We start from the raw sequence: 71,437 nt of genomic DNA, 5'->3' as shown, positions 1-71,437 counted from the left end.
CTACTCGAGGACGAGTATGAATTAAGCTTGGGGATGCTGATACGTCTCCAACATATCTATAATTTTTTTATTGTTCCATGCTGTTATATTATTATTCTTGGATGTTTTACAATCATTTTATAGCAACTTTATATCATTTTTGGGACTAAAATATTGACATAGTGCCCAGTGCTAGTTGCTGTTTTTGCTTGTTTTTTACTTCGCAGAATATCAGTACCAAACGGAGTCCAAACGCAGCAAAAAAATTGGAGAATTTTTCTGGACCAGAAGACACCTGTTGAGCCAAAGAAGTACCAGAGGCGGCTTCGACAGGAGCACAACCCACCAGGGCGCGCTTGGGGGCCCAGGCGCGCCCAGGTGAGTTCTGCCCACCTCGGCCGCCTCCCGCACCGCCTCTTTGCTCTATAAATACCCCGAAAATTCAAAAACCCTAGGGAAGTCGACGAAACACAATTCCAGCCGCCAAAAGTTCTAGAACCACCAGATCCAATCTAGGCACCATCACAGAGGGGTTCATCATCCTCATTGGTGCCTCTCCGATGATGCGTGAGTAGTTCATTGTAGACCTACGGGTCCGTAGTTAGTGGCTAGATGGCTTCCTCTCTCTCTTTTGATTCTCAGTACAATGGTCTCTTGAAGATCTATTTGATGTAACTCTTTTTGCGGTGTGTTTATTGGGATCCGATGTACTTTGTGTTTAGGATCAGATCTTTTTATCCATGAAAGTTATTTGAGTTTCTTGGATCGCTTATATGCATGATTACTTATATCCTCGTGTTTCTTCTTCGAATCTTTGGTTTAGTTAGGCCAACTAGATTGATTTTTCTTGCCATGGGAAGAGGTGCTTTGTGATGGGTTCGATCGTGCGGTGTTCTTTCCCCGTGACAGAAGGGGTAGCAAGACACCTATTGATCGTTGCTATTAAGGATAAGAAGATGGGGTCTATTCCTACATGAATAGATCTTGTCTACATCATGTCATCGTTCTTATTGCATTACCACGTTTCTCCATGAACTTAATACACTAGATGCAAGATGGATAGCGGTCGATGTGTGGAGTAATAGTAGTAGATGCAAGCAGGAGTCGGTCTACTAATCTTGGACGTGATGCCTATATAATGATCATTGCCTGGATATCGTCATAATTATTTGAAGTTCTATCAATTGCCTAACAGTAATTTTTTTACCCACCATATTCTATTTTCTCGAGAGAAGCCACTAGTGAAATCTACAGCCCCCGGGTCTATTTTCTCATCATCTATCTTCAGATCTATATTGCTATTTGCCTTTTTATTTATTTCCATCTTTTATTTTCAGATCTATATTATCAAAAACCCAAAAATATCTCGCTGAATTTTATTTGCCTTTATTCTATTTGCATTTACCAATCTATTACTTTGTCAATCTTTTACCCGAGAGGAGTTGACAACCCCTCTTTTGCGTTGGGTTGCAAGTATTTGTTCTTTGTGTGCAGGTACCGTTTACATAGTGTTGCTTGGTTCTCCTACTGGTTTGATAACCTTGGTTTCATAACTGAGGGAAATACCTACCTTCGTTGTACTGCATCATCCCTTACTCCTTGGGAAAATACTGACGCAGATACAATACATAAAGAAATGATCAATACATAGGGCGGATAACGAGATCAAACCCTTCGTTAATTAACCGATTTGTGTTTGTGACACAATGTGTGTGTGCGGAGTTGTTTGAAGTGCGGAAAAGAAAGAGAGGCGAGACGAACAAATGGCCGAATATCGTGAAAGGTGATTTTCATTTTCCAGAAGCTCAGGACGTCTATCCGTACAATTCGAACTGCCGAGGCATTTATTACAAGTATAAAAAATCTTGTACATAAGACAGATTTACACGGGGCCTTGATGCGTGGGTCGAAGCCTCAACTGTGCCCTGCTCCATGTCTGCGCCTTTACCTCTACTAGGTAGGGGAGCTTCCAGGTAGAGAAACCTATGCCCGCAGGCGGGTCCTTGAATAGGAATCCTGAGAAGTGGTCATGTTGTCATAGCTTGATGTTGGGCAGATCCGAAGTCATACCAGGGGTTGTCCGGAGATATGATGATCCATAGTTTGATTGAGCCGAACACCCGGTGTTGTGGCCTGATTTAGGCCCTACGACTGCCCATGGTATCTTGAGCGTGAATTGTGCTGACAAGGCACGTAGAGCACGACTTGGGTGGGCGTGCCTGGGGCGCGTGTCCCTATTTGCGGCGAACGCAGGCAGGTTCCCATGACGGGGACGGGGCTCGAGCCCGTTTGCTTGTATCTCTGGCCTTTACAGCGTGCTGATGCCTAGGCCCTGTGGCGCCAGCTTGGTCTTCGGCTGCCAAGGCAGCGGTATGTTCCTCGGTCCGGAGTGAATGCTCTGTGTTGCAGTTGATTGTTATAGCACCCGAGGGGCCGGGTATCTTTAGCTTGAGGTATGTGTAATGCGGAATGGCGTTGAATTTAGCAAACGCAGTCCGCCCGAGGAGAGCATGGTAGCCGCTGCGAAAAGGGGCAATATCGAAGATCAAATCTTCACTGCGGAAGTTGTCTGGTGAGCCGAATATGACTTCTAGAGTTACCGTGCCTGAGCAGCAGGCCTCTACACCCGAGATGATTCCCTTAAAGGTGGTATTACTGGGTTTGATCCTTGATGGATCGATCCCCATTTTCCTCGTTGTATCTGCATAGATCAGATTGAGGCTTCTGCGTCCATCCATAAGGACACTTGTGAGGTGGTACCCATCGACAATGGGGTCGAGTACCAGGGCCGCCGATCCTCCGTGAGAGATACTGGTTGGATGATCCCTGCGGTCGAAGGAGATCGGGCAAGCCGACCATGTGTTGAATTTTGGTGCCACTGGTTCGACGATGTATAAACGTCTCGTAGAGCACGTTTTCTCTCCTTTTTCGGTATATGAGTGGCATAGATCATATTCACCGTCTTGACTTCGGGAGGGAATGGTTATTAGCCTCCACTATTCGGCCTGCAAGGTTCGTCATCATCCTTGCTGCGTGGGCTCTTGCCGGAGTCTTCGGTTGTAAGCTTGCCGGCTTGTTTTATCACCCAACAGTTATAGTTGGTATGATTAGCGGGCTTATCCGAAGTGCCATGGATCTGGCAAGGCCTGTCCAAGATTGTATGCAACTTGGTTGGTCCATCCTGATTGCCTTTAGAAGGCTTTTTTCGTGGTCCGGACTTCGGTTACGGAATCCGGCATTTACTGTCGTCTCGTCAGCTTCGCCATCATTGCGGTGACGTTTGTTCTTGTTGCGATGTGGCTTCTCGTTCCCATCTCGGACTTCAGAGGTGCTGGGGGTTTCTTGGTTAGTGCTTCTACGAGCCAGCCAACTATCCTCTCCTGCGCAGAAGCAGGTCATTAGGGACGTAAGCGCTGCCATCATCCTCGGTTTATCCTGGCCGAGATGGAGTTTTAACCACTCGTCCCGGATACTATGCTTAAAGGCGGATATAGCCTCGGCATCCGGGCAATCGACGATCTGGTTTTTCTTGGTCAAAACAGATTCCAAAATTTCCGGGCTGACTCTCTGGGCTATTGGATCATGTGGCTTAGGTCATCGGCGTCCGGAGGCTGGACGTAGGTGCCCTGGAAGTTAGGTCGGAAAGCGTCCTCGAGCTCCTCCTAACATCCTATGGAGTCTTTGGGGAGGCTATTTAACCAGTGCTTGGCTAGACCCTTGAGCTTTAACGGTAGTTACTTGATGGCGTGGAGGTCATCTCCTCGTGCCATATGAATGTGAAGCAGAAAGTCTTCAATTCATACGGCCGGATCGTAGTCCCATCGTATGGCTCGATGTTTACTGGTTTGAATCCTTTCGGGAATTGATGCTACATCACCCTATCTGTGAAACATAGAGGGTGTTCAGCGCCCCTGACTTGGGCTACGTCGCACCGGAGATCGTCTGTCATGCTGGCTCGATACTGCTCCCGAGCGCTGTTATTTCGGTTTAGCCAAAATTGGTATCCGTCCCATCTAACGGGAAGATGCTCTGTGGGTCCGTAAATGGACCTCGTTTGACCTGCCCGAGCATCCAGGTCGCGTCGTAAATCATACTCATAAACTGGTTGTACTGGCTCCTTGCCTTGACGGCGAGGTGGAGCGGGAGGCAGTTCGGCTTTATCAGTTGTCTTGTCCCGTCCTCGAGGGGGGCGGTCTGGCTGGTCTGCCTGAGTGTGTCTTGAAGGTACTAGCGCTACAGCCTCATCGTCGAATTGCGGCAGTAATCTCCGCTTCGGGTAGCTTTTAGTTTGCCACTTGTGGCCGTACCCCTCTTCGGCAGCTAGGACTTTAGTCCATATGTCGGTGAGGGTATCTTGCTCAGCCTTTATTTTTTGCTTCTGTTTCTTCAGGCTACGCGCGGTGGCAATAAGCTGCCGTTTGAACCGCTCTTGATCCAGCGGATCTTCATGGATGATGAAATCTTTGTCACCTAAGCTGACCTCCTCTTCGGAAAGAGGAAGGTAATTGTTGTCTTCGGAGTCTTTGAGGTCTTCAAGATTAAGGGGATCCTCATACTCCTCGTGGTCGTTGGGTCGATGCTCATCGGCGTCTGGGTCGTCGAGGTTATTCGCGTTGTCTGGGACATCATTTTCTTCGGTTCCCATGTTGCTTTCTCTTCCTCATTTTCCCTTGCAGCGTCGGCGCTGTCTGTGATGTTTTGAGGGTTCATCCTTATGTCTGTCGTTATCCTTCTTGGGAGTGCCATCGGCTTTATCTATGCCGCCGTCATCGTCCTTGGGGGTAACCACTTGACAGTGTGTTAAGTCGACTAGAGGGGGGTGAATAGGCGATTTTTATGAATTCTTCAATGAGGAATTTCAGGGTGAGGAAATTCCTAAGTGAAGAACTACTTAGCAGCGGAATAAGTACTCAGATGCAAACATAATAGAGCATAAGCACAGTCATCATGATGAAATGAAAACAAGCACAGAGTAAAGAAAGCGTAAATACAGGATAAGCAGGCTGAGGACAAACTGACTGAAGAAATTGAACTGAGGAAATTGAGAAAGTCTTCAGTCAAAGTCTTCAAACAGTAACGATTAAGTACAACAGTGAGTAACAGAGGAAATGAAAGGGTTGAGGAAATAGAACCAGTAGCTCGGTGAAGACAATGATTTGGTAGACCAGTTCCAACTGCTGTGGCAGTTGTACGTCTGGTTGGAGCAGCTAGGTATTTAAATGAAGGAAATATGCCCTAGAGGCAATAATAATGTTATTATTTATTTCCTTAATTCATGATAAATGTTTATCATTCATGCTAGAATTGTATTAACCGGAAACATAATACATGTGTGAATACATAGACAAACAGAGTGTCCCTAGTATGCCTCTACTTGACTAGCTTGTTTGTCAAAGATGGTTATGTTTCCTAGCCATAGACATGTGTTGTCATTTGATAAATGGGATCACATCATTAGTAGAATGATGTGATGGACTAGACCCAATTGTTAGCTTAGCATTATGATCGTTGTTGTTTATTGCTACTGCTTTCTTCATGACTTATACATGTTCCTCAGACTATGAGATTATGCAACTCCCGGATATCCGGAGGAACACTTTGGGTGTAATCAAACGTCACAACGTAACTGGGTGATTATAAAGATGCACTACAAGTGTTTCCGAAGGTATTTGTTGGGTTGGCATTTATCGAGATTAGGATTTGTCACTCCGTGTTTCGGAGAGGTATCTCTGGGCCCTCTCGGTAATACTCATCACTCCAAGCCTTGCAAGCAATGTGACTAATGAGTTAGTTGCGGGATGAAGTATTACGGAACGAGTAAAGAGACTTGCCGGTAACAAGATTGAACTAGGTATAAGGATACCGACGATCGAATCTCGGGCAAGTAACATACCGATGACAAAGGGAACAACATATGTTGTTATGCGGTTTGACCGATAAAGATCTTCGTAGAATATGTGGGAGCCAATATGAGCATCCAGGTTCCGCTATTGGTTATTGACCGGAGATTGTCTCAAGTCATGTCTACATAGTTCTCGAACCCGTAGGGTCCGCACGCTTAACGTTTGGTGACGATCGGTATTATGAGTTTATGTGTTTTGATGTACCGAAGGTAGTTCGGAGTCCCGGATGAGATCGGGGACATGACGAGGTGTCTTGAAATGGCCGAGACGTAAAGATCGATATATTGGACGACTATATTTGGACATCAGAAAGGTTCCGAGTGATTCGGGTATTTTTCGGAGTACCGGGTAGTTACGGGGAAGCAATGGGCCTTGATGGGCTTTAGTGGGAAGAGAGGAAAAGGCCTCTAGGGCTGGCTGCGCCCCCTCCCCCTCTGGTCCGAATTGGACAAGGGAAAAGGGGCAGCCACCCCTTTCCTTTCCCTCTCCTTCCCCTTTCCTTCCTGCTTCCTTCCTCTCCTAGTCCATACTAAGGAAAGGGATGGAATCCTACTCCCGGTAGGAGTAGGACTCCCCTTGGTGCGCCTCCTCTCATCCTTTATATACTAGGGGAGGGGCACCCCATGGAACACACAAGTTGATCATTGATCTTTTAGCCATGTGCGGTGCCCCTCTCCATAGTTACACACCTCGGTCATATCTTCGTAGTGCTTAGGCGAAGCCCTGCGTCAGTAAATTCATCATCATCGTCATCACGCCGTCGTGCTGACAAAACTCTCCCTCGGCCTCAACTGGATCAAGAGTACGAGGGACGTCATCGAGCTGAACGTGTGCTGAACTCGGAGGTGCCGTAGTTTCGGTACTTGGATCGGTCGGATCGTGAAGACGTACGACTACATCAACCGCGTTGTCATAACGCTTCCGCTAACGGTCTACGAGGGTACGTGGACAACACTCTTCCCCGCTCGTTGCTATGCATCACCATGATAGATCTTGCATGTGCGTAGGAAATTTTTGAAATTACTGCGTTCACCAACATTAAACCTGAGGACACCTAGTCCCGGACACACAGTCCTCACCGTATTCTCCTTGAGCTAAGGTCACACAGACCTCTCCCAATCACTCGTGGTAAGTCTTCAGGTGACTTCCAAACCTTCACAGACTCGGTCACTCGGCGATCCACAATTTCCTCTTGGATGCTCTAGACCATGATGCCTAACCGTCTGAAGGATGCACAGTCCTCAAAGGTAACAAGCATCGGATCGACACATGATCAATCTCTTCAGTGATGCTCAATCACTTTGGGTTTCTAGGTGTTTGGGTTTGGGTTTTTCCTCACTTGATGATTTTCACTCAAAGTCCTCGGAGTAGGGGATGCTCTAAATGACAAGTGTCAGTTTCTCTCGGAGCAGACTCAACCAACTAGTGGTTGTAGGGGGCGGCTATTTATAGCCTAGGGAGCAACCCGACATGATAAGACATAAATGCCCTTCAATGATATGACTGTTAGGTGGGTAGATATTTTGGGACAGCTGGCGCATAGCACAGCAACGGTCGGAAATTTAACTATCAAATTCATCAGGGCTATCATGTTCCTCACTGGTAGGCAATCCGCACTGGCGAATTCCTAACTCCTCTGTCAGAACAAATTCCTCAGAGACCATAAGAACTTCGTCTCTGTCACTGAAGAAATTGACTGAACTGTATGAGATTTCCAATGGCTTCACTCGAAAGGATTGGTAGGTGTAGGATTTATGAGATGAGCATCACTTGGAAAATTTTTCTTAGTTTTTCCTCGACCCCCTTTAACAGTATGGTGTTTCCAATGACTCAAGAAAGAGAAAATGAAACTACGAAAACAAAAGTCTTCACGCTTCATGTTCCTCGAATGAATACCAAGTCTTCAGGATCACACCAATTTCTTCACTTTCAAAGTCTTCAGAAAGCCAAAATCTTCAGTCGAGGACATTCATTTTTAGGGGTCGACTTTCCCTGTAAATATCAAACTCCTCATAGACTTATAGATCTGTGTACACTCACAAACACATTAGTCCCTTAACCTATAAGTCTTCAATACACCAAAATCACTAAGGGGCACTAGATGCACTTACACCACCATATAGACGTCGTAGGTGGAAGTGGCCGTCCAGCGGCCAGTGACGGGTGGGGCGCCATCAGGATGGGCCACGACTCCGCCTTCTTCCATGTCTTAGGCATCTTCAGAGGTGTAGTCCAACAAGTCGGTTAAATCCTCGAAAGTGGCTACTAAGTGGGTGGCACGTGGGTCGTAAAATTCCATGTGATTCATCCCGAGACACTGCTGAACGCAGGTCGAGGGTGGATCATACCGGATAGCCATCGTATGGATTCGGTCAAGCGCTTCATTTAATAAGGTGAGGCTTGCTGGGCTGGTGGGCGGCGACTGCTCAGGACTGGCCTCCATTTTGGCGGAATGAGGGATGATCCCGGCCCAGATTGGATCTTGGTCTTTGAGGGCTGAGTTAACCTCAAGGCCCGGGGCCGGGTTCGTGGCTGGAGGGGTAGGAAAGACCGAGGATGACTCCTGGTCTTCGGGTGTTACCTCTGTATTGGGGCTCGACGCAAACCTGGTGAGGGGGAGTTCGGTCGGGGATGATTCCTGATTACCGAACATCGACCCGACACAGGGGTTTGAGGTCATGTCTGCAACAAGAGGCAAGAGTACGGCCGAGAGTGGCTCTTGGCCTCCGAACGCCGCTCCTGTGCTGAGGTCCGAAGCTGGGTCTTTGGCGAGTAGCATGAGGTCGGCTGAAGTGGATTCCTGGTCCCCGAACATGATGGATATGTCCGAGCTCGAGGCCGGCTGAGGGGTAAAGATCGATCCATAGATTGGATCGGGAGAGAGCTCCAAAGTAGGTGATTCAGAACCCGTGTGTGTACTAGGCGAGGTTGTGAATCAGGTAAAGATCAGATCGCCCCGAGTATCGGCGACGTATTCCAAACTACCGAATCCAATTCGGTGTTCAGGGGCGAAATTGTTGATTTGGTCTAGATGACCGGTTGGGTTGGTGTGCAGCACCATGCTGCCGAATGCGAAGAGCTGGCTGGGGATGAAGATGTCCCCGGTGTTGACACCATCTCCGATGATCAGGCGAGCCATTGATCCTTCGGCGATCCAACATCGGAACTCTCAATGAAAGCACCAATGTCGGTGTCAAAATCGGCGGATCTCGGGTAGGGGGTCCCGAACTATGGACCTTGGATTAATGGGGAACAGTGGACGTGGGACACGATGTTTACCCTGGTTTGGGCCCTCTCTAAGATGTAAAACCCTACGTCCTGCTTGATTATATTGCTTGTGTATAAGGGGGTTACAGAGTAGATCTAACGCGAGATTAGACAGACTAAACCCTAACTAATAGGATGGTGATTGTTCCTCTAGCCTCTACGGACTAAGCCCCTTGATTTATATAGACACCAGGGGTACTAGGATTTACAGATAGTCGGTTACATCAAGAAAACATCGGATCTTTTATCTTGACTTGACGTACATTCCAAGGCACACAAAAAATTCGGTCCGGATACGGTGCGGCCCACTAGTCCGGCCCACATGAGATGAGTCGGCACCCTGAGGACCCCCTAGTCCAAGACTCCCTCACCTCGCCCCGGCCCATCTTACCCAATACATTTGGGCCCCACCGCCGCCGTTGCGCGGGCGCGCGGCTAGTTTTCTTCTTTGTCCATCCGTGAGAAAGAAACATTTTTCTCGGGCTTGAGCTCATCCGAAGCTCCCACCTGGAGCGCCTTGAGCCCATGGCCGCCTACTTGGGTCATGTTCCTATCAGGAGCGTAGTGGTGGTGGTGTTGGCCACAGAGTTGATGCATGAAGGATACCTCAATGGAGCTTATGTACACGTTTTTCCATTCGGCTGACACCAGCTTGATCTCCCAGCTAAAGAAGATGGTGAAATCACTTTCTATTTGATTAACTTGCTCTACAGCTGTCCCACAGTAAAAAAAAAAAAGAGAAAAAAATGAACAAGTGTCAAAGTGTTGTAAAATACCGCAGTAGAGAAGAAGCCCTGAAGAAAATGTCCAAGAAGATTATCATATATAGACTTTGGTCATTTTGCTTGTCTTGTAATTTTCGAGTCAAATTAACTGTTGTATATGATGATTTGCAAGAGCTAATTACAAGACGATACAATCTACTCCCTCCGTTCAATAATATAAGAGCGTTTTTGAAACAGGTGTAGTGTAAAAAATGCTCTTATATTATGAGATGGAGGGAGTAAAAAAAAAGGAATACTGTAGTAAAGAGCATGCAAAATTATAGACACTCGCTAGCAATTTCATTTAAATTACCTTGGCGACAGTGCCGGGTGGCCTTTGAATCGTGGGCACGTCCCCCATCAGATCGAACAGATGGGCGAAATCCGAGCCATGTCCTCTGGAAGAAGTCTCGTCGGACAGCTCCGCAAATCAATGGATGGGTGTATAATGCGCAGGTCGATGGGGAAAATTTGGGGAAAAGATGTGTGGGATTTGGTCATCCATCGTTATATAGTTCCCCCGAAAACTAATTGCCAAAATCAGCGTCCAGGCCATCACTCTTTTTCTGTTTTGACAAGGGGCTATGTCTTTTTCTTTAATTTTTTAGTGGTATTTGTTTTTTTTTAACTTCAGCGGTATGTGTTTTTATTTAGTATAGATCTAAACACTCTTATATTTCTTTACGGGGAGAGTACAATATTTTTTTAGGGGAAATTTTCTTTAGTATAACTTTTTTAGGGGAATTTCTTTAGTACAACTATACATGCAGGTCGAGGGCACACATAATACCTTTTCTCAGTACAACTTTATTTTTTTAGGGGAACTTTTTTAGAGGGAGTACAACTTTGTTTAGGGGAATTTCTTTAGTAAAAGCCGCCGTTCAGTTTTTTTTTCCAATTGCTTGGCGGCCCAAGGTATTATGTCTGCATTTACGGTTCGGCTCTGGTTCGGGAGCTACTGGCCCGGCCCAGTACTGTAGTGGTGGACCTGTTTTATTTTGGCTGTGGTTTCTTTGCCGGTTTTCTTTCACTGTTTTGCATTCGTTTCTCTGGTATTTTATGTTTTTTATTTAACAATATACTTTTTGTTAGTTATTTTTCTGTTCTTCTTTTTTTTAACTGTGTTTCTTCAGTTATTTTATTATTTATTTGTCCTTCTTTGTTTAACACATGTATATACTTTTCTATCCACATTATACATTTTTCTTATATACCAGGAACATTTTAAATGCATGATTAATATTTTGTAATACATGTTTTGATGTCTACACTTTTTCATATACATTCTATACTTTTATACATTTAAACCACTTGTATACATGTTTAAATTTTTGCAAATAAATGACTAGATATTTTCAAATATATGTTAAAAATTAAATACATGATTAAACATTTTTTGAATGAGAAATAAACATTTTTGAAACTATGTGGACATTGTTTACATTTTATAAACATTTTTAAAATGTCACAAATATATTTTTGAAACCTGTGGACATTTGAAAACGTAATGTACATATTTATTAATTGTATGAAGCATTTTTTGAATTACACAAACATTTTTTTACAATTTATAACATTTTTCAAGCATGGCATGTACATTTTTTGAAATGCGTGAACATTCTAAAAATAACTATTTTTTGTGTTTAGTATTTTTCTAAATATGAACAAAAAAAAATTCAAGATGTCAACCTGACATATGGCTACTAGGCCAGCCCACTAACCGACTCCCTCTAAGCGAACCGAGCTACTTCCTCACACGAAGAGAGACATAGCCTGCCTACGTACCTCCTGGGAGGCCCCTGGATTTTGGGGGGGCGGACAGCCGCCTCCGTTTGCCCTCCCCAGGGCAAGACCGGCCGTGGAGGAAGATGACAAGAAGTCATCTCACTTGAAGGTCTAGATGGCCTAAATCATCACGTGTCAATTATGATTCAATGGAAAAATATATAATAATTTTGTTTTATTTTTCGTTTGGTATCCTATTGGGGTTTTGTGGCATGTTCATGTCTCCGATTATGATTATTGCAGAAAATAAGTTCTTAGGAGTCGCAGTGAATCATTCAAGTCATGCACTCCCAAACATTTACTTTTCCTAAAACCCCTGAGAAATCACAAGAAAGGTTTGGTAGAATTTAGCAACGCATATGTCTCTGTGTTGATCATCGGCTGACACTATACACTTTATCGCTTCGCTTTCCTTTCTTTTTTATGGCGAGCATCCCATGAGTAATATAGGAATAGCTTGTTTCGTCCAATGCGGTCGACAGACGTTGCTATAGCTCGGTGCAGCGAAGCATGCCGTATCATACACCGGACCGTCTAGTCTAGATTTATGAAGCAATCGATAATTCAGAAAAGACAACTAGTGAGCAGCTTACAGCATGGGCAGAAAACAGAGGGATCTATGCAGTAATCACAATTTCCATTGAAGGAAACAAAAAGGGTCGATTTTACGAGTTCATATACACCCACGCCTCTGTGTTACTCCCTCCGTTCCATATTAAATGTCATTGATTTAGTATAACTTTGTACTAAATATTATACTAAATCAGCTACACTTAATATGGAACGGAGGGAATATTTATTTTGACCCGACAGAAACAATACTAGAACCTGGCTATCTAAAACACCTCTAAATGTGATCTCCAGCCCCTACATCCAGAATCCAAAACATCACAACATGGCACCACTCGGTAGAAATGCTTCAGCTGGTCAACTATGGCTCATCGGTGATGAGGCCATTAAGAACCATGAAGCAAAAAAGTGGGTGCATTGAGCAATGAAGCAACCACAAATTGCTTCCTACCCTCTCTTTTTCTGTTCTCTGTACACGGCAGCCTTGGCACAGCAGGGTGCTGCAAGCATGCATGGTTCATGCCTGGAACGGATCGAGGCTTCAGGACGCGTTCATCTGATCGAGGAGTATGACCATGGCCATGGCCAGCGCCGGCTCGAAGTCGGGCTCCACTATCAGCCGGAACACGTCCAGGCCAACAGCGGCCTCCTTCCGACACACCGTGGCCACGCGCCGCCGCTGATTGCCGCCGGAGGCCCAGGAAGTGCAAGCGAACATGTCGAGGCTACGGCCAGCGTACGAGCCCTCCACATCGTACCGGCAGCCAGGCGCATCCCCAGTACCGTCCAATGATCGCGGCGGCGACAGGCGAGCGAGGGACTTGGTCCGGAGCAGGCTCCTGTTCCGCCGGGCCGTGAACCGCCTCGGCGCCGGCTCGTCGCCGTCGCCGTCGTAGACGAGCCACTCCTCCGCCAAACTCAGCTTCTGCACCACCATCACGATGAAACCAACATCAAATTTGAGATCCCAACAAATCAAATCAAGAAGGAACACCGGCCCGGATAACGTCAAACCAAGAACTCCTAGTCCTACCTACACCCGGCCGGGAAACAGAGCAAGCCAAGAACGATCGGTATATACCTTGCGGCGGACGGTGAGGAGGGCGAGGCCGTGGGCGTCCATGAGGACGACCTCGCGGGGCGAGCCGCGGGAGTAGGTCTCGACGCGGAAGACGAGGTTGCCGTTGGTGTCAAACACCGTGAACCCCTTGCCGTTGAACAGCAGCGACCGCCGCCACACGGTGAGCGACACCGCCTCTCCCTTCTCCTCCGCTGCGGATACCGCTAGAGAAGCAGCTGCGACGTTGGGGTGCACCTTGATCTTGTTCATCGATGCAAGGAAGCTCCGGCGATGGGAGTTTGTGGTGTTCTAAGCAGGAAGGGAAGCAGAGGAAGTCAAAGGGCCGGCCGGGGTAGGCGAGATTATGATAGGAGAGTAGTGGTGTTGGGTGAGGTGAAATTGAGACTACTGTGGCGCCGTGGATTTATAGCATAGTAATCGGAAACGCGTGGATGGGAATGCCCCTTGAGTTTCAGCTGCAAGAAGGTTTGTCAAAGTGGTATATGTGGGTCGGTAGCTCCGGAGCCAAAAAAAAAGTCGCTCGGTAGTAATGGAAGAAAATCATCGGAGAATGAATAGCCCTAGGTCGCTCGGTAAAACCGTCATATAGTTTGTAGTTTCTTTAATGTAAACCGAGAATGCTTTTACATTTGTTTTCCATTAATTTTAGTTCTTTGAAGCATTCATTTAGGTGTTCGTTTTAATACAATCCTCACAATAACACATACTGCACATCACATCATCTAGCTTTTAACAACGAATCATCCACAGCCATGCTGAAACAGAGAACGACAATATATAACAAACAACCACGATACAGTAAACTAAAATATCCTACACAAGCAAGGGAGCTAGCTGTTTAAGCACCTAGTCAAGCATGCTTGTCGTACATATCATGGAAGAGGTAAACCCATTTCGCGGACGAAAGCGCGCCACGTCAGACACACTAATCGGCGATTAGCAACGTAAACAAAGCATGGAGTCGCCCCAACGCAGGGCGCTGTTAGCTCGGGCGGCGCAGTGGGACCCACCTCCTCGTAGCTAGAGGCTCGCGAGCGCTCTCAACACGCTTGTGTATCATAACATAATATTGTTTAGTGTTTATTCTTTTTTTTTAAGAGGATCACTCTCGGCCTCTGCATCATTACAATGCAACATTAAGATTGTATCACATAGTTTAATGCAATACCGACTTGGTATATTGTATAATTAAATGAGGAATGAGTGTCGCGAATGAACTGTCAAGTGCACCAAGGCAAAAGACAATGCCCATGACAAGGGGGGCCAAGGAGGATAGTGATTATGGAATCGATGGCTGTGTCCAGCCGGAGAGAGGCTTTGCTTATGTAAAGTGAACGGTGAGTGGGAAATAAACTCACCTGCCCCTACTTTCCCCTTTCTTCGTTCCTCAAATTCTGAATCATGTACCAAACTGATATCTGAAGCTATTTGGTGTGTCACCATTAGTCTATGATCATTACAATGAGAAAAAAAGGAGGAGATGTTCATAGGGATAGGGTGTGTGTGTACGTTCATAGGGGTGAGTGTATGCGCGTGTATATGAGCGCTTGCGTCTGTACTGTGTTCAAAAAAAAGAACACTCATTTATCACCTTACATATTAAAATAAATAAGGTGTTATTTTCACAAACGTAAAAATATGTTATTTAAGAAGCTAGTACATTCTTCATGTTCCTTTACTTCCTCTTAATCACCATAATATCAGTTCACATACGATTATTTCAGTCTCCAAAGGTACCGTTCCTGACACAAAAAAAGTGGTGTGCCAAAGTCGAGCCTAAATGCAAGATCTTCATGCGGCTTCTCCTTCATCGGAAGGCACTCATGGCTGGCCGCTTAGCCATCCGCGGGTGGCAGCATGACGAAGTTTGCAAACTTTGTCTATCCGGACATGAAACTAATGAACACTTGGCGCGTGAATGCTTCTTCTCCTCGAGAGTATGGTGTTTCAAACTGGCTTTCTATTCCCAACGGAACGCCACACATTTTCTCCCCCCTCGAAGATTGGTGGAATGGTAATATCGTCGGTTGTGGCGCCCCTCGCGTATTCGCTTTGGGCAAGCTATCATCTATGTGTTATGGAATGTTTCGAGAGAGCGAAATAGGTGCACCTTTCAGTGTCACTTTTCTAACTGTGTTGGACATCGCTTACCTTGTCATGGAGGACATTAGACAAGTTCAGTTCGCCTTTGCTTGGGAGATGCAGTTGTCACCTTATTTTGTTTCTTTTCCATTTGGTCCCTATGTAAATAACTTTATCTCCTTTTCTCTACTTTAATGAAATCAGTAATGCTCCTGCCTTCTCATAAAAAAAAGTCAGTCTCAAACCACATGGCGGCCGCCGGCCGGCAACAAGTCTAGAGGACGGAGACGAAGCTGGGCCACCGGTTGAGGCTATAGAGCGCAAGAACATCAAGACAAGTTGATCCCCACCGCTACTACCAACAAGGTAATATAGTTGAGGCTATATGATGACCTCTTTTATTATATTGATCGGCGCTCAGTAGGGTCGCAGATATATAATAAAAGAGTTAATAAGACCTTAAATTATTGGCACTAAGTAGGGTCGCAGATATATATTAAAAGAGTTAATAACACCTTAAATGATCGCCGATCACATTCGTGTAGGGGTATGTGCTTTATTATGGACTATATGGAACTGCAGGAACGATTTGGTTTTTAACAGAACAACAAGTTGGAAATATGAGCAATTTACCAAATGATTTTATTAACAGAAAAACTAAATAAAGCATGACTAATATAGTAGAGATAAAATAAGTCATGCGATCTGACAGAGAGAAGGTAAATGGCATATGTAAATATGAACTATAGCCTAGCAAATCTAGAGCAGACAGTAGAGGTAGTTGCATATATAATGTAGAACCTAATATATGTAGGGCAAACACCAAAACAAGGTACTGTAGCAGAACCTCGAACAGGAAGGAGAAGATCACATACGGGACAGCAGCAGCAGTCCTGGACTTGGGGTCGACATCCTCGCCAGCCATATCGTCGAGAAGGTTGTCGACGTCGGGGAAGAAGTCGTCGTCGGGGAAGTAGTCGTCGGAGTCCGGAGCGTCCGTGACGAAGGAGTCAGTAGTCGCGCAGAGCGCTCCCCAAAAACCTTATCACCCTTCTCCCGTACAGGACTCAAAAGGTGCAGTTTCGGAGGCCTACTGTCCCGACCTGTGGTGCACGCCGCAAGCCGGGATGGGGAAGATCGTAGCAGCAGCACAGTGCTCAGGAACTTTATGGCGAGAGGAAGAGGATCTTCTGGTGTGTTTCTCTGGGGAGGAGCGACCTGGCGCGAACAGGCTGCGTCGGGAGGTGAAGCAACGAGGGAGACAAAGCGAACAGGCAGCGGCCGAAGAGGCGCGCCATTCGAAATCAGTGTCCACTACAGAAAACGTTTCAGCTCCCGCGTGACCTTTCGTATACCCGTCGTGCGTGGCAAGAATTTAGACATCGGCTCGGCTCATTCCCGCAACCCGTGGCGCGTCGTGACGAGGCGCGGCGAGGCAAGGCGGGCGGCGGAGGAGCGCGCATGGATGTCCCTCTTGTTCTCATCCTCATACATGTGGAGAAAGAGCTTCCCTTATAAAAAGGTCCAACTCCCTCTAAACTAGCAATGTGGGACTAAACTTTAGTTCCACCTCTTGCCTTGCACGAATGGGCTGCGTGGGCCTCTAGGATTTATTAGGAATTTCTGAAACTGCTATTGGGCTAGGCCCAAAATAGACAAAATTCCAGCAATCCCCCACCAGATCCCAGAGGCACACAAAATTTGCCTTTGGTTCCAAAACACTGTTTTATATACCGGTACTGCAGTGGAGACTGTTAAGTTGAACTTCCGCCTAGAACTCTATGCTACACTAGTAAGCAACTTGAACAGTGGACTGGGCCTTGAACTGCAAGTTTTCTACGAATCTAGCTTCATATAAAGCCTTGACCGATACATGGCTACCGTGGGTCTTCCCCGTGGGTGGAGCTTATGCGTCATACTCCGAGACCCTTCATGAGTTTACTAGAGAGAACCCTACTCTCGTAGATTGCGACGTTCAACAATCAGACTCATACAGGTGTGTTCTTCAAAAGATGTTCTGCAGGACAACATCTCTGCTTAAATGAGCTACTTAGAACACATTAAGATATACATCAACCTACCATGCAGTTTTAGGAGAGTATTGCATCTTCATGGAGTGGTATTGTTAATAGTAAGGATACTCTCCTCTCAGTTGATCAACAGCTTGTCTTCCACATCTAATTCACGGGATCTCCGATCACAAAGAATAGGTTACCACTGTGAACAACTCATATTGTGGGTCTCATACCCATCTCCCTCGATGCATTATCTATCACATTACGTGATAGACCCTTAGTAAAAGGATCTGCCAGATTTTTAGATGTTTGGATATAATCCAATGCAATAACTCTGGAGTTTCTCATTTTCCTGACAGACTTTAACCTTCTCTGAACGTGTCTTGATGACTTCATGTTATCCTTTGAGCTGCTCACTTTCGTGATCACAGTTTGATTTTCGCAGTTCATAAGGATACCCGGTACAGGTTTCTCAACAACCGGTAAGTCATTCAAGAGCCGGCGAAACCAATCTGCTTCGACCGTAGCTGTATCTAGTGCTGTGAGTTCTGCTTCCATTGTTGACCTCGTTAAGATGGTCTGCTTGCAAGACTTCCAAGAAACAGCGCCACCTCCATGAGTGAATACATACCGCTCGTGGCCTTTATCTCATCAGCATCTGAGATCCAGTTTGAGTCACTATACCCTTCAAGCACCTTTGGGTGCCCGGTGTAGTAAATTCCATAATTCGCAGTGCCTTTCAAATAACGCAAAACTCTCTCTAGAGCTTTACAATGCACATCTCCTGGTTTTGAGACAAACCGACTCAGTTTGCTAACAGCAAAAGAGATGTCAGGTCTTGTAGCACTGGCTAAGTACATAAGCGAGCCAATAATCTGAGAATACTTCAATTGATCTCTAGCAATTCTATGGTTCTTTCGAAGTAGCACGCTAGCATCATATGGTGTTGGAGAGGGCTTGCAGTCACTATAGCCAAAGCGACTCAAGATCTTTTCCACATAGTGAGATTGAAGCAATGTAATCCCACCATCATCGTTTCTCAACAACTTGATGTTCAGAATGACATCAGCCACTCCTAAATCCTTCATCTCAAAACAGCGAGATAGGAAATCCTTGACCTCCTTAATAACATTCAGATTTGTTCCGAAAATCAGTATGTCGTCAACATACAAGCAAAGGATAACTCCCTCGCCCCCACCATGGTGATAGTACACACATTTGTCAGCTTCGTTTACAACAAAGCCTGCAGCTGTTAAAGTTCTTTCAAACTTCTCATGCCACTGTTTGGGTGCTTGCTTGAGTCCATACAAAGACTTCAGCAACTTGCACACTTTTTCTTCCTGACCATCTAGTACAAACCCATCAGGTTGTTCCATATAAATTTCCTCGTCCAACTCTCCATTTAGGAAAGCAGTCTTAACATCCATTTGATGAACGAGAAGACCATGTGAGGCAGCTAGTGAAAGTAGAACTCGAATAGTGGTCAGTCGAGCCACAGGTGAGTAAGTATCAAAGAAGTCTTCACCTTCCTTTTGGGTGTAACCCTTAGCCATGAGCCGAGCCTTGTACTTTTCAATAGTACCATCAGGCCTAAGCTTCTTCTTGAATACCCATTTGCATCCTATAGGTTTGCACCGATAAGGACGATCACTTATCTCCCAAGTTTCATTTGCCAAGATGGAATCCATCTCGCTACGAACCGCTTCCTTCCAGTAGTCAGCACTTCAGATGCATAGGCCTCTGAAATAGAACTGGGAGTGTCATCTATGAGATACACAAGAAAATCATCACCAAAGGACTTTGCAGTCCTCTGTCTCTTGCTCCTAGTAGGAACTTCATTGTTCTCCTCCACAGAACTTTCAAAGTGTTCCATCGAAATGGCAGGTTCGGTAATTGTAACTGGTTCCTGATTCGATGAACTAGGCATCTCCTAATTAGATGAGGTAGCCATATCCTTCATGGGAAAGATATCTTCAAAGAAAGTCGCATCATTTGACTCCATGATCGTACCGACATGCATGTCAGGTACCTCAGATTTTACAACCAAGAATCTATAGCCAATGCTATGAAAAACATATCCCAGGAAAACACAGTCCACATTCTTTGGTCCAAGCTTCCGCTTCTTTGGAATTCGAACATTGACTTTCGCCAAACAACCCATGTTCGTAGATAAGAGAGTTTTAACCTTTTCTTGTCACATTCCTCGAATGGAGTTATTTTTTTGTTCTTTGTGGGAACTCGGTTTAGGACATGACATGTCGTCAATATCCCCTCCCCCCACCATGCCTTGGAGAGACCCGATGTGTCTAACATGGCGTTAACCAAATCAGTTAGAGTACGGTTCTTTCTTTCGGCCACCCCATTTGACTGAGGTGAATAGGGAGGCGTCCTCTCATGGATTATACCATGTTCCGCACAAAAAGTATCAAATTCATTGGAAAAACACTCTCCACCATGGTCGGACCTAAGCCTCTTGATTTTCCGATCAAGTTGGTTTTCCACTTCATCTTTATAGATCTTGAAAAAGTTCAAAGCCTCATCCTTAGATTTCAGAAGATACACACGACAGTATCTAGTGGAGTCGTCAATTAACGTCATGAAATATTTCTTTCCACCTTTTGTCAAAACACCATTCATTTCACATAGATCTGAATGTATGAGTTCTAGTGGTGCAAGATTTCTCGTTTCCGCAGTCGTGTGAGACTTACGAGGTTGCTTAGCTTGCACACAAACTTGACACTTAGATCCCTTGACAATGGTGAAACTAGGGATTAAGTTCAACTTCGCTAGTCGCGACATGCAACCAAAGTTAACATGACAAAGACGTGAATGCCACACATTTGATTCACTATTGTTGCAAACATGATAAACAACTTTATTGCAAATGTCTGACAAGGATAAACGAAACAGGCCTCCTGACTCATAGCCTTTACCAACAAAGGTTCCATACTTGGATATTACAAATTTATTCGACTCAAAGACAAGCTTGTAGCCATCTCTACACAGAAGAGATCCGCTAAAAAGATTTTTATTGACGGAGGGGACATAATGCACGTTCTTCAGCCGCACGATCTTCCCCGAAGTAAACTTCAGATCGACCGTGCCAACACCACGAACAGAAGCACTTGAACCGTTGCCCATCAGCACGGTTGAAGTCCCTACGGTCTGATAAGACGAAAACATGGAAATATCACCGCATACATGCACATTAGCACCCGTGTCAATCAACTAGTCAGGAGAATGACATACTGAAAGAATAGTGGGAAATATACCATACCCAGCATCCTTCATGTCAGTGTCTCCAATGACTACATTAGCGGTCTTGCCGCCTTTCCCAGGATGACGCTTGTCATAGCGATTAGGGCAACTAGGAGCCCAATGATCAGGATCCCCACACACATGACAAACACCTTTCTTCTTGTCATCTTCTTCTTGAAGTTCGTGTGTTGCACAGCCTTGTTCTTCCCATCAAACTTTGCTTTACCATCAAACTTGCCCTTGTTCTTGAACTTGTGGGGCTGGAAGTTCTTCTTCTGTACCAGATTTGCACTAGATCCTCCCTCAATCCCTCGAGCACGTGTGTCCTTTGCTCTCGCCTTTTCTTCCACATCAAGAGTACCAATGAGATCCGGAACGGAAAACTCCCGTCTCTTATGCTTCAGTAAGGTAGCAAAGTTCCTCCATGAAGGAGGAAGCTTAGTGATGATACCTCCGGCAACAAACTTGTCCGGTAGCATACAATTGAAGTGCTCAAGTTCTCTAGCAAATGACTGTATCTCATGAGCTTGCTCAACCACGGAGCGCTCTTCAGTCATCCTGTAATCATAGAATTGCTCCATGATGTACAGCTCAGTGTCAGCATCCGAGACCCCAAACTTGGCCTCAAGTTCATCCCACATATCTTTTCCATTATCAATTGACGCATAAGCATCAACTATGTTCTCACCAAGAACACTCAAGAGAGCAGCCTTAAACGGAGTATCCATTTTCTGAAAGGCTTGTGCCTGTTGAGCATCAAGCTCTCCTTCAAGTTTGCCAAGAGTGGCGTCATAGCAACTCATGGTTTGAAACCATAAGACTGCTCTCACGCGCCACCTCTTATAGTGGATACCCTCAAACATAGGATGTTTCATGGAAGCAGCAAAACCACTCGGGGTAAATTGCCTATAATAAGGTTTTTGGATTGTTGGAAATATGAGCAATTTACCAAATGATTTTATTAACAGAAAAACTAGATAAAGCATGACTAATATAGTAGAGATAAAATAAGTCATGCGATCTGACAGAGAGAAGGTAAATGGCATATGTAAATATGAACTATAGCCTAGCAAATCTAGAGCAGACAGTAGAGGTAGTTGCATATATGATGTAGAACCTAATATATCTAGGGCAAACACCAGAACAAGGTACTGTAGCAGAACCTCGAACAGGAAGGAGAAGATCACATATTGTCGAGAAGGTTGTCGATGTCGGGGAAGTAGTCGTCGGAGTCCGGAGCGTCCGTGACAAAGGAGTCAGTAGTCGCGCAGAGCGCTCCCCAAAAACCTTATCACCCTTCTCCCGTACAGGACTCAAAAGGTGCAGCAGCGCAGTGCTCAAGAACTTTGTGGCGAGAGGAAGAGGATCTTCTGGTGTGTTTCTCTGGAGAGGAGCGACCTCTCTTATATAGGCATATGAGAAGGACGCGAACAGGCTGTGGCGGGAGGTGAAGCAACGGAGGGAGACGAAGCGAACAGGCAGCGGCTCATTCCGCAGCCCGCGGCGGGCGGCGGAGGAGGAGCGCGCGTGGATGTCCCTCTTGTTCTCATCCTCATACATGTGGAGAAAGAGCCTCCCTTATAAAAAGGTCCAACTCCCTCTAAACTAGCAATGTGGGACTAAACTTTAGTTCCACCTCTTGCCTTGCACGAATGGGTTGCGTGGGCCTCTAGGATTTATTAGGAATTTCTGAAACTGCTATTGGGCTAGGCCCAAAATAGACAAAATTCCAGCACAACACATATTCATTTCTTGCAGGTTATTTTCCGGGCCACTGCATTGATCCGTATGTGGTCGCTACTCACTCCGACGGATGCCAGAGAGCGTATGGTTACTGGATCAATCCGTTGGGAGACGGTAGCGCGGGCTATCTTCAACCGGTTTGGATGCGGTCGTGTGATAAGATGGGTGTTTAGTTTCCTATCTATCTTTATTCCGCCGGTTGTCGCTATCCCGTTTTCATTTTTTTAGCTCTTTGTGAGCCCTTTTGCTTTTTGGGACTTGGAGACTTTGTTGAACTGTTTGCTTTTTAATAAAATGACTGCATGCATCTTTTTGATGCAGAGGCCGGAAGATAACATCCTTTTCAAAAAAAATGATCGCCGATCAATTAACTTTTGGAAGAATGCAAATGTTAATTTCTTATCTGCGACCCTACTGAGCGCCGATCAATTAACAATTATGGATACGTTCTTCCTTGTTTATGTCCCTTTACTCCACCTTAAATGTAAATGTAACATCAGTTCGATCAATACAACAGTTTGTCACCTGTATAAATTGCTTCGACGGAAGGAAAGATTGATGGCCGGCAACAAGTCCAGAGGACGCGCGTAACAGGTCAGCAGCAAATCCTCTCGTCACAGCTAACTTGTACCTGAATTTTACACTCAGCAGCACAGTTTTGATTTTCGGCCGAATTTTGGCCATCTAGGCCCGGGGCAAAAAAAATCCCTTTCGGCACAGTCAAAATTTTGGTCAAAATTCATCCAAATTTTGTTCAAAAAATTGTTGGTTTTGCAATTTCGTCTATGATTTTGCCGAAATGTTTGAATTGACCGAAATCGGCCGTCTCAGCCTGGGCCAAAAAAACCGAAAACCGAAACTCTGCTCAGCAATGAACCGTATAGGTCTAGCCATATTGAAAATCGTGAGAAATCAATTGATGGCATGCATTTTCATTTACGAGGAAGAACCATTTACAGGAATCTCACGACACTTTTTTTTTTGGTTTTGGTTGAAAAGGTATACTGCTTCAAGATTGTACTAGTATTGGTCACTTTTGTAACCGTCTAGTATCTTGATTCAGTTTCTTTTGCCTTCCAAAATGCTTCCTATTACTATGTCCCTCCTCTCATAAATGACGGCATGCATGCTCTCAAATAAAATGACCCATTAAACCCACATCTATCACAGGCCAAATGGTGACATGCTCAAACCTCCCATTTGATGAAACACAATGGATCATCCGGATTCGTCGAATCCTTGAAGAGGAGATCGAGCTAGAAGATGACCAGCCCATCTCCATCTTTCATGTCCTCAAGCCCCTGTTGTGCACTAAGCCTGAAGCGTATGTGCCTCAGCTGGTGGCCCTGGGTCCTTACCACCATTGCCGTGAAGGACTCCGTGACATGGAGATGTACAAGCTCTCGGCAGCCAAGAGAGCCCAAAGCCACCTGACAAGTATGAACTTCCAGCAACTTGTGGACGTCTTCGCCACATTCGAGCACCGGATTCGTTCTCACTATCACAGGTTTAAGTGCAAAATAATAAATATATCCTACTTGCATAACCGAAGGAACTCTTGGTCGTTACTAATTACCTTGTGTTTAATTGTTGCAGGCAACTCAATCTCACCAACGAGACACTGGCGTGGATGATGGCGATCGACATGTCGTTTCTTCTTGAGTTCCTGCAGACTTTCTGCGAGACCAAAAACCAGAGGACACTACAAAGGATGCCCTCGAGGATGTCGCATCTGGTTGACCCATCTCATAGGACATCTGTACACAGCATGCTGCTACGTGACATCGTGATGCTGGAGAACCAGATTCCGATGTTTCTTCTCGTAAAATTAGTCGAGATGTGGTGCTCGTCAGGCCATGGCGTGCCACGGCCTAGTCTGAGCTCCATTTTGTCCGGGTTCTTTCAGGAGGTCTGCTTGCTCAAGGGGATAAGCTCTCCATGCACCGACGCCACACGACACGCCCACTTGCTAGATTTCCTATACTCTAACATGTTGCCGTGTGATTGTGTGGAAGAGTCGGATGGTGGAACGGAAGAAGCCGGAGATGGGTTGAGTGACCACCCGCAGAGATCGACTATGAGTTCAATAACAGAATTGCTCGTGAAGCGTGGCTTGAAGTTGGCGTCGTTGGTGACAGATTTCATGGTGAGGATGTTTCTAAAGTTCCTAGCCACTCTTCCATGCCTGTCAATGGTGAGGCAACCCATCGAGCAGCTAGCTACTCAACGAGGCGCCCTTGAACCCAAGGGTGCATCCGATGTTCAGAACAGAAACATATCACCTCTGCTCGAGGAGATCGCGGTGCCTTCTATCTCCGAGCTCGCCTATGTGGGTGTCACATTCACCCCAACAACCGGTGGCATCTCCACGATCGAATTTTGCGCGAGAACCGCGATGCTGCACCTCCCGGTGATCAGCATCGACATGACCACTGAAGTCGTCCTGCGGAACCTGGTGGCCTACGAGGCATCGATCGGCTCTAGGGCACTGGTCTTCGCGCGGTACGTCGAGCTCATGAACGGGATCATCGACACCGACGAGGATGCCCGACTGCTGAGGGAGCACGGGATCATATTGAACCACCTCAAGAGTGACCAGGAAGTGGCCGAGCTGTGGAACGGGATGACCCGGTCGGTGAGGCTGACGAGGGTGCCGGCTCTGGACAGAGTGATCGACGAGCTTAATCGGTACCATGGGGCCTGCTGGAAGGTGAGGGCCGGGACGTTCGTGAAAGCGCACCTTCTTGGCTCCAGGGACATGGTTGCTTGCGCCATGATGGTTCTTCTCTTGTTGTTCGTCGGCGTCCAAGCTTTCTGCCTATCTCGTGGTTGCCTCATTTCTTGGCGCGGGATGGGCATGGTCAGGAGAAGAAATGTTTGTAACATCCTCAAAAATTGAAGTAATAAACTGGTCTTGTCATATTCGGCAAATAAATAATGTTTCCAAGAATACAAGTATTTGGTTGTTCAAGTCTTCGGGATTCAAAATTGAAGAACAAAAATACATTTATTAATCTTGTTGGTTTTCAATCTAATAGTGATTTCAATCGGTTTATTCAGCTTATGCTTTCTTTGTACCTATCTCATGCTTAGTCTAAGTTTCAAAAAGAAATTCTGAGCATTCGGGTTTTGCGTTTCTGAAACTTTGAACTTGAAAATTTTAGACTTCCAAATGTAAGGAAACTTTACACCCTTACACGGAAAAAAAAAAGTTGAGGAAAACAAGAATCACACGTTCATAGGGCCTAGTAGGAGTTGAAGTAAACAGTAGTACTAGTAAAAGATTTCAAAATAGATTTCATGTGAAGTTGAAGTAAACAGTAGTATTATACTAGTAAAAGAAGAAGAAGAAGAAGTCGGCAAACCAAAAGTTTGACCGGCACAACCTATAAAACCACCGGCGCCGGACGGCCGGCCACGCGTCCGGCCCAACCAAAACAGGTCCACGTCGCCTACCTCGAAGCAAACCCCAGCTGCCGACTGCCCCCACCAGCCATGGCGGCGGCGCTGCTGACGCCGACGCAGCGGTACGCGGCGGGGGCGCTGCTGGCGCTCGCCCTCCGCCAGGCGCAGATCCACCAGTCCGTCCTCCTCGGCTCCCCCCTTACCTCCGCCGCGGACGACGAGGAGCGCGCCAGCAGCGCCAGCGGCGGCAGCGGCAGCAGCAGCTCCACCGGCGGTAGCGGGGAGGACGCCGAAGCCGCCGCCAAGGCGCTCTGGACGCACGACTCCCGCGGCCTCCTCCGCCCCGTCTTCAGGTCCGGTCCGCCCCCCACATTTCACTCAGCGGTTACGGATTCTGACACCAACGCTTCAGTTTCACTTACCGCTTGGGGGTTGGGGATCGCCGTCTCTCAGGTTCCTGGAGATCGACCCGGCGGCGTGGCCGGGGCTGGAGGAGACGGCGGCGTCGCCGGAGGCCAAGCACCACATCGGCGCGGTACGACCCTTCATCACACTCCTGTCCTCAGTTGCCATAGTTGGATTTACATTTCGTTTCAGACAGTGAGGTGCAGAGCACATTTGGGGATTCCACTGTCGGATCGGCATTAAGCACTGAATATAGTACATAGCTGCTCTCTTTTTTTTTGTTCTAAAGTGTGCTCACTGCGTCTCATTCCACTCCAATTTTGTAGTTCCTGAGGATGATCTTCCAAGAGGATGCCGAGAGCTCTCCGGATAAATCCGACCAGGAACACGCCTTGGCAAAAGGAGTCGATGTGATGGTGATGAGCTTGAGCAGCGACACTGCAAAGGATGAAACAACCAAAGAGGGTGATCAGGGGCCTTCTACCAGCTCTGGCATGGCCGGGTCCTCAGAGAAAGGCTTCGCCGCTGAGGACTTGCTGGGAATCAATAAGTTGTCCCTGGATGATGTGCCTGCTACCCATCACCGGAAGATGACGCTGCTGTTTACGCTCCTCTCTGCCTGCGTGGCTGATAAGCCCGTGTCGCAAGAGGAAGACGACAGGAAGTCCTCTCACTTCAGGAAGGGCTACGACGCCCGACATAGGGTGGCTCTCCGGTTACTAGCAACTTGGCTTGATGTGAAGTGGGTCAAAATGGTTTGTACAATACATTCTTCTTCAGTTCAGCAGTGATAATTATGGATAGGATTATACCGAACTGCATTCTGATATCATCAAACAAAAAGGAACCCGAAACATATGAATGTGTATTCAGGCTGTGTTACATAATTTGTGATCACCCATTCTGCTACTGTAGGAAGCCATCGAGGTTATGGTCGCATGCTCTGCTATGGCAGCAGCAAAAGAACAAGAACAGTCAGGGGAAAACGCGTCGCCCAAAAGCAAATGGGCGAAATGGAAGCGTGGAGGAATCATTGGTGCAGCTGCATTGACCGGAGGAGCGTTACTGGCTATTACTGGGGGTAGGAGATATATTTTGGAAATTCTGTTGAGATGCTAAAAAATCTTGGGTGGTTCATACTCTCTTCTTCTACATGACAGGTTTAGCTGCCCCAGCAATCGCTGCAGGATTTGGTGCTCTTGCTCCAACGCTAGGCACAATTATGCCTGTTATCGGAGCTAGTGGATTCGCTGCTATGGCTACTGCTGCGGGATCTGTTGCTGGCTCTGTGGCAGTGGCTGCATCATTTGGGGGTAGGTCTAAATGTCCTTTCTAAACCTCATGCTGATGGTATTTTGAGCTGTTGTTCCTTCATGATATTACTACTATCATGCTATGCTATGAAAAGTTTCACTTCTTGTTCATGGGATAATGCACACCACATTTGTACCGGCCCATTTTACAGTTAAGATGATTAGATGGGAAGATGCAATGCATAAACCCTCAGAAGAGAGATGGAATTGGGTCAATGAGAAAAATTGTGTAGTGAGGGTATATTTTTATTCTACTTAGTTTCTTACATCCTTGGAATGATCTTTGTAAAATTAGCTGCTGGAGCTGGCTTGACGGGCACCAAAATGGCCAGAAGGATTGGAAGTGTAAAAGAATTTGAGTTCAAACCGATTGGTGAGAACCATAATCAGGGTGTGAGTTCCTTATCTCTCTCTGATGTCACACCAAATTCCATGTTCACTGGAATGTCATTCATCCATATAATAATTGAACTGATTTGGCCTCTGTAAATGCCATTCACCCTTTCAGCGTCTTGCGGTTGGCATCTTGGTTTCTGGATTTGCCTTTGATGAGGAGGACTACATTAGACCTTGGGAAGGATGGAAGGATAACCTAGAAAGGTCTAGAATAATATTTGACTTGCTCTTTTTTCAGATCATTATTTATGTACTTCATCCACGTGTTTAAAGCTAATGGTATAGCAGTACAACATTCTAATACCGCTGCACTGTGGACTAATGACTGGCAGGTACATTCTTCAATGGGAGTCTAAGCATATAATTGCTGTGAGTACAGCAATACAAGATTGGCTGACATCAAGTAATGTTTGTAGATTTGTACATCTAGCTTGTGTTATTGTCGACGCCTTTAATTAACCTGCATTGCTATTGATGCAGGACTTGCTCTGGAACTGATGAAGCAAGGCGCAATGAGAACAGTTTTAAGTGGTTTTCTTGCAGCATTTGCATGGCCCGCTACTCTGCTTGCAGCTACGGATTTCATTGATAGTAAATGGTCTGTTGCTATTGACAGGTACCAAACCTGCAAAATCTCTTCATTTCTTAGCTGATTTGTGCACTTAAATTCAGGAACACTAACACACTATTATATGTTATAACACGCTATTATACACACTCAACATAGATTGGAGCCTTTTTTATTTGTCATAGCAATCTGTTTACTTAACTAATGTGGTGTAATCTTTCAGATCAGATAAGGCAGGGAAAATGCTTGCTGATGTACTTATGAAGGGATCACAAGGGAACAGGTATAGTCCACCTGCAACTCATTCTATTTATCGCAGTTAGTTTCTCAGATTATTTTTCCCATCTGACACCGAAATCCTCCCAGGCCTGTTACCCTCATTGGGTTTTCACTAGGGGCGCGTGTCATATTCAAGTGCTTACAGGAGCTTGCTTTATCAAGCGACAACGGTACCTACTGTGTAGTTATCTCTTCCCATCTATACAAGTTCGTCGCAGTTTCGCTCACTTATTTTGATGGAAGCAGAGGGACTTGTCGAGAGGGTTGTACTCCTAGGCGCGCCGGTTTCGGTGAAAGGCGAGCGGTGGGAGCCCGCTAGGAAGGTAACATTGCAGAAGCAGAAACATTATGATCTGATGTGCAGTTGCATGCATGCCATATTCAAGGATCTTAATCTTGCCACACTGTTTGCGTGGACATGGCTGCAGATGGTTGCTGGAAGGTTTGTGAACGTGTACTCCAAAGATGACTGGATTCTTGGTGTCACCTTCCGCGCAAGGTAAAGAAGGGTTTCGCTTGTAATTCGCACTCTCCAGCTGAGATGATGTTTTAAATTCGATGGTTGTTGACAGAACAACGGTTTAGGGTCACTGTCTTTTCTTCGACTTACGGATCCACTCATATCTCATATGCAGTCTACTCACGCAAGGATTGGCTGGTATACAGGCCGTCGATGTCCCTGGCGTCGAAAACGTAAGCGTGCTGGTCGCCTCGACTCGGGTTTTAATTTGTTAGCCTTGTTACATGACTTCTCTACAAATTTCTGACCGCCTCTACTCGAGTTTTAATTTGTCAGCCTTGTTACATAACTTTTCTACGATTTTTTACAGGTTGATGTCACCGAGCTTGTCGATGGCCACTCTTCGTACCTGTCAGCCGCGCAGCTGATCCTGGAGCACCTGGAACTAAACACCTACTATCCTGTCTTCGTCCCCCTACCAACAGCAGTTAGCAAGTAACAGGTGTAACAGTTGCCTAGAAAAGGATACAAATTACACCGCAGGGTTCGACGAAAATGAAGTGTCTATATTCTGTATATGTAGAAACATAATAATGAGCTTTTTGCTATATGCAAGCGCTCTTCCAGTCTGATGCTGGTGTGCCGTGATTGTCTCTTGCATTACATCAGATAAGTTGCTCTCAGCTAGTGTAGATCTAGGAGGGGAGGGTAGGCCTAGTATGAGATGCCGTTATCCAATTATCAACTCTCCAACTGCAAATACAAAATCCATCTATAACAACAGCGACGCGTCACCCGCATTACTATGCGCGGCGACAAAAACGAAATCAGTATGCAGGTACCGTAAGAATCTTCCATGACATTGACAACAATCAATCAACCAACCAACCAACTCCTTGAATACAATCTTGGTCATCACCACCTGCCTAACTTGTGCAATGAAATCCTCTCAAACAAGTCATCTTACCACACAAAATGAAAATGTTCTCGCGCGCGCTGGTTATCACTGTAAATATCCCATTTCAAAAATCGAAACAATCGGGACTTTTCGGAGATTGGATGCAGTTACTAATTCATGATCTGGCATGTACAAAATGAAAACTTCATTCTCGATTCTACGGGAATTTTTATGGAAGCATTTCATTTGCTTCTCTTCAATGAAAGTTTCATTTTCCCAGAATGTATCCTAATTTTTGGCCTAATTCTTCTTCTAATGATCGATTCAACCTCTGATCAAAAAGATAGACCTATGTATTCACTAGCCGTGGGTTCGTCGAAAAATAGTCTCTCCGCCCAGGAACCTGTCCAAAATTACAACACTGGAACCATTCTGGCAACACCAAGGGCATCAGATAACCAAGACAATTCAGTCGGACATCACAGTTTAGTTTCGGTACATCAGGCGAATCGAGGCCAAGATGAAAGAAATAGTTTTCGGTACACATGCAGCTCCAGTGGGATATTGCCATGCCCCCACAATAGAGAAATCTACTTGGGGAAACACTCAAAAGTCATTCTCCTAAGCTAGACATACATATATATACTGGGTACTCTTACTACTACAGTTGAACAGAGATCGATCGTGTGCGCGCGCTCCTAACGTCGACTACCATCGTGATTGATTCATTGATTAGTCTATACAAAAGTGGAAACATATGACCCAAAGAATCTCAAAAACTTCATTTCTCTACTCTTGTAGAAACGACGTGACGTGTGCAGGTAGGGTACCCGCTGCTCTCGTGGGATTTACATACCGCCCTCTCTCTACCGTTGCCCCCTCGGGGGCGTCCGTGATGTCCCGCCACCGCTAAATCCATCTGTCCTACTCCTAGGGTTGTTATTCGAGCTAAGGAGCCAAGACTCACTTATCTCAGAGTACCTGTCGCGGCGCTGGCTGCCTCGGTTGGCATTGCCGGCGGGCGCCTTCCAGCTCTTGGTGTTGTTCCCAAAGGACGCTCCGAAATTCCTCAGGGCCCCTCCGAAATTAGCAGCGTCCAACTCGGTGTATTCCTGCTTCACCGGTGCTTGCTGAGAGGCTCTAACAGAGGGTGCTGCTGCTGCTGCTGCTCCATAGCTAGAGTACATGTTTGGATTGTAGCCAGTGCTCCATGCGGCTCCCGCGTTTGATCTCTCACCGGCTGATGGTTGCCAGTCAAATACTCCTGTGCTCACATTCACATCTATCGATGATACTGATGCAGCATTTGATCTCTCGCTGGCTGATGGTTGCCAGCCAAATGCTCCTGTGCTCACATTCACATCTATCGGTGATACTGATGCAGCAGTTGCTTTTGGTTTCACCTGAAGTAGCACGGAAAACTTAATGTCATGCGGAATATCGTGTAGGAAGCAGAATGCTGGTCAGATGTTGCAATATAACATACTTCCTCCGATCCATATTTGTCTAGATACGGATGTATCTAATACTAAAACATGTCTAGAAACATCTGTATCTAGACAAATCTAAGACAAGTAATATGGATCAGAGGGAGTACCTGCTCAGTCAGTCCCCAATGCACCCCTGGTGTTGGATCTCTTTGGAAAAAATCGTACTCTCCTTGGGAAACAGTTGCCGCGTTGACAACATGGGCACCACCTTCCACCTCAGATTTAACCCCTGCGGAGGAGAGAAAATGGATGGTTAAATTAAACAATATAGAACTGATGGACACATGCTAAACATCGACAAACTGACTAACCAGATAAATTTTGGGGAGTAGGCGTCGGTGACAGCAATGACCACATTTCATTGATTGTGTCATCTTGGACACCCCATAGTCCAGAATCAACAGCGTCGCCTTGATAGTAACCAGATTCACCCCATGGGGATAACGCAATGGGGCTAGAGCATTGTGGTTCTTCCTCCGGTGAAGCGGTCATGAATTGCTCTATTGCTGCTAGTGAATCCATGCACAAAGCTCCACGATTTTGTTCTGTTAAAGACACATCTGCCGACTCGGCACAAGGGGCAGGATCAACCGCCATGTACTCTCTCGTGACGAGAGTAGACCCTTCATGCAATTCTTTTTGAATATCTGAACCTTCACCTCCAAAATATGTCTTCTCCAAGTCGAATGCTGGTTCGAGGACATCAGACACATGTACTGACTCGGCGCAGGAGGCAGGATTAGTTACCATGTTATCCCTTGTGACCAGAGTAGACTCCTCGTACAGTTCCTTCTGAATATTTGAATGTTCACCATTCAAACCTGTTTGCTCGAGGTTAAATACTGATTCCAAGACATCAGAGACATCAGCACAAGAGGCAGGATCAACCACCAATTTATCACTTGTGGACAGAGTAGACTCCATGAACGGTTCTTTTTGAACAATTGAATCTTCAACGTTTAGATCTCTTCCCTCCAGGTTAGGTACTGATTTCAAAACATTAGGCACATCTACTGACTCGGCATGAGAGACAGCTTTACCCACCATTTTATCACCTGTGACAAGCGTAGACTCGCTGAACAGCTCTTTTTGAATAACTGAATCTTCATCGTTTAGATCTCTTCTCTCCAGGTTAGATACTGAGCACAGAACATTAGGCACGCCAACTTTCTCAGCACAAGAGGCAGGTTCAACCACCATTTTCTCACTTGTGACAAGAGTAGACTTGCTGTGCAGCTCTTTTTGGATATTTGAATCGGCGCCCATTAAGTCTCTTTCCGGAACAGCAGGCTCGGCACAAGAAGCAGGATCAGCTAACAGTTTCTCACTCGTGACAATAATAGACTCATTGTACAGCTCTTTTTGAATATCTGAATCTTGAGCCTTGGAATCTCTCTTCTCTAGATTAGATACTGATTCGGGAACATCAGGCGTGTTGATCGACTCTGCACAAGCAGTATCAGCTACCGATTTCTCCCCTGTGACAAGAGTAGTCTTCTTGCTGTGGCATTCTTTTCGAGTACTTGAATCGTCACCACTCAAAACTGTTTTCTCCACATTATCCACGCCTCCTACTTCACCAGTTGGAAGATCACATGCTGATTCCGGAACATCAGACGCGTTTATTGACTTAGCACAAGAAGCAGGATCAGCTACCACTTTCTCACTGTAACACTCCTTTTGAGTATTTAAATCTTCACCACTTCCATCTGTTTTCTCACTGTAACACTCCTTTTGAGTATTTAAATCTTCACCACTTCCATCTGTTTTCTCCAGGTTAGGTGCTGAATCTGTTGCACCTGTTTCCCCAGCTGGAAGATCAAATTTCGGCGAAACAAAAGAAACTGGAGAGTGGTCAGGTATCTTAGTATCCAAAGTTTCAGGTCTTGCTGATTTTGACCCTGACTGGGCCACATCAGCCTTCTTACTCTCAGATTTCTTCATTGGATTAGAGCACTCATGCTCAATATCTTGGTTATCAGGAGAAGAATCAGGGAACATCTTGGACTGAGGAGACTGATTGACTGAAACATTTGATGCGTCAGCTTCACGTGTTTTCTCCTCATTCTTCATCTCCCCTGCCTTGCATATTTCAGGAATCGCTGCCGCAGGAACTGGCTGTGGACTGCAGACTGGAACTCTTTCTGAGTTGGCCACATCAGCCTTCTTACTCTCAGATTTCTGCATTGGATTAGGGTATTCACGTTCAATATCTTGGTTGTCAGGAGAAGAATCAGGGAACATCTTGGACTGAGGAGACTGATTAACTGAAACATTTGATGCGTCAGTTTCACGTGTTTTTTCCTCATTCTTGATCTCCTCCCCCACCTTGCATATTTCAGGAACAGCTGCGGAAGGAACTGACTGTTGACTGCAGACTGGAATTCTTTCTGAGTGGGCCAGCATGGCAGACGGTGAACTAGATCCTCTGTCTTCAACAGAAGTTGCAGGAGCACAGCTCTTAGTCTTTTCAGAAGTAATAGAAGAATGGAGTTCATCATGCAGGCCCGGATTGGTTGAACTCAAGCAAGAGCTTTCGTGTTGACTTGAAGCAGTTCTGGACTCGGATGGACTCAAAGCAAGTACAGGACTGGGGACATCTCTCCTGGTTACTTGAGTAGGTAAATTGTGCGAATAATCCTGCCTCGAATCCAGATCCTTTACACAACCTGCTTGTAAACTACTTTTATGCTGAACCTGTGACCGTGAGGCCTGCTGATTACGATGAGATTCTACATTGTTCTGCCCACTACAACTTGTCTGCGTCGTGCTTGGACTCCACCGATCACCCCGGTTGTGGCCGTTGTTACATTCAGCGGAGTGTCTTCCCTGTACTCCACCATGTTGCAATTCATCTGAAGAGTGCAGCGGACTCGCCCTTTCTGGAACAGAATACTTAGTAGACTGAACTGTCGTTTCAGAAGAATTAAACCTACTATAACCAGCTGGGGATGGAGTGCTGTTCAAATCCACATTTGAGCTGTTCCTGTGTTGTCCAGATCCTGCCAATTTTGTTTTACTACTTCTAACTGGTGGAACCTGACCGAAATCTTTTGGTTGTTTTGAAAGCACTTCTGTCAACAACAATGATCTCTCTTCACTCTCAAAAATGAGCCATACTCTCAGATCACGTGGGAAGTAAGCTGTCCATTTAGATAGCTGCAAAAGAGTAAATGGGCCCTGAACATTTCCAGATGGATCCTTGTAGTGCCAGACTTTCTCTGGCTCCAACTCAGTAGATGGTGTCACTCCAGGAGATGAAATGGGTACAGCTTCACACATCTTGCTGCTTACGTTGGTGCCAGATTTTGGAATATCCGTACCGGTTGTTGAATGGGAATTCTTAGAGCTTCTTCCAGCTCCCAATTTCGGTATTGTACTTTGTTTTGATAGGCTTTTGGGATTACGGATAGCATCAGACATGATTTTCGCATAATTTTGCACTTTAATTGGTGAGAAGAGCCCATTTGATCTTTTGCCACTTCCATTCTGTTCAACTGCATATAACCAAGAAGCAATGCTATCAAACATGAAATTAGATCAATGCAAAAAATCAGATGCATTTGGACAGTTGCGCCAGTTCAATTTAAATGTTGCATTAGATCAACTGAAAGAAATTTTCCAGATATATCATATGAAATATTGCAGTAAGAAAAGGCTCGAATGCAAAAGCAGAATAAAATATTGCAACATCCATAGATAGCTACTGTGGCATACCACATGAATTTAAGCAGCAAATCCCTATCAACTGGATGCCAGATGACTAACTGCATTCTAATACTTTATTAATCAAGTAAATATAGCACCAATATTTCAAGCAGATAAATACCAGCTCTTTTATCATCCATCTCTTCAGAAGATTCATAATCAGGATCCATATGGGAATCAATATGCACTTCTAGAACTTCATTTATTCTGCGCGCTCTTTCCTCGGAATTGTTGAGAAGCTGCAGCTTTTCCACACACTCTCTAAGTGTATGATACAGTTAAGGGCCACCAAATAGACAAAATAGAGTTACTTCAGATTACCATGGAGTTTGAGTAAAAACAGGGTGAGCGAACATAACTTGAGACCCCTATACCTTATTTCTAGAAAAAACTTAAGATGACTACAACAAAGCCATGAAAGAAAAAGAGAAAAAAGGGCCCCCTAACAAAGCCATGAACAATATCCATTGAGTAAATGATTATCCATGCATGTACAAATCAGCAAGTCACACTATAAACTTGTTTAACATATCTTTTTACGGCATGTTTGAAAATAAATGATCTGAGAATTAGAAGAAATAATACTTTCAGTCTAAAGACATCCCAGATCACCTAGAGTCAACAAAGAACATGTGCACCAGAAGAAGGTAAATGATGCGGAAGTAGAAATTTGTAGCCAAGATCGAGGCTCAAAAGGATATTCCTTTTTGCGTCCTGTTTCACTTGCACGGTCTCGAAGATAGCCCAGCCTCTGCTTTTCGTTTTCCAACCACTAGAAAAAATTCAAGAAGCAATACACATCAGAATCTTCTGGAAGAAAAAAATGTTAATCAAGAGATTTGTACATATGATTTTCCTTCGGTAGGATTGTTCTTACATCATTCACTCTTACAGATTGGAAGATCGTCGCTTTATCTTGAATATCTCCCTAAATTGAAAAAACAAATCAAACAACATATCAGACCTACACTTACTTCATAGACCTTAAAGTCAGTTAGATCATCAGGTGTTAATATGATATGCAGTACCACTTTTAGTCGATCGATTAGACCATACTTCATGCTCTGCCTCAAGCGTTTGCATTCCTCCTACACATAAATATCGATAATCAGTGGCAGAGACAGCATCCAAACAATGGTTGTACAGAGTCCCCTGAAAATCGCAGTTTCACTAGAGTTTTCTAGTTTATTTGATGTACATTGTTCTATATGTGTGAATTATACATATAGGTACTCAAGGTTCTTGCCAAAAATAATGGGTGCACATATTTACCCATTGATAAATGATAATTCGATGATCCAGAAAAGGAGGTGAAAGGAGCAATGCCCGTTCAATTAGAGGCACAACTATAATCCACTGAACCAGAACATTCATCTAGTCTGAGAGAATTTCACACATAGAAACAAGAATAGATGCATGTAACACAAAAGTCCTATGTCAAATGCCAAGAGCAGGAACATTCCCCCATGTCTAAAGATCTCATCACTTGACAACACTTAGAAGTAAGACCATTATATACCTAGCTACGAATGATAAGTGAACTTGTGTCATCAAGTCCACAATGACCCAAACTAGAAGAGAGACCAGTCAGATTAACTGCAACAGTACACTTTGTGAACTCATAAAATTACTAATGATATTCCATTCATGTTTAAATATAGATTACAAAAATAAGAGAGAGAGAGAGAGAGAGAGAGAGATGACCTGTGTAAAGTCTTGATTTGATATTGTATCCATCGTGATAATCTCCTTTTTTCTCAGATTTAATATCTCAAGTGCAAAATTTGTCTTTTTCTTCCCGATGTTGTATTTTTCTGCAACCTTATGCGTCCCTACACAAACAAACAAAATCTGGTTTATGATACTACAAAACTAATATTTACTATTGAGACATTCAATGATGCTATTTTTCCAGATTCATTTATACATTCCTAGTCAAAGTTAGAGAAGCTTTTCTGGGACGACGAGTTAGAAAAGTTTGACCACATGCTTTCTAAAGTGCCACCTATTCCCGGATGGACACAAGTAGAAGTATCTTTCCGGATGGAGGTAGTATCAGTTAAAAAAATTGAACATCTTACCAACTACTTTCACTAGACGATACATGTCTTGCTTCTGTCCAACATCGGTAATTTTTATCCTCACAAAACCACCAGAAACTTTGTCTGAGAACGTGGGATCATCAATAAGATCTTCCATCAAGCTACGGCGTAGATAGATTAAACTTATATTGTGCATGTCAATTGCTGCGTAATCATTGAGATTAGACAGTGATTCTCTTTCCATCTTTCTATGCATCCTCTTCTTCCTATCAGGATACAGTTTATCTGCCACTTCACCATATCCAGTGGCATCTATCTGAGCTGAATTAAGATTGATGTCTCCACGGTTGCCATTATTTACCGCTGAAGCATCACTTACAGGACAGTGCATTTCCAAAAGCCTCAACATCTCGAAATGAGCAACATGTGTTTTTTTGAACAAGCGGTGAAGTCTTGAATCACAGATAACTTGACTTTTCCTCCGAGGATCACGGAGGTCATTCTTTTTTATATAGTCAAGCAAAAGAGCCTGCACATCAAACTGGGAAATAAAAGATTGGTCGCCATCTCTCATGTGGCCAACAAACTCCAGTAGCTCTGGTGAAGCCCATTTGGTATTCAGCGGCAAAGAAACCCCATCACTCGGTTCCTTCTTGGGCAGCTTTTCAGCATTTCCAGTGGCAACTTTGACATCTTCAACAGTAACGCTACAAACAGACTGTGGGTTTTGACGTTTTTTACCCCTTTTCCTTGAAGGGTTAGCACGCCTTCGTTTTCCGGCACCATCATCATAATTAGCGTCATATAAGTCATCAGATGATTCATCTTTTTCTTTCCTAGCATAAGCAATAGGAGCACTCCATCTACTCTTTGCACCGGTTAGTTCTTCCATTGTTAATGAAAGCTTCCCTTTCAGATCCGACCAATATAGCTTGAACAGGTATTCCCAGGTGAATCGATCATCAAAATCAACCCTAACCTGCAATCAAAGAAGAACACATGAAAAAGGAAGAGATGCGTGAAGAATATAAGCAACCAATGAAACCTGCACATGAGATCATTGAGAACTAACACTAGAAGCCTTTGCTTCGCAATGCAAATTTCTGCTTTCAGTAAGATATTTCCATTTGGAAGCGTAAGTAAGATACTCAATATAGTTACATTATGCATTGACCAATTTCGAAACAGGGTAAACAGTGCTTGTCCAATCTCAATTATGCATCTCCAAGCGATTATGTTTCAGTACAGCCACTTGGAGTGACATGATCATTAAAACTGGAAAACCCTAATGAAGAATTTTAGGTGCAGATTTACAATTTTATGGAATGCTGAGATGCAAGAACATGAAATGGAAAGACATATATAGAAAAACATGTGTAAGGATGGACTCAGCTAGACCCTACAAAAACATGCCATACAAATACAAGTAAGGCAGATCACAGAAGATGCTTCGTGAACTAGGCGTCTCAAAAGGAGGAATTACTCTTAAAAGTTGGCAGAAAGGACCCAAATCCCAAAATTGAAATGAAATAAAATAAATTGAGTATTGCAAAATGAAATGGCGAGTTTTGAGATTTGATGGGGGGTAATCGGTATAGCTACCTTTGTATCATCGCCTTCATCTTTCGTTTCTATCAACAATATAGTCCCAAAGCATGTATCACAGAAGCCCTTGGCCCCCCTGACAGCGAAGAACTTGCCGTGTTTGACGCATACTTTGCAGGCAGAGAATGTACAAGTATAACACATATAGTGCCCCGCCTTTTCACAGCTGCTGCATATGTGCCAACCTGATATACAAAATGTCAACAGAGACATCATCAGCCAGCAGGTGTAGGTAAACAGCTGGACTTGGGAGGTAAACACAGCCCAAGCAAGGTGGACATTCCTTGGTAAGTACTTGAATTGCAAAATCTCGATGCTAATTAATTTTAGTGAACCGTTATCAGCAGTATACTCATTGGCGGTGCCGGTAATACAGTAAGAGTACAGGAAAAGTAAACTCATTTGGTTGCTCGCGACAAAAAAAAATTCCAACCAATGAATTTGGTTGCTTGCGACAAAAAAATTCCAACCAATGAATTTGCATACATACTGGCTCCCAAGAGAAGGAACCAAAACGTCGAATTAATGAGCTTACTCGGTCACGACAAAGAGAATCAAAGTGCCCAATTAACGTGCTCGATCCCTCCCAACACTCCAACAGACAGAAGGAATAAAAACGGCCAATTAAATTGCTTATTATCAGAAGAACCAGAAATGCAAAGCAAAATTAATAGTAGTATGGCACGGCACGGCATTAAGATTAAGCTAGCTGAGCATGAAGGAGGGGCAAGGGATGATGAGTGAGGTCGGCGCAACTCCACTTGCTGCGGGAGAAGGAACCAAAATTCCTCCCCTATTAATCTGCTTATTACACTAGTTTCCCAACAGAAGGAACCAAAATGCCCAATCAATTTGCTCACTCGCTCCCAACAGACAGAAGTAACCGAAATTGGGCAATTATTAATTTGGTTAGCGGTGAGCAACAGAAAGCGCAAGGTAATTAATAGTACTATTGCAGGGCAGGATTAGGGTAGCTAGCTGAGCATGAGGAAGTGGTTTTGCTGGGTGATTGACTCACCGCAGTTCCACTTGGTTCGGGAGGTGAAGAAGGACTCGTCCCGCTTGATGCAGGCGGGATGGTACACCTTGGGGCACCCCCTGCACGCGCACACGGCAACAGTTAGAAATCGTCAAGGGTCTGATTTGAGCCTCAATTCCATTTCATTTCATTCCCAGAGGGAGGAAGGCGAGTGGGTACCTCCGATCGCAGACGACGAGGTCTCCCCCGTCGAAGCAGATGAAGCAGACGACCTCGTCCTCCTCCTCCTCCTTGCGCTTCTTGGCGGCCTTGGCCTCGGCCCGCCTCGCGGCGGCGGGGGTCAGGGTTGTTGCGGTTCCGACGGGGGCGGCGGCTGCGAGCGCGACCGGTGCCGCCGCCGCCGCCGTCCCGTTGGGGTTTGCGCTGCTCCTGGGCGGCCTCCCCCTCTTCTTAGGCGGCGAGGGCACCAGCTGCTGCTGCCGGTGGGCCTGGGCCGGTGTGGGGCCCGGAGCAGCAGCAGCATCGGGGGCGGGCTGTGCGAGGACGGTGTCCCCCATCCCCATCCCGCAGATGGATCCGAGGAAGTGCGAGTCGTCCATCCCCGGCGGCTCGGGCTCAGGGTCGGGCGGCGGGGGCGGGGGCTGTCGGAGCTCGGGGTCGATTATACTGACCATGGATGAACGGATCGGGGTGCGCGGAGCGCGGCTCAGCTCCCCCGGGCGGCGAATCGGCGGACGGCGGCGGCGGTCCCCGTGGTCCAATCGGGAGGGGAGGGGAGGGGAGGGAGCTTGAAGGTCTACCACCCACCCACCCCGTCTCCCTAGCTGCTGCTACAGTAGAATCAGGAGGGGAGGGGAGGGAGGCGCGTCGCGTCGCGTGTGGGAGAGGAGGAGAAGAGGGGAGGGAGGCGGAAGAAGCTAGCGGGCGTAAACAAAGCAGAAGCGAAGACCAGCTGCAGACGAGACCAGCAGCGGGTGAAAGAGGGAGGGAGAGGAAAAGGGAGAGTGGGAACGGGTTGGACTTGGACGGAACAAGTAGGTAGGTTACGTAATTTGGCGCTTCGGCGGGGTGCTTTCGGCACAAAAAGGAAGGCTTGGAGCAGCTGGGCGACTGGCCTCTCTCTACGGTGGGCGCAATCCACGTACGCATATGAAGATGATGCATCTCCTTGTTTGGTATGCATGCTGCCTGTCTACCTGGACCTGGCCCGACGGATGCAAAAAAAAGGACCTCCCATCCAGGCTGGGCGGAACAAAAAACATACCATGGTGCAACCGGCTCTTGTGCAACGGCAGTCGGCACGCTGGAGATGGCCGGAGGGACGGGAGGGCGATGTCGACAGCTGTGCTGCTACAGTGCGCTAGATAGATTTGGCTGGCAAATCGCGTGAAAAGCACCCGCAACTGGGACCCACTCCTATTTACCCTACCCTACCGCCTACGGAAACGGGTACGGATATATAAAAGAAAAAAGTGCTTGCATAGATCGTATCATTCTTTTTTTTTTCACCCGCAAAAAAAAAAAGAATGATACGGGACGCAGAGGAGGACGTATATATAGTACCGCTGTCCGCTACACCTTCCTACGTATACGTGTATATATGTAGGCATATATACCACCAAGTAGGCAAATAAATACTGCTGACTACTCTAGTCCTGTGCATCTCGCATGCATGCATGCCTGGTACACGCACGCACGCACGCACCCATCTTTCATGCCATCCCCACACTATATCACACTAGCTAGTAATCGTGCACGTCAAATTTGAAGTGCAAAGTTATAAATAATGTATGCGGGCATCCATATAAAACCTAGACAAGTATCAATAATAAATATTCCAGCAAGCAACACTTGCCCTTGAGAGAAGGCTATATATTACTCCCTCCATTCCACCTACAGATTTTTCTGAAACTCAAACTTTGTCAACTTTGACCAAGTGTATAGAGAAAACTCTCTACACTTACAATACTACCAAAGATGTACATTCTGAAAATATAACTTATGATGTATCGAATGATGTGCATTTCGTATTCTAGATGTACATACTTTTCTCCATAAATATGATCAAAGTTTGTAATGTTTGACCTTTGGAAAAATCTATAGGCACTCCATTGTGAAACGGATGGAGTATAAGTTAGAGCATCCAAAACTTTTCATGTGTTTTGCGTTTCATGTTTCTTAGAATTGTCGGCAAAGAGAGAAGGCTATATTATAAGGTCTGCCCGCCTCTTTCGAAGTGAATATTAAGTTTGTACGCCACCATAAACATTGTAGGCCTGAGACGTTACTCTACTCAACTTCTTGTAAAAAATATCACAATAAACTAAAACATCAATCATGTACCCAGGTTAACATGTTTATAACTTAACATGTCAACTTAATTACATTGCATTTTGATCGGTGTTTGCTTTAGAATACAACTATTATTACATCACGCATGAAAAGGAGGCAATCAATTCTATGGACGTGTGCAGATGTACACGAACTTTGAAATCTTTCGGAGACTGCTGAAGTTTGCACTATTAGAAAAAGGTCTGTTGGTGGCGCATCTATTTTTGCCATTAATAGCGCACTATAGGTGCACCACTATTACCACACCACTAGTAACAAATAGTAATGGCGCACATTTGTTGCGCCATTAGGTCACCCATCCTCACACTACTCCAGCCCGAGCACGCTTAACTTCTTAGTTCTATCCAAACCCAGCAACAGTTCACTTAACAGACACTTGTTGATATATCTATCATATCATTCCTATTAAACCTTGTTGATGTCTACGATTTTGTTCATGTTCATGAGTGTGATGAAATTTTAAAAAAATATTTCAAACTTCCCGGTCATATTACGTATCATATTTTGAACAATTTTTCCAAAAAAAAAATCGAAACCAATTTTTTTTCCTGTTACTAGTGGCGCACCTAGCAAATGGTGCGCCATTGCTAAGTTTGAATTTTTTTTCCATTTTCCCCCCTCTAGATCTTAAAAGCCCTGTATCTTTTATTTTGTTAGGTTTTTGGGGATTCTGAAAATCTTCAACAAGGTTCCCACAGTTGAATTCGGATGTAACTTTTCGAGTAGATGATTTTTCATATAAAAAACTTTTTAATCCGAGTTCGTATGCAAAAGTTATGCTCATTTTACTAAATTCCAGAGAGATTTTGCAAATAAAGTCGAAATTCATATTTGTAAATTTTCCCAACAACTAGACCACATATCACGTGGGAAACTTATTTTCTTTTATTTTTTTGACATTTCCATCATTTTCTTTTGTTTTTCTAAAACTGAAAAGGCGGTCGGGGGGGGGGGGGGTGGTGGTAGAGTTTGAAAATGGGACCTTTAGTACCGGTTCGTGCCATGAACCGGTATTAATGCCACCAACCGGTACTAATGGGCATCGCACCCTTTAGTCCCGGTTCGTGACACCAACCGGGACTAAAGGGCCCAGGTGAACCGGGACTAATGCCTTAGCTGCACGAACCGGGACCAATGGTCACATTAGTCCCGGTTCGTGACTGAACCGGGACTAATGTGAATATTGCCCTGTGACGAAAGCCCTGTTTTGTACTAGTGTAGTAATGGCGCACTATCCCCTGGTGCGCCACTGCTAACAATTTTTTTTTCAAAACTAGTAATGGCGCACCACACACCAGGTGCGCCATTAGTAATATGTCAATAATGGCGTACCTGTATCTGGTGCGTCACTGCTATATAGCAGTGGCGCACCACATACATGGTGCGCCATTAATGTCCATATTAGCTATAGCCGTTTTTCTAGTAGTGTTGAAGGTTGAACAACAATCCATGATCAAATATGAAAGACAAAAAGGGCGTGCAAGGAATGATCAGAAGCATTAGTCTGTCAGTTATTTCCAGCTGTAAAACCCATAATCTCAAAAGTGGATATTGCAAGTGGACATTCAAGCAAAATTAACATAAGAGTTAAAGGGACATATCTAAGACATGAAGAAACTGCAGTACTACATAATAAGAATCTCCAAGCCACTGGATTTAATATACTTGAAATATCAATTTAAGGAACATACCGTCTGTAATATATATTCATGATGCTTCAAAAGATGGATATGTTTAAATGAAGATGATGCAAGCTTCTCCATGTCATCGACATGGTCAACCATTGCATAAAATTACTACATCGGAAGAGTGTTTTCTGTGTGCCATGGGAGACAAGTCCTTCTCTTGGAATGCACAGAGGCACATAGTTTCATTTGGCATTCAGACATTATTCAACACAAATCATCATGAATAAAATCTCTAGCCATGTAGCTGGGTACACAAGAGAGAGATGACGGCGACGGCGATCCACTGCGCCCTCCGGTGGCCCAGTACTACGTACTGTATTATACCATGTGAAGAAAAAAACCAGTATAGAGTCTGCAGTCGTGAGCGAGGAAGCTGTTTTGTTTTGTTTTGTTTTGTTTTCCGTTCGTACTGCACAGTGGAGATGGCCGGAGGGACGGACGGCGATGTCGACAGCTGTGCTGCTACAGTGCGCTAGATACATTTGGCTGGCGAATCGGCGTGAAAAGCACCCCGTTGGCCTTGTCGCTCTATCAACCCTACCGCCTACGATACGGATACCAAAAAGTGTATGCTTACACAGATCAATCGTATCCAATACCCGCTTCCGGGGCGTCCGACTGACTGACTGACTGAATGAATGAATGACACGGGAAGCAGAGGAGGAGAGGACCACGCACGAAGTAGAGGTATAGTAGAGTACGTAGTACCGCTGCCCGCTACGCCTTCGTAGATCCGAACCACGCCCGGCAAATAAATACTCCTAGTCCTGTGCATCTCGCTCGCATGCATGGCTCGTACACGCACCCATCTTTCATGTCGTCGCCAGACTATATGACGTTTTTTCACAAGAATAAGTCACAAAAAGGTGATATAGCGTGTCAGACTATATGACATGTGTTTTCCGCAAAACCATTTTTGGGTCAGATGATTTGTTTTCGCCGTCCGATGACCTCTTCAACTCCCTGACGTCATGTCCATCTTCTTCCCCAACCGCCTACGGGCCACGCCGAGGTAGGCTGAGGGGGAGGAGGAACCATAGTGGCTGCAGGAACAAATGGCCAGATGACTTGTTGAACTTCCTAAGATCATGTTCGTCTTCTTCCCCAACCGGCTACGGACCACCGGCCACCGCCCCGGTCGGCGATGTTCCCGTGCACCCCCGCCCTCCCCTCACCTCACAGCTATACTAGCGTTGCCCCCTCGGCCATCCCTCAAAACTGGATAACGGCCAGATTTTTTCGATGAGCCCTGCACCCTCTCCCAAACCCCGAAATGTCAAGTTTCTTGCTCGCTGCGGCTTATTCTTGGCCAGGTCTTGTCGGCGTCCCCGGGCCTCGGTGTTGTGCTCCATCGCCTCCTTCCTTCATTCCTCCCCGAACCTCTTTTTTAGATACAACAAAAATACAACAGTTTTAGGAATACTATGATTTATAAAAGAGAAAAGTATATTTTTCGTCCCTCGACTCTTGGTGTAGTCTAGATTTGGTCCCTCAACTTTAAAACCGGACAACTCGCACCCTCAACTATCGAAACCGGACAAGGTTCGTCCTTGGTCTCGGTTTTAAAAAGTCACGGATTTAAAAAAGTACCCGAATTTGAATACAATTCGCGGCCTTGGAAAAAGTACGCGTATTTGAGTTGGCATGGTCAAAACCGGAGTGGGACAGCACCAAAGCCAGTCAAAACCATGACCAGGGGTGAATTTTGTCCGGTTTCAGAAGTGAAGGATGCAAGTTGTCCGGTTTTGAAGTTGATGGACCAAATTTAGACTCCGTCAATAACTGATGGATGAAAAGGATAAAACTTCAGTCTTTTTGGACACCAAACACGTCAAAATATTTAAAACTGCGGGTCTCTAGAAAAACCAGAGTATTCTCAGCAAACTTCAAAAAAAAATTGCTGCCAAAGCGTAGCATAAACTTTTTTTACTAATTTTTTGGGCGGAACGGAAAGAATAGCCGTGCTTGCTACACTCCACCTGGAGTGGAGGTGGAAGCATTCCAATTCCGATGACAGACAGAAGGAAAGAAAGAAACAAGAGGGCGCGTGATGCACGCGGACAGTCACGGTCACGGCGGAGATGCACGTGGCACAACGCATCCCATCCCATCCCATCCCATCCCATCCCGCTTAGTAGCACCCGTCACGTGTAGGCTAATCTAAGCTAAGATTGATTAAGGCTTCCGCCGCCGTGGGTGGTAAAGAAAGGCAAGCTAAGTTAACGACAACGTCGCGGACGGCGAGGAAACAGTTTTGTTTTGTTTTGTTTTTGTGTTGATCAATCAATAAATAGGGTTGCTTGTATTGTTCTGACCAGGACGGCGTGTGCATGGACGACGGTCGCGGCCCGCGTCGCAGGCCCCGGCCAGCCGGTGGGCTTGATGGTGTCGTCGAGTTGATGTTACGTAGCATTTTTGGTGGACGGAGCCGTCGTAGATGAGTACTCCTACTCGGTGTAAGTCCAGCGTAGCACCCACCCTTGAGCTGCCCACACGTACATACTGGTACAGCGGAGTACCTCTCGCGAGACAGGAGGGAGAGAGAGACGCATGCAGTTACACGGACGCGTCGGGCACCTTTGAAAATTATGAAATTTCTTGGAGATGATCTATGTGTCTATAATATGCTCTGATAAAAAAATTGCTGACATCATGTTCATCTTTTTTCTCAACCGCTTACGGAGCACGGACCGTACCACCAGTCACTGCCCTACCGACTAGCAACGCTCCCATGCCACTCGCCACCTGCCCTACCCCCACCGCCCCTCGGCCATCCCTCTAAACCGGCGAACGACTAGATTTTTCAGATGAGCCCTGCCTCACCGGAACTGTGAAGTTTCGTAGTCGCCACGCCGTGGTTTCAGTCTAGGCCTTGCTGGCATCTCCGGGCCTCGGTGTTGTGTGTCGTCGCCACCTTCCTTCCTTTCTCCGTGAATCAACTGACCCGGATCATAAAAAAGAGAGTAAAATCAGATGACTCATCGGTCTACGTAGCTAAACTGTTTTTTCTTTTTTTACGGAACGGGAGGAATACCCAGTACGTCTCTCCTCAGTGCGTGCTCTAGTGGAGGTGGAACCATTCTATTCCAAAATGAGAGAGAGAGAGAGAGAGAGAGAGAGAGAGAGAAGGAAAGAAACAAGAGGCCGCGTGAAGCACGTTCACAGTCACGGTGGTAGCACGTGGCATAACCCATCCCACTTTCCATCCCCATCCCGCTTGGTAGCACCCGTCATGTGTACTTGTGTAGGCTAAGCTCAGATTTATTAAGGCGCCCGCGTAGGAGGTAAAAGAAATGGCAAGATAACGACGACGACGACGACGACGACACGACGGCGAGGAGCGTGCTACACTTGCGATTGAATTCTACATAACCTTACGCATCCTTCGTGTCCACTAATCAAAACTTTCCCCTTGATTTTCAGGGTGGGCTCGCGGGCGCTCCTAGTCACTAATGATAGCCTTTGACCACCGGCTGCTACTGCTACTGTTACTGTTACTGCTACACCTCCGTTCCCTGCCTTCTCCGGTCAACACATTCTTCCTTCCATTCCATTACTTTTTAATTATTTTATTTTATTGAGACGTGTACGTGCAGACAGAGAGGGAGACGGTGACATGCGTGTCACAACCTGTTACTTACCCTTCTTTTTTTCTTCTCACGGATACCTATTAGTAGTACAATACTAGTAGTATATTACATTTTCCAAGGAATGCTACTTGCACGTGTGAAACAGATAGTAGTACATATAGTCCTGACAGATTCTCAGGGAAAAGAAAGCTGTAACAAAAAAGAAAAGAAAAAACTGCAAAGAGAGACACAGCCTGACTGCCTGTCCTTCCTCCTTCATCCTCCTCTAAGCTGCTGACTCAGCTTCCGGCCCCGAACCATGTACCGAAACGAATCCAATCGAATCTGTGAGCAATCGTTCGTTCCACGTTCTTCACGTGGAAAACGTTGAGCTCTAACGTGATACTACTCCACGTTCCGAGTGGTTGAGTATGTATTATGTATTGCACGTGTATTGAATTTGTGGCCCACCTCCTAGTCTTGTATAGTTAAGATAGAGGTCTTCTCTTGTATTATATGTACGTGCACCAGCACCCCATCAATACAACGTCTATGGTATTACAAACTCTCCCGTTTACATGGTATCAGTTTTTAGGTTCTAACCTAGCTTTCCGCTGCCGCCGCGCGCCTACGCGCCGCCGCATCTCCCCTGCCGCCGCCTGTCCACTCCGCGACGCCGCCGCAGCTTTCCCCGCGAGCCGCCCGCGCGATCCCATGCGCCGCTCCAGTCGCGCGCTGCACGCTGCCTACCTGCGTGCCGCCCGCACGATTCCATCCCACGCGCTGCTGCTCGCTTGTCCCGTGCCCACTAGCGTCAACACGCTACCACGCCGCTAGCTGCCAGTGCCGATCGCGCCTCGCCGCATGCATCCATCCATCTATTAGCATTAGCATAATCCATCCATTAGCATAATTCATCTAGCTTGCTAGCTGGTTGCACGTATGTGATGATTCTGATTGCATCCATCTAGTACTACTACCGATCCTTCTACTCGCTGCAGCCGCCCCGCTCTACCTTCTCGCGCGAGCCGCCGCCGCGCAGCGTTTCCTCGTGCGCCGCCGCTCCCCGCCGCCGCCGCCGCCCCCCATCGCCACCGCGCAGCGCCTCCTCGCGCGCGCCGCCGCCGCCGCCACGCGCTCCCACGTGCCGCCGCCGCCGGCCGCTTCCTCTTCCTGCCGCTTCTGACGCCTTTCATGGACTCTCCGGGCTACTTCACCATTTTCGCCGGAACCGCTCCACCGGCCCCGCCAATCTAGTCGCGTCCTCCCGCACCCGCCGGGTGTTACCCGTCGCCACCAGCGCCTCCCCCGCAGCACCCGCAAGGGGGAGGGGGGCGACGCAACCGGCGTGGCGGCGGTCGCCGCCGCCTGCAGCAGCAGCAGGCCCAGGACGCCGGGGGCGCTGCACTATCAGCAGGCTCTCCCCGCTGGCCACCAGGCGTTCATCAGCGCGCCCTTCCAGCCGATTGGCACCGGCCACCGCGCCCTCCTTGCGTCGCCAATCATTAGTATGAGAGTAATCCTTGTCAAGGAATAACTCACTTAGTCGGTTGCACCACACAATTCTCCGACTACTTCAATTCATAGAATGACTTCAGAAGTTCCACACATGCATGTTGCGATTTACCTTTGGATTCAGAATATTAAGTCATTAAATGACTTCAATATATACATCCAAACTAATTGACCCATAGGAGTATGTAGACATTACATACATCAATGGATCTATACTGCCATTAACATTCAGTATCGAAACATAATTCCACTCATACCAAGAAGGTATGCTACATCGTAACCGATGTCGGGTCTCTGCAAAAAACCCTTGTGCTACAAGCCTCGCTTTCTCACCACCTCATTTATTTTTGTTTCCAAAAAAAAAATCACTTTTCTTCCCTCTGGGAAGATACTTATGAGAAGCAGGTTTTACAATGGTAAATACCTCTCTTTTGATGAGCGAGTGCCAATCTTCCTTAATTGCTTCCTTTCATTTGAACCAATATAAGTGCAACAACACTCTCCATGGATTTGGTTCAGGGCCCAAAAGGATTCTAGCAATTCTCGAGAAGAATTTTATGTCGACATATGTAGACTTCCTCATACACGATTCTCATGAATCAATATCATTGTGGAATTCTTATTACGCATCTTAACTCCTTGTGATTTCCCACAACAACGGATTCAAGGTGTTTCGATGTCCCAACACCTAGAAATGTGTGCACATATGTGTTGGACTTTGGATGCCACACATCCCTCAGGTGTCATTCAACCCGAGGTTGAATCATATTTGCTAATCGAGGGGTCAATCTCCTCTGTTTTCGCTGAAACATATGAGAATTCAATCTCATCCGACCAAAATCCCCCCCTCTTGCTCTCATCTAGGGGGACGAGTGGTTTATTTGGTACCTCCACTCGTTCTGGTACTTGACCATAGTGACACCTTTGTCATAAGTAAATATACTTGGCAGATTATTTGCAATATGTTGCAAATTTCTCATAATCTGAACCTGAAGTTCAAATTCTTAAGTACGTGGACAAAATGTCTATGACATTTCTTATCCATTTCCTGGCATTCTTTGTGGTACACATCTCCCCCTAATGCCAGAAAATGTTCTTATTGCAAAAGCAATCAGCGTATGGGCTGCAAATAACTCCCTTGCTAGGGTTAAGGTATTCGGCGGATTAATGAACATACCACAGTTATTCCTCACATAGATCCCAACCATATGTGAAGGCCCATGATGTACGATGGGGTGGTGATATCAGTATACAACTGAATTACCGCAGATGGGAAATACTTCACTTATTTCCACGTACAAACTGCAAGGGGGTAAAGTATCATTTGATCTTATAGACCAAATATGCGGAGTGTGAGACCGCACGCCACCATCAACAAAATGTTGGTAAATCATAATTCTGGAACATTGGCCAAGCAATATTGAATCTCTTTCATAAGAGATCAAGCCAAACCATTCAGGTTATGTACTATATACTTTTGAATATAACCATTGAATGCTCGTGAATCAACTTCAACGATATTTGCATTCCAATGGAATTAGCCCACGTTAGGATAATTTGCTCTACATTCGTCAATTTGAGCAATTAATTCAGTAGACACATGGTTTTGTATAGATGATACACATCTAAGACCATCCTCTAGATGCGTCTATTAACAGCATGGAGTACCAACATAACCCAGATAATGGTTGAATAATCCAAACATATTCTTGATGCAATCAAGAATATTGGCTGGCTCATTTCAAATTTTAAGGTGAGAGTGCCTTAAAATTAATTCCCCAATGTCACATGCAGTGCACAAAACAATCTGATGATTGTTGGGAATATTGCAACTTGTCAAGTTGTGGCCAACATAATTTTCAATAATTTCTCTAATCGTCCAATACCATGATGATAAAGGAGGAAAAATTATTGTGTATGCAACAAGATTGAGTATGAACTGACTCATACACTCAATTTCCTCAACTATCATGTCCGAGGAAGATGATGTTGCAATTTATACTACATGTAGTAGTACAATTATAGGCTAATGATATTTAGGGATAACTAGGAGACTACATGAGATCTCCAAAATATCTTTGGAATATCATTCCATATGCATATCATCAATATAGAGGAGTTCATTCTCCTTCTACCATGCCGGAATATTTTCTGATTGTTTCCTTTTGAAGTAGAACTTCAAACTTATCCCATTAAAATCATTTTCCTCCAGTGAGTCGGTGATATGATTCAACACAATACTTTACCAATTGGGAATCATTGGTACGACATTTCGTACAATCACCACTTCAACAAACTTGAAAGTTGTCATTATGATCATTTAGATTAAATGACACATTCCCTTTTGAGATATACACTCCATTTTTGCTTGTCATTTTTCCTTCACTTTACATTCAACTCCCGTGGTTCTCTGACCACTATTGCTTAGTACTAAGAGCACTAGCATGAATTTCAGGCATTGCAAACCTGAAACAAAGATGATATTTCTGTTTACCATCCTAGGAGAACGTAACGTGCAATAAGGACTTATATTTAGATATGCATCTGGAGCCGCCTTATCACATAATCTCAACATAGTGTTGATTTATAGACAACAAAACTATAAGGCTCAACGGACTTGAAGTCCTAACAACGAATGAATAATCATTCATGTTATGCTTATAACAATATATCTCGCCTCAATTAGGCTCAAAGGGAAAAATGGATGTTCATCATCCATTACATACTCAGTTTGAGAACCGAGTCATTGCGATGACACATATATCACTAGTAGGAAAAGGGGCTTTTACCCCGGTTCATAAGGGCCTTTAGTCCCGGTTCTGGAACCGGGACTAAAGGGTCGTTACTAATGCCCTAGCCCTTTAGTACCGGTTCTTACACGAACCGGGACTAAAGGCCGTCCACGTGGCCGGTGCGGGGAGCCCAGGCAGGAGGGCCTTTGGTCCCGGTTGGTGCCACCAACCGGGACCAATAGGCATCCATGCGTCAGCACCTGGCAGGAGCTGAGGTTTTTGTTTTTTTTTTGAAAGGGGGTGGTTTAGGGGTTTTGGGGGGTTAATTTAGGTGTTTCATATATTGTGTTAGCTAGCTAATTAATAGAGAGAAGTGTCCTCTCTTATCTCCGTGCTTTGTCGACGCTACGTACTATATACGTATGGAGAGGAGTAGACACGCTAGCTAGTAATCAAATGAAGGAAACAGAAGATCGTCATGAACATATATATATGCATACAGAGAGAAGTGATATCGACCACCTCTCCTTCTCCGAGATATTGGTCGAACAACAAGTTCTCGTATATCTATCCGACACTACCGGCTACATATATACAATAATTATCTCTTACAATACAATCTCCTAATTATATTGTAGGAACACAGGGTCCACATAGTATTCTCCGTTTTCAGCGATCACGTGGTCAAGGAAGAATGCCGCCAATTCCTCTTGAATTCCTCGCATACGATCTGGTGCTAGGAGTTGATCCCGCTTCCGAAAATCCTAATTTGAAGAAGGGGGTCAATACATATATATATGAATAAATGAAACTCAACACAAATGATGGTAATAAAATAAAATTGTGAATATTATTGCTTACGCACTTCATATTGTTCTTCAGTGTAGCCCCGCTCACAGGTATGGTAGCGGATGGACTCGCAAATGTAGTATCCACAGTAATTATTCCCGGGTTGCTGCCACAACCACTTTACAAGAAATAGAGGTCAATCAAACTGATAAGCAAGCATGCTAAATGGTATTGATCAAACTAGCGCTTGAATCACTAGGAGATGCGCGGAACATGCTACTATAGTACTTACTTTCGGGTGTCTAAATTGCAGCTGGTTCGGCAGTCCCGGGGCTTTTGAGGTGAATTTTCTCCAAACCCTGCCAGACAAAGAAAACAATTACTTGATATCAGAAAATGAACAAAGTTGCTGATATGGTGGATAATGATCGATTTAACTTACTTCTGGAGCATTTGAGTCATGTTCGCATAGTCATGGGGATCTTTTCGTCTCGAGTCTAAGACGGTTACTACTCCCGGCTCAAGCTTAATCTGTAGGAGAATATAGTGGAAGCTACGCATGCATGCATAAGTCATCAATTACATTACCATAACCTGGACTAATAAAGGGAAACCGAATATGCAGAAGACAGTAACACTCACTTGAAGTTGTAAGGAAAGAGTATTATATCTTTGTTTTGATTTATTACCAACGATTGTAGCAAGTTGGCCTCGGTATCTTTGGCATGAAATTTAACCTGATAATCATCTATGAGATTTGTGTTAATGAACCCAATATCACCGATTTGTCTTTTCTTCAATTCGGCGATCTTCAATCTGCATAATATAGTGAGGATAAGTATAAATACATGCAATGAAAGAGCTGACCTATATAGAGAGACTTAATGACAGAAGTACTACTACTTACAGACAGTAGCAAGTGATCGTTGTTTTATCGAGGGACTTTAGATTGTAAAACTGGAAGAAATCCTCAAATGGAACATTCAGCAGTTCAATTCCAACGAGGTCATGCTCCGGTTTAACTCTCAGCGTTAAAGTACTCATCCCATCAGACTCTCTGCAGGTTTTCATGTACCAATCATGTAGTCTTCGCATCATCGTGCTTAGAGATTTGACATCTTTGACGAGAGGCTTCTCGTAATGGTATTTGTGTTCGTCCACCTCCATGATTTCATAATGTACATCGTCGGGCAGGTAATCTCCAAGATCGGTATAACCGGGCACCATACCCGGATCATTAGGGACGATGTCTTTTGACACCTTGAGCGGGGGGCACGATTGGTTCTCTTGTTCGCCGAGCTGGGCAATTTTTTTCCCAGCTCGTCGTTCTTTCATCCTTTTATCACTGACAGTACTTCCCGACCGCTCCGCTTCGGCATATGCCTTTGCAAGAACGCGCTCATAGTTGCCTTTTGGCGGAGACTTTGGTGGTTTTGTCAGGGCAGCCAGAGTGCGCTTTGCTTTCACCGGATCTACCTTCTCCTCCGGAGGTGGATGTTTCTTTGCTTTGACCCCTTCAAAGAAGTTCTTCACTTCGGCTCACACGATCTTCGCGTTGTCCTCCTCGGTCCTCTCATATGGTAACTTCTCTGGAGTCTTCAGAGAAGGACCGAATCTGTATTGCCTCCCGCCTCTGGCAGCTGTACTGCTAGACGCCGGCAGAGCAGACGGAGCGGCTGCGGCTGTCTTCTTTCCTTGCTTACGAGGCGGAGGAGAAGGACTACGACGCGCCGGAGCAGCCGCAGCGGCGGCGGGTCTCTTCCGCCCTTGCTGACGAGGCGGAGAAGGAGGAGGCTGGCTGCTCTGGCGCGCCGACGCTGGCGGAGAAGGAGGCGGAGTGCTGCCACGCACCGGAGAAGGAGGCTGAGTGCCCTGATCACTCGCCGGAGGAGGAGGCGGAGGAGGAGGCGGAGTGCCCTTACTCGCCGGAGCCGTCCAGTTCGGAAGCTTGATGAGCTCCTTCCGCCATAGGCATGGAGTCTTCAGAGCTAAACCCAGCCGAGTCTCCCCTTCACCGGTAGGGTGGTCAAGCTGGAGGTCCTCAAATCCCTCCGTTATTTCATCCACCATCACCCTAGCATATCCTTCAGGAATCGGCCGGAAGTGGTAGGTTGCGCCGGGTTCAGTAGGTAAAACAGAGCCAACAACCGCCTTGACTTTCAAGTTCTGCCATTCCGCCATAAGGTGGCAATGTTGAGACTCCGTGATAGCATCCACGGGGTAGCTAGGAGTAGCCGCATGCTCCAGCTGAGGCAGCTCGGTGGAAGCCACGCTGCTTCTACGCTGAGATGGCGGTGTAGCTTCGGGGGCAGTTTTGGCATCTCTATTGCTGTCTCGTTCCTCTAGCACTTGAACCCTTTCGTGCAGACGCTGAATTTGGATCTGCTCCACTTTTTTCCTCCTCTCCTGGGTTTTGTAACCGCCCGCGTCCGGAAAATCAGCCTTCCACGGAACGGAGCCTGGCATGCCTCGTGTCCGTCCAGGGTGCTCAGGATTCCCGAGGGCCATTATGAGCTCGTCGTTCTCTCTGTCTGGAACGAACGTCCCTTGCTGCGCTGCATCGATATAGTGCTGAATCTTCTTGACGGGTATTGCAAGTTGCTCGTCCGTCCAACGACACCTCCCTGATACAGGGTCCAAGGTTCCGCCAGCCCCGAAGAACCAAGTCCGGCTACGGTCTGGCCAGTTCATTGTTTGTGGTTCGATCCCTTTATCAAGCAGATCCCTCTCAGACTTGGCCCACTTAGGCCGGGCTTTGAGGTAGCCACCTGACCCCGTGCGATGGTGAAGCTTCTTCTTGGCAGCATTCATCTTGTTTGTCGCTGACATCTTCTTACTCTTTTCCGATGTCTTGTGGGCCACAAATGCGGGCCAGTGATCTCTGATCTTCTCATACCGGCCGATGAATTCAGGTGTCTCTTCTTTGTCGACAAACGTTTTCAGCTCATTCTTCCACCTCCTGAATAGGTCTGCCATCTTCTTAAGAGCATGAGACTTGATTAATTGCTCTATAACTGGCTTCTCCGGATCCTCCTCTGGCGGTAGGGTGAAATTTGCCTTCAGCTCAGTCCAAAGGTCATCTTTCTGCATATCATTGACATAAGACACCTCAGGGTCTTCCTTCTTAGGCTTATACCATTGGTGGATGCTGATCGGGATCTTGTCCCTAACTAGAACCCGGCACTGAGCAGCAAAAGCATCCTTTGTCCGGAGGGGTTCAATCGGTTGGCCGTCGCGCGCGATTGCTGTGATCTCAAACCTTTCATCCGAGCGCAACTTTCTCTTCGGGCCTCGTCTCTTTACCGCAGTTGTGCTCGATTCGGAGGGCTAGAAAAAAGAAGAAAGATGAGTGTTAATTAATATGTGTACATACCAAAACAATGAATGCATCAATTAGCTAGTCAGCACAGGCTTAACTAATATATTTACCTGGCCGGACTCTGTTCGGTCACCGGAGCCGTCACCACGGGCTCCTTCTTGCACCAGCATTGGGTCACCGGAGCCATCATAATCATGTCTTTCCTCCTCCACTCTTCGATCACCGCAGCCTGCTTCTTCACCCTGTTCTTCCAGACCATCATTGTCGTTAAGATACGACAAGATATCACCTCCGGCTAAGATTATGTCCCCCAACACATCTTCTGCTTGCTCATCTCGTCCGTGCTCCATTGTTTCTGCAAATATTACAACATGGCAATTATTACACAAACATGACAGCAGGTGGATATATTAGTGCAAACGTAGACCTAGCTTATTCCGGGTTTGGGGTGGCCTAGGCAACGCTTCAAGGGTAGGGGCGCGGCGGGAGGGGGTAGGAGACCGACATCGTTTTTTTCTAGGGTTTGGGTGTCCTCGAGAGTTTTGGTCGAGCGAGAGGGCCGGGGGGTGCTCCCGTGGTATAAGTTATCACGGTCGAGAGGGGGTATACATATCGACCGTCCATCATGTCGAAGTTATCTGGGAGGGAGTGATATATATCGACAACGACGACATACATACACGGGAAAATAATGTTATCGGGGAGGGGGTATATATCGACCCCCCCACGTGTTGAAGTTATCGGGAGGGGGTTTTATATCGACAACGACGACATACATACACGGGAAAATAATGTTATCGAGGAGGGGGTATATCGACCCCCCCTCGTGTTGAAGTTATCGGGAGGGGGTAATATCGACAACGACAACATACATACACGGGAAAATAATGTTATCGGGGAGGGGGTATATTGACCCCCCCCCCACGTGTTGAAGTTATCAGGAGGGGGTTATATCGACAACGACGACATATATACACGGGAAAATAATGTTATCGGGGAGGGGGTATATCGACCCCCCCTCGTGTTGAAGTTATCCCCCCTCGTGTTGAAGTTATCGGGAGGGGTATATATCGACGACGACAGACCCGATAAAACATAAGAAAACGAAGAAGAAATAAAAAGAGGAGAGAAGAAGAAAGGAATAGAGGAGAGGATTGAAGAAAAAAAAGAAGAAAAAAAAGAAAAAAAAAGAGGAGAAGAAGAAAGGAATAGAGGAGAAGAAGAAAAAATAGAAAATAGAAAATATTCTATTTTTTCTTCTTCTCCTCTATTCCTTTCTTCTTCTCCTCTTCTTTTTCTTCTTTTTTCCTCTTCTTATTTATATCTCCTCTTCTTCCTCTCCTCTTCTTCTTTCTTTCCTCTTCTTATTTTCTTCTTTCCTATCCTTCTTTTTCTTCTTCTTCCCTTCCTAGCTAGATATATAAAACTTTTCTAAAATTGTAACTTTTGCATATATAAAACTTTTCCATGTGGATCATCATTTCTCATATATATCGAATATATATCCATTGTCATATATAAAAACTTTCTATATATGAACAAAAAACTTTCTATGAACAAAAAAACATTTTTGACATATATATTCATACATTTTGAACATCTACATACATACAATTTTTTTTGTTCACATATACATTATAGCCACATACACATATACATCACATATGAACAAAAAAATTAAACTAATAAAAAAAAAACAGAGCCGGGGCGGCGGCTCTCACAGCGGGGGCGGCTAGGACGATGGCGACGGCGGGGGCGGGGGCGGCGAGGGCGCCGGCGCACGGGGCCGGGACGGGGCGGGGGCGGCGAGGGCGCCGACGAGCACGCGCGGGCCGGGTAGGGGGGCTCGGGACGCCGAGGCGGCGTGCGCGAGCAGGGGAGCACGAGGCGTGGCGGCGCGTGGGGGCAGGGGGACGGCGACGAGCACCGGGCGGCGACCCGTCGAGGCAAGGGCGCGGGGCGACGGCGATGAGGAGCGGGCGGCGATGGCGAGCACGGGCAGCCTGGCGGCGTCGGGGGCAACTGGCGAGGTATGTCGAAAATTTCCTAAGTGTGGACTTATATAGCAAAGCCTTTAGTCCCGGTTCGTGGCACCAACCGGAACTAAAGGTGGGCATTAGTCTCGGTTGGTGCCACCAACCGGGACCAAAGGCCTCTTTTCAGCAGCCCAAAGGGCGGGAAGCGGCGGCCTTTGGTCCCGGTTGGTGGCACCAACCGGGACTAAAGGGGGGGCATTGGTCCCGGTTGGTGCCACCAACCGGGACCAAAGGCCTTGCGCTGCCCGCGGCCAAAAGTTTAGTCCCACCTCGCTAGTTGAGAGGGGCTCGGAGTGGTTTAAAAGCTCCACTGCGGCTGCCCTCTCGAGCTCCTCACAAATGCAGGCTTACGGGCCTAATGTCACACTGTGCTGTCTGTTGGCCTATTGGGCCTTCTGCGGGCCTGAATCCTGGCCTAGGTTGGGTTTCTAGTCGTATTCAGGCCGTGGTGGCCCAATAGGTGGCAGTTTTTTAAATTTTTTGCATTATTTATTTTCTTTTGTTTTTTGCTTTATTTTTTAATTCTTTTTGCTTTTAGGTCAGCAAAATTATAAACTGTCTGTTAGTGCCATTAGTTTTAGAAAACATATAAACTTTCTATTAGTGCCATTAGTTCTTTATGAAAATTCTTTTTGCTGTATTTAGTTTTTTTATTTTCTTTTTTGCTATATTTATTTTGTTTTATTTCTACTTACAACAAAAAACTTATTTATTTTATTTTATTTTGTTTCTAATTACTTATTATTTTACTTTATGATAATTCTTTCTGCTATTAAAGTTTCTATCAAAAAAAGTTCTTTATGAAAATTCTTTTTTGCTTTTAATGATTAAAAATAAAAAAGAGGCGCAATGTGCGTTGATTTGCTTCAAGCCTTTCAGAATAGTGTAGACTGCACTGCACATAGCTCGATGCAGTCTACCTTATTCCTCAAGGCTTGAAGCTAAGCAACGTGAGCATTGCGCCTCTTCTTCATCGTCTCTGCACTCAGGGCTTATAAACCGCTCCTAGTGCCTCTCAGCTAGCGAGGTGGGACTAAAAAACTGCTTAGCTAGTAAGAAACTCTAGTACCGGTTCGTGCCACGAACAGGTACTAAAGGTGCTCGTGGGGCCACAACATCATTAGTACCGGTTCATGGCACCAACAGGGACCAAAGGGTGGAATTGGTCCCGGTTCGTGCCACCAACCGGGACCAATGGCCTTGCACAACGGCGTGGTGGTGAGTTTAGTCCCACCTCGCTAGCTAAGAGAGAGCCGTACCTGTTTATAAGGTGCGGTGCGCCTGAGCTGTCGAGCTCCTCTCTAAAGCAGGCTTACGGGCCTAACCTCTCTGCACTCAGGGCTTATAAAGCATTTCAAATGAACTCTGAAAAGGTTGAAAGTTGGCATGGTATCATCATTTCATCCACATAGCATGTGCAAGAAAGTTGAGAGGGTTACGGCAAAAACTAGATGCACTTCTTGTACAAAACGGACAATGGTATCATACTCGTCTATTACAAAGTTGGCATGCTATCATCATAATAGTTGCGGGAGAAAGTCTTCACTTTTTCTTCGCTTGTGTCATTTGCTTATTGCGCCGTAACCATGGATAATCTTCATCGTTTATCAGGATGCTTGGGTCAGCCTTGACTTTGAAGGGAGGAATTTCATGAAACTTTTCATAATCTTCAGACATGTCTGTCTTGCCCTCCACTCCCACAATGTCCCTTTTTCCTAAAAGAACTATGTGCCGCTTTGGCTCATCGTATGATGTATTCGCTTCCTTATCTTTTCTTTTCCTCGGTCTGGTAGACATGTCCTTCACATAGATAACATGTGCCACATCATTGGCTAGGACGAACGGTTCGTCAGTGTACCCAAGATTGTTCAGATCCACTGTTGTCATTCCGTACTGTGGGTCTACATGTACCCCGCCTCCTGACAGATTGACCCATTTGCACTTAAACAAAGGGACCTTAAAATCATGTCCGTAGTCAAGTTCCCATATGTCCATTATGTAACCATAATATGTGTCCTTTCCCCTCTCGGTTGCTGCATCAAAGCGGACACCGCTGTTTTGGTTGGTGCTCTTTTGATCTTGGGCGATCGTGTAAAATGTATTCCCATTTATCTCGTATCCTTTGTAAGTCAATACAGTCGAAGATGGTCCCCTGTACAACGAGTACAACTCATCACAAATAGTGGTGTCACCTCTGAGACGTGTTTCCAACCAACTGCTGAAAGTCCTGATGTGTTCACATGTAATCCAGTCGTCACACTGCTCCGGGTGTTTGGAGCGCAGACTGTTCTTGTGTTCATCGACATACGGGGTCACCAAGGTAGAGTTCTGTAGTACTGTGTAGTGTGCTACAGACCAAGAATATCCGTCCCTGCATATTATTGAGTTCCCCCCTCCAAGCGTGCCTTTTCCAGTCAGTCTCCCCTCATACCGCCATTTAGGGAGACCTATCTTCTTAAGGCCAGGAATGAAGTCAACACAAAACCCAATGACATCCTCTGTTTGATGGCCCATGGAGATGCTTCCTTCTGGCCTAGCGCGGTTACGGACATATTTCTTTAGGACTCCCATGAACCTCTCAAAGGGGAACATATTGTGTAGAAATACGGGCCCCAGAATGACAATCTCGTCGACTAGATGAACTAGGACGTGCGTCATGATATTGAAGAAGGATGGTGGGAACACCAGCTCGAAACTGACAAGACATTGCGCCACATCACTCCTTAGCCTTGGTATGATTTCTGGATCGATCACCTTCTAAGAGATTGCATTGAGGAATGCACATAGCTTCACAATGGCTAATCAGACGTTTTCCGGTAGAAGCCCCCTCAATGCAACCGGAAGCAGTTGCGTCATAATCACGTGGCAGTCATGAGACTTTAGGTTCTGGAACTTTTTCTCTGGCATATTTATTATTCCCTTTATATTCGACGAGAAGCCAGTCGGGACCTTCATACTGAGCAGGCATTCAAAGAAGATTTCTTTCTCTTCTTTCGTAAGAGCGTAGCTGGCAGGACCTTCATACTGCTTCGGAGGCATGCCGTCTTTTTCGTGCAAACGTTGCAGGTCCTCCCGTGCCTCAGGTGTATCTTTTGTCTTCCCATACACGCCCAAGAAGCCTAGCAGGTTCACGCAAAGGTTCTTCGTCACGTGCATCACGTCGATTGAAAAGCGGACCTCTAGCTCTTTCCAGTAGGGTAGGTCCCAAAATATAGATTTCTTCTTCCACATGGGTGCGTGTCCCTCAACGTCATTCGGAACAGCTAGTCCGCCGGGACCCTTTCCAAAGATTACGTGTAAATCATTGACCATAGCAAGTACGTGATCACCGGTACGCATGGCGGGCTTCTTCCGGTGATCCGCCTCGCCTTTGAAATGCTTGCCTTTCTTTCGACATTGATGGTTGGTCGGAAGAAATCGACGATGGCCCAGGTACACATTCTTCCTGCTTTTGTCCAGGTATATACTTTTAGTGTCATCTAAACAGTGTGTGCATGCGTGGTATCCCTTGTTTGTCTGTCCTGAAAGGTTACTGAGAGCGGGCCAATCGTTGATGGTTACAAACAGCAACGCGTGCAGGTTAAATTTCTCCTGTTTGTGCTCATCCCACGTACGTACACCGTTTCCATTCCACAGCTGTAAAAGTTCTTCAACTAATGGCCTTAGGTACACATCAATGTCGTTGCCGGGTTGCTTAGGCATTGGATGAGAACTGGCATCATAATGAACTTCCGCTTCATGCACATCCAAGGAGGAAGGTTATACATACATAGAGTCACGGGCCAGGTGCTGTGATTGCTGCTCTGCTCCCCGAAAGGATTAATGCCATCCGCGCTTAAACCAAACCATACGTTCCTTGGGTCAGCTGCAAACTCAGCCCAGTACTTTCTCTCGATTTTTCTCCACTGCGACCCATCAGCGGGTGCTCTCAACTTCCCGTCTTTCTTACGGTCCTCACTGTGCCATCGCATCAACTTGGCATGCTCTTCGTTTCTGAACAGACGTTTCAACCATGGTATTATAGGAGCATACCACATCACCTTCGCAGGAACCCTCTTCCTGGGGGGCTCGCCGTCAACATCACCAGGGTCATCTCGTCTGATCTTATACCGCAATGCACCGCATACCGGGCATGCGTTCAGATCCTTGTACGCACCGCGGTAGAGGATGGAGTCATTAGGGCATGCATGTATCTTCTGCACCTCCAATCCTAGAGGGCATACGACCTTCTTTGTTGCGTATGTACTGTCGGGCAATTCGTTATCCTTTGGAAGCTTCTTCTTCAATATTTTCAATAGCTTCTCAAATCCTTTGTCAGGCACAGCATTCTCTGCCTTCCACTGCAGCAATTCCAGTACGGTACCGAGCTTTGTGTTGCCATCTTCGCAATTGGGGTACAACCCTTTTTTGTGATCCTCTAACATGCGATCGAACTTCAGCTTCTTTTTTTGACTTTCGCATTGCGTCCTTGCATCGACAATGACCCGGCGGAGATCATCATCATCGGGCACTGGTTCCTCTTCATCTTCAGCAGCTTCCCCCCTTGCAGCATCATTGGGCACATCGTCTGGTTCCTCTTGATCTTCAGCAGCTTCCCCCGTTGCAGCATCACCGTATTCAGGGGGCACATAATTGTCATCGTCCTCTTCTTCTTCGCCGTCTTCCATCATAACCCCCATTTCTCCGTGCCTCGTCCAAACATTAATTTACCTTTAGTAAATTCATTAAGATAAAAATGCTATGGCTAGGCATAATCATGGTGATGGTGATTCTTAGTGACCCATAGGGCAAGCCTTCTAGAAGAACACCACAGTGTGGTGTGGATCTTTCAAGTAAAGGTAGTCACCTCAAAAGGGACAAACCTTTAATTTCCTTAAAACACATAGAGGTAGTCGACCACCTAGTGGTGCCTCACTCTTATGGATAGTTCCCATTGATCATAGCCTCCACAACCTTATGTTATTTATAACACATGAAGGTAATCACCATAAAATGGCATGAACCTCTCAGCTGTGCATGAAACTTAATTCATAGCTATGATGACGTCCCATAAGTTGTGTATGCATGGAAGGTAATCACCAAAATATGCAAGTGTTTTGCATAATTCTCTTCATAGCATAATATGCAGCATAGTCACCATTTCCTTGGATTCATTTCGTGATGGAGTATTTGACACTATAGTCACAACCAATGACAAATGCTATGAAATTGACAAGTATCTGGAAAAACATCATGCTATGAATCGAGCGCCACGCGGTGGAGGCCACGCCGGAGGGAGCCTTGTCGGCCAAAACCGAGGGCTTCATGCGCACTTGGCACCGCCTCAGCCGCAATTACGCCCTGAGGCCATGGACGCCCCCGCACTTGGACAGATTCGTGGTCGCCGGCCGTGAGGCATTTTGCTGATGATGCCTCCCGCCGCCGTAATTCATACCGTCGCGCTGCTTGTTCTGCACGCGTAGCCACCTTCGTCGACTCCTTGTGGCCGTCAGGCGCGTCACCGACATGACTCTTTTCTCGTACTTCCTGGAATCGATGGATTCCAATGTCTGAGATTCTTCTTCTTGTTTTCTCCTTGTGTACGTGCTCAGATGGAAGTAAATCTCGTGAGTGCGTAGATGTAGAGGGGAAAATTAATTGAGAGATGATTGATTAAGCAATCAATTGACTAATCCCAGTATGTGCGTGGAACCAGGCAGTTCCGCGTTGAATGGATCCGCATCAGAGGCCTTCGCTTGCCGGACGACTCCGCCGGCTGCCGCGAGCGTACGTAACTGCTGCTTAGATGGAGTTTTCCTCTCAGCGAAGAGCCAAGCAATTCTCGCAGGAAAACAAATGGATCGGATCGGATCGGATCGGAGGCTGTGGCTTTGACCACCGGCTGCTACCCACACCCCTCCCCGGTCAAGACATTCTTCCTTCCATTCCATCTTCTTATTTTTTATTTATTTGATTTAGACGTGTACGTGCAGAGAGGGAGGGAGACGAGCGAGAAAACTGCTGTCGCTGCTGCGGCCGGCGACAAAAACCTACTCCGCTATAGTACTATTATTACTCACCTGAAGCTGTCAAGATCAATCGCACCGCAACTCATTAGCGCCAGCAACACAGAAGAGAGGCAAGTTTGTAATGCTACTTAATTACACGTGTGAGAGGAGCATTTCAAAGCATGTGCCGAAACGAAACCTACGTGCGAAGCCGCGGTACGCCAAGGATCATGCCTTTGACCGGTCATGTCTCGATCAGCCACTAGCCCATGCATGCCTTGATCACCAAAGACCACGCGAAACCCAAATTCCTTTTTCTGCAACTTGAAACCATGCCTCTATTTTTTTTCGAGAACACCTCGAACGGGCAGGGGTTCCTGCATTTCATTGAGAAGAAGAGAGTTGGTCCAGTTTATAAGAAAAACCGGACCCGAAAACCTAACATTCTCGGCTAATCAGGGAAAACCGAATGAAAACCCAAAAAGAAAGAAAAAAGAAAGCGAGAAAAAAGGCACTAGAACTTGGGGACAGGGACAAGACAACTATTGATACAGTTCATTCTTCTCTTGTACTAGAAATAGTAATTCAGTTTTCGTGCATGTTACTCTCCACTCCACCTCGCCACGTCGTCCTTCCTTCCTTCCTTCCTTCCCTGTCACTCTCGATCGAGTCTCCACTACTGACTCCACTCTGCCCTACCGCCGAGTCGACAAGGGAGCAGCGACAGCCTTCCTGCTGCCTACGGATACGGATACGGATTCAGATACGTACCAAAAAGTGCTTGCTTGCATACATCGTATCGAATATCGAATAATAATACCCGCTTCCGTGGCGTCCAATTGAATGAGTGACCACAGACCGAGTGCCTGCCGCCCTCGTAGATTCTCCGTCCACGCACGCACGCAATACCCACGCCTGCAAGAATACGGATGAGTATGTCGCGGTACGGGCTCCAACTGCTTGTGCTCATGAATGAGGCCAAGTATGAATGTTGCGCTCTTTTGCTCTTTGCCATGAATCACATCGATGCTAGTGGCCAACCACGCATCGCACAACTTGTTCTCCTGCATTTTAAAACTTTCTCCTCTACCGTTTTTCTTGGGATCAGTTGTACATTCGTCTAGATCAAGGTCATCGTTGCCTGCTCCTGCTGGCCAGTGTACCGAACCAGCTGGCCGGCGTACGGAACCGACTGGCTGTTGGGCGTGCACCTTTGGCCCCGAGTCATCCACATGCATGCACGTCCTTAAAGCAGACTAGCTCCGCCCCTCCTTCGTCGTGGATCATCTCTATCATCTTCCTATTCACACCATCGTACGCCGGCTCGCCTGGATGAGACAACGGCGTCGGTCAAAGACGTCTTCGTGGGCGGCGCTTTTCAGCCATACGCGAATTGGGGGAGGAGGGAATGGTCAGACGACGAAATAAGTTTTTTGGAGGTCAGTGGGGCCAAATAAAGACCTCCAGGAGGGGTCATTTAGTAAGAAAAACGCTCGCGCTCAGGAAGGAGATCGAGTTAATTGCAGGGATGTACCACACTTGGGGTAGTTGTAACGGATCAGTACCATTATTCAGATTTTTCGCAAGTCAGTACCACGTTCGAGGCTAGTCGTTACAATACAGGCTAAGCCGCGTATACCTCTGTATTGACGCTGTATCTGACAACCCGGCCCCACCAGTCAGTTGACCAGCCGCCGAACCGGTGCGTCGCTCGGCTGGCTAGGACGGACCCGGCTCGGTCGGTCTTGGCTCGGTTGAACCCTAGCAGTTCTCTCCTCTCCCTCTCCCTCTCCTCGCGATGGCTAGTCTGGGTGGCGGCGGCGGCGGCGGCGGTGGCCGGAGCAGCGGTGGCGTTGTGGGCGGGTACGGCGACCTCCCCTGACTCGGGAGCGATGCGCACAGAGGAATCGAAGTCGAGGGCAGGGAGTCCAGTTCGTCAGGTTACTACAGCGACGACGACGAGGGCATGAAGGCGCCGCTGTCCATGGAGCAGCGGCTGCGGCTGGCTGAGATCTGGGTGGCCAACCCTACCACGAGCCATCACTAGAGCCATGGATTGGGTGGCCTGCTGTAAGTGCTCTCTCCTCACCCTCTCTACTCTCTCATTTGTGCCATGATTCGGGCTAGGGTTAGGTTTATTGAACTGAAAATGTGCAATTTTGCTGTCCATTGTAGTTTGGATGATGCTGTTTGGGATGTTAGGATTCATTTCGATGCTCAGCATAATTTGGATAGGAAGATATGCAACTCAGATGTCACATATTTGAATTTGTATGCACTGATGCGAACACAAGGATTTAACTTCAGTGATGAATTGTTCCACATGGGGAATACAGGCATAGGAGTGCAGAGAGAGCATGGCCTAGATTTGATAGACACAAACATCAAGTTGCAGCAAATTAAGAAGCAGAATGAGGACAATTTAGTTCTGAACTTGTTAGTCAGGGCCACAACATTTGTCAGTACTGCATCTCATGTTAGTGAGGAAAAATTAGCCACAGTTTTATATCAAGAACATGTTGTGTATGATCTGAGAGATCCTCCTGTGCTTGCTGTTAATGATCATGGTGTTGTTTATGAGAGTCAAAGCAGCAACAGTAGTGCACTAGTACAACCTACTGGTATGTGCACACAAGAGAGCAGAAATGTCAGCAAGAGGAAGCTCAAATCTGTGATGGAAGAAGAGGAAGAGGAGGGATATAAGAGCAATGATAACTCTCAAGGGGCATATGACAATGACAACAACCCTTTCTGCATGAAGAAGTACAGGATTGCTGAGGACACAGAGATAATAGAGGGAAAGAGGCTAGCAGATGAAGAACTAGAAGAGGATGAAGATTGAGATGAAAAAACAGATGAAGATTCAGATAAGGAACAGCTACACTATGAGGGTGACACTAAGGTTGAGGAGTTGTTTGAGATTGAGGAGGATGAGGAGGAAGATTCTGAGAAGGAGAAGGAACCACCCATGAAAGCAGCTGGTAAAAAGAGGCAAAAGCTACCAGTTAGGAGAGGGCCCACCACTAGGACACATTCTAATGTGTTAGAGGACTTGAAACCAGATTTCAGACCATCATCAGATGAAGAAGATACTGGGTTGCTATTGGATAGTGAAGATGATCAATTTGAGCCACTAGCATTTGTCCTACCAAAAGGAAGGAAGAGTAGGGCCATGAAAAGGCCAGCAAGGATATGGTATAATGAAAAACTGGAGCAACCACATCAACAGTTATGTATGCACATGTGTTTCAAAAATCAGCAACAATTCAGAGATGCTCTATTGAGCTTGCACATTACACATGCCAGAAATTTCAGGTATCATAAAAACTCAGACAAAAGGATAATTGTTTGTTGCAAACAAGAGCATTGTCAGTTCTTCATAGTTGCAGCAGTTATCAAAGGGGAGAAGACATTTTCAATAAAAAAATGAGGCTGCAACACACTTGCCCTAGCACTACAGAGACATCAAGGGTTAGTGCAAAGTGGCTTGCACAGACATATGAGTCACTGTTCAGGTCTGATCCAAACACAAGTATTTTGACTCTGATTGACAACTGCAATGAGAAGTATGGTGTTAATGTGCCCAAGCACATGGCCTATAGGGCCAAAAACCTTGCTGTAGAGGCTGTTTTAGGAGAGCACAAGAAACAGTATCCCAGGCTGAGGGACTATGCTCAAACAATCATGGATACAAACCCTAGGAGTAGAGTTATAGTTACAACTGTAACTCCAAAACCTACTACAAAAATACCACATCCAGGACCAAGGTTTCATGCTATGTTTTTCTGCATCAATGAAGCAAGGGAGGGCTTTCTTAGTGGATGCAGACCATTCATAGGTTAGTGACATGTTTTATATGCTTTATATGCTTTATTTTAGTGCTTTATTTAGTAGGTTAGTGACATGTACAGCTTAAGTATGTTTAGTAGTGTTATATAGTGAATGAACTTGCTCATTGCTATTGTATGACATATATATAATTGTGTATAAATTCTTGTAGTAGGTTAGTGACATATATATAATTGTGTATCCATTCTTGTAGATGACATATATAGAATAGTTTGATAGTTTCATATAGTTACTGAATTTGGTCTTACAAATGCAATATAGGTGTTGATGGCTGCTTTATTAAGCTCACCACTGGAGCTCAAATACTTGCTGCCACTGGCAGAGATGGCAACAACAACATTTTCCCACTGGCATTTGGTATTGTTGGACAAGAGGATACAGCAAATTGGTGTTGGTTTCTGCACCAACTTAAGATATGTCTAGGAGGAGAAGTTGCACAATTTGGAACTTATACTATCATGTCTGATAGACAGAAGGTATGAATGCATCCCCTTGTTTATCTTTATGCAAATTTGGTCCTTATACTATGATGTCAGTAGCTTAGTATGATATGCTATGTCAACAGGGCCTACTAAATGCAATTAATTAAGTATTTCCAAACTGCCACCAAAGATTTTGCCTTAGGCACTTGTATGCAAACTTTCAGAATGCTGGGTTTAGGGGAGAAGATCTTAAGAAATGCATGGATAATGCTAGTTATGGTTATAACCAACACAAGTTTGACATTGCAATGAATGATCTAAAAAATGAGAGTGAGGAAGCTTGGAAGTGGCTGAGTGGAATACCTGCAAGATTCTGGGCTAGGCATGCTTTTGACACAAACTGTAAGACAGACTTAGTTGTTAACAACCTATCTGAGGTGTTCAACAAGTACATCCTTGATTTTAGGAAAAAACCTATTAGGACTATGATTGATGGTATTAAGAATAAGCAGATGGTGAGGTGGCATAGGAATAGAGAGAGTGGAAAGGCAGCTCTGTGGGAGATCACACCCCATTATGCTGAGAAGTTAGAGGTGGAAAAGGAAAGGGCCAGATTCTGTAAACCCATTTAAGCTGGTGTTAATCTATGGCAAGTAACCAGTGGGCAGCAAACACATGCTGTCAACTTGGAACTTCATACATGTGGTTGCAGAAAGTGGGACCTGAGTGGCACACCATGCAACCATGCAATATCAGCAATTAAAAAGGCAAAAAGGTTTCCAGAGGACTATGTGTGCAAATTCTTCAAAAAAACCATTTTACCTAGCAGCATATGAACCAATGATATTGAAGGAAATATGCCCTAGAGGCAATAATAAAGTTATTATTTATTTCCTTATATCATGATAAATGTTTATTATTCATGCTAGAATTGTATTAACCGGAAACATAATACTTGTGTGAATACATAGACAAACAGAGTGTCCCTAGTATGCCTCTACTTGACTAGCTCGTTGATCAAAGATGGTTATGTTTCCTAACCATAGACATGAGTTGTCATTTGATTAACGGGATCACATCATTAGGAGAATGATGTGATTGACTTGACCCATTCCGTTAGCTTAGCACTCGATCGTTTAGTATGTTGCTACTGCTTTCTTCATGACTTATACATGTTCCTATGACTATGAGATTATGCAACTCCCGTTTACCGGAGGAACACTTTGTGTGCTACCAAACGTCACAACGTAACTGGGTGATTATAAAGGTGCTCTACAGGTGTCTCCGAAGGTACTTGTTGGGTTGGCGTATTTCGACATTAGGATTTGTCACTCCGATTGTCGGAGAGGTATCTCTGGGCCCTCTCGGTAATGCACATCACTATAAGCCTTGCAAGCATTGTAACTAATGAGTTAGTTGCGGAATGATGTATTACGGAACGAGTAAAGAGACTTGCCGGTAACGAGATTAAACTAGGTATTGAGATACCGATGATCGAATCTCGGGCAAGTAACATACCGATGACAAAGGGAACAACGTATGTTGTTATGCGGTTTGACCGATAAAGATCTTCGTAGAATATGTGGGAGCCAATATGAGCATCCAGGTTCCGCTATTGGTTATTGACCGGAGACGTGTCTCGGTCATGTCTACATTGTTCTCGAACCCGTAGGGTCCGCATGCTTAAAGTTCGATGACGGTTATATTATGAGTTGATGTGTTTTGATGTACCGAAGGTAGTTCGGAGTCCCGGATGAGATCGGGGACATGACGAGGAGTCTCGAAATGGCTGAGACGTAAAGATCGATATATTGGACGACTATATTCGGACTTCGGAAAGGTTCCGAGTGATTCGGGTATTTATCGGAGTACCGGAGAGTTACGGGAATTCGCCGGGGAGAAGTATTGGGCCTTATTGGGCCATACGGGAATAGAGGAGAGAGGCCAAAAGGAAGGAGGCGCGCACCCCCCCCCCTCTGGTCCGAATTGGACAAGGGGTGCAGCCCCCTTTTCCTTCTCCCTCTCCCCCTCTTTCCTTCTCGCCTACTCCAACAAGGAAAGGAGGAGTCCTACTCCCGGTGGGAGTAGGACTCCCCCCTTGGCGCGCCCTCCTCCTTGGCCGGCCGCATCCCCCTTGCTCCTTTATATACGGGGGCAGGGGGCACCCCATAGACACAACAATTGATCATTGATCTCTTAGCCGTGTGCGGTGCCCCCCTCCACCATATTACACCTCGATAATATCGTAGCGGTGCTTAGGCGAAGCCCTGCGTCGGTAGAACATCATCATCGTCACCACGTCGTCGTGCTGACGAAACTCTCCCTCAACACTCGGCTGGATCGGAGTTCGAGGGATGTCATCGAGCTGAACGTGTGCTGAACTCGGAGGTGCCGTGCGTTCGGTACTTGATCGGTCGGATCGTGAAGACGTACGACTACATCAACCGCGTTGTGTTAACGCTTCCGCTTTCGGTCTACGAGGGTACGTGGACAACACTCCCCCCTCTTGTTGCTATGCATCACCATGATCTTGCGTGTGCGTAGGAATTTTTTTGAAATTACTACGTTCCCAACAGTGGCATCCGAGCCTGGTTTTATGCGTAGATGTCATATGCACGAGTAGAACACAAGTGAGTTGTGGGCGATATAGGTCATACTGCTTACCAGCATGTCATACTTTGGTTCGGCGGTATTGTTGGATGAAGCGGCCTGGACCGACATTACGCGTACGCTTACGCGAGACAGGTTCTTCCGACGTGCTTTGCACAGAGGTGGCTGGCGGGTGTCAGTTTATCCAACTTTAGTTGAACCGAGTGTGGCTACGCCCGGTCCTTGCGAAGGTTAAAACAGCACCAACTTGACAAACTATCGTTGTGATTTTGATGCGTAGGTAAGAACGGTTCTTGCTCAGCCCGTAGCAGCCACGTAAAACTTGCAACAACAAAGTAGAGGACGTCTAACTTGTTTTTGCAGGGCATGTTGTGATGTGATATGGTCAAGGCATGATGCTATATTTTATTGTAGAGATGATCATGTTTTGTAACCGAGTTATCGGCAACTGGCAGGAGCCATATGGTTGTCGCTTTATTGTATGCAATGCAATCGCCATGTAGTTGCTTTACTTTATCACTAAGCGGTAGCGATAGTCGTAGAAGCAATAGTTGGCGAGACGACGGCGATGCTA

General features: G+C 45.8%; 4 protein-coding genes across 4 annotated transcripts; 2 read left to right on the top strand and 2 right to left on the bottom strand.

The window, feature by feature from the left end:
• Positions 1–12,318: 12,318 nt before the first annotated feature.
• On the bottom strand, positions 12,319–13,725 carry LOC109765392 (protein LURP-one-related 8). Its single transcript, XM_020324176.4, has 2 exons — positions 13,350–13,725; positions 12,319–13,193 (listed from the first exon to the last, which is right to left on the bottom strand). The coding sequence occupies exons 1-2, from the start codon at positions 13,596–13,598 to the stop codon at positions 12,810–12,812; spliced, it is 633 nt and encodes a 210-aa protein (XP_020179765.1). The 5' UTR covers positions 13,599–13,725; the 3' UTR covers positions 12,319–12,809.
• Positions 13,726–23,832: 10,107 nt separating this feature from the next.
• Positions 23,833–25,346, top strand: LOC109765394 (putative UPF0481 protein At3g02645). The gene is made up of 2 exons (XM_020324179.3): positions 23,833–23,954; positions 24,044–25,346. Exons 1-2 carry the CDS (start codon positions 23,833–23,835, stop codon positions 25,344–25,346), a joined length of 1,425 nt encoding a protein of 474 aa, XP_020179768.3.
• A 453-nt stretch (positions 25,347–25,799) lies between these two features.
• LOC109765391 (uncharacterized) lies at positions 25,800–29,946 on the top strand. The gene is made up of 15 exons (XM_020324175.4): positions 25,800–26,205; positions 26,306–26,387; positions 26,584–27,012; positions 27,173–27,338; positions 27,418–27,570; positions 27,866–27,963; positions 28,079–28,170; positions 28,299–28,369; positions 28,447–28,582; positions 28,758–28,817; positions 28,901–28,983; positions 29,060–29,136; positions 29,242–29,312; positions 29,449–29,506; positions 29,644–29,946. The coding sequence occupies exons 1-15, from the start codon at positions 25,943–25,945 to the stop codon at positions 29,770–29,772; spliced, it is 1,968 nt and encodes a 655-aa protein (XP_020179764.1). The 5' UTR covers positions 25,800–25,942; the 3' UTR covers positions 29,773–29,946.
• A 658-nt stretch (positions 29,947–30,604) lies between these two features.
• On the bottom strand, positions 30,605–40,998 carry LOC109765390 (uncharacterized). The gene is made up of 12 exons (XM_020324174.4): positions 40,215–40,998; positions 40,035–40,114; positions 39,014–39,201; positions 37,451–38,390; positions 37,074–37,201; positions 36,398–36,457; positions 36,247–36,297; positions 36,071–36,141; positions 35,491–35,636; positions 31,973–35,158; positions 31,769–31,890; positions 30,605–31,574 (listed from the first exon to the last, which is right to left on the bottom strand). The coding sequence occupies exons 1-12, from the start codon at positions 40,667–40,669 to the stop codon at positions 31,038–31,040; spliced, it is 5,964 nt and encodes a 1,987-aa protein (XP_020179763.1). The 5' UTR covers positions 40,670–40,998; the 3' UTR covers positions 30,605–31,037.
• Positions 40,999–71,437: the final 30,439 nt, after the last annotated feature.

This window comes from Aegilops tauschii, chromosome 4 (genome assembly GCF_002575655.3).
Source record: "Aegilops tauschii subsp. strangulata cultivar AL8/78 chromosome 4, Aet v6.0, whole genome shotgun sequence".
In the NCBI taxonomy this organism is placed as follows: domain Eukaryota; kingdom Viridiplantae; phylum Streptophyta; class Magnoliopsida; order Poales; family Poaceae; genus Aegilops; species Aegilops tauschii.
The sequence above is the reverse complement of the archived record's forward strand: the minus strand, read 5'-3'. Positions and strand labels throughout refer to the sequence as shown.

Excerpts from the sequence above, each read along its gene's own strand:
- LOC109765392 (XM_020324176.4), bottom strand. The coding sequence starts at position 13,598 with ATGAACAAGATCAAGGTGCACCCCAACGTCGCAGCTGCTTCTCTAGCG. Across the intron at positions 13,194-13,349 it reads TCCTCACCGTCCGCCGCAAG|AAGCTGAGTTTGGCGGAGGA; the intron begins GTATATACCGAT and ends ATGGTGGTGCAG.
- LOC109765390 (XM_020324174.4), bottom strand. The coding sequence starts at position 40,669 with ATGGTCAGTATAATCGACCCCGAGCTCCGACAGCCCCCGCCCCCGCCG. Across the intron at positions 36,142-36,246 it reads AATCTGTAAGAGTGAATGAT|TGGTTGGAAAACGAAAAGCA; the intron begins GTAAGAACAATC and ends AATTTTTTCTAG. Across the intron at positions 35,159-35,490 it reads GATGGATGATAAAAGAGCTG|TTGAACAGAATGGAAGTGGC; the intron begins GTATTTATCTGC and ends GGTTATATGCAG.
- LOC109765391 (XM_020324175.4), top strand. The coding sequence starts at position 25,943 with ATGGCGGCGGCGCTGCTGACGCCGACGCAGCGGTACGCGGCGGGGGCG. Across the intron at positions 27,964-28,078 it reads GTGAGAACCATAATCAGGGT|CGTCTTGCGGTTGGCATCTT; the intron begins GTGAGTTCCTTA and ends TCACCCTTTCAG. Across the intron at positions 28,370-28,446 it reads ACAAGATTGGCTGACATCAA|GACTTGCTCTGGAACTGATG; the intron begins GTAATGTTTGTA and ends CTATTGATGCAG.
- LOC109765394 (XM_020324179.3), top strand. The coding sequence starts at position 23,833 with ATGGAGATGTACAAGCTCTCGGCAGCCAAGAGAGCCCAAAGCCACCTG. Across the intron at positions 23,955-24,043 it reads ATTCGTTCTCACTATCACAG|GCAACTCAATCTCACCAACG; the intron begins GTTTAAGTGCAA and ends TAATTGTTGCAG.